Below are 72089 nucleotides of genomic sequence, written 5' to 3' on the forward strand. Positions count from 1 at the left end.
GTTGTAATATTGTTACTAAAGCGATGGCCAGGGGACCACCATGGTGCAGGAATACTACCATACACAAGATGAGGTGCAAACAACAAAGGGTAGATTTATTTGAAGGCAAGGAATGAAGTGGATGAAGAAGATGCAAACAGGGGTATGCAATGGCAAAACATAATTTACAAGAGTTATATTCTTTAGCTTGTCCATAAAAAAGCATGGCGCTCCAACTATTACAGAATCAACATACGTCAAACAAGTAAATGCAAACAATAAACAAATAATGATGCTACTCTACATATAACATCCCTGGCCTTTACTAAGCAGGTCACTTTGCTCCCTGTTATGACCTGGTGGTCAGGACAATAATGGACCTGGTGGTTAAGAGCACACGGAATGACCTGATAGTTACTGATAATAAGGACGAGCTCTGGGACGTGGGAACTCTGCTGACCGCAATCCCTAAACCTATCAAACACACTAGAAATAGCCGTGGATTGCGCCTAACGCTCCCTATGCAACTCGGCACAGCCTAAGAAACTAGCTAGCCTTGAAGATAGAAAAATAAAGCCTACCTTGCCTCAGAGAAATTCCCCAAAGGAAAAGGCAGCCCCCCACATATAATGACTGTGAGTAAAGATGAAAATACAAACACAGAGATGAAATAGATTTAGCAAAGTGAGGCCCGCCTTACTGAACAGACCGAGGATAGGAAAGGTTACTTTGCGGTCAGCACAAAAACCTACAAAAAGACCACGCAGAGGGCGCAAAAAGACCCTCCGCACCGACTCACGGTGCGGAGGCGCTCCCTCTGCGTCCCAGAGCTTCCAGCAAGCAAGACAAATTAAATAGCAAGCTGGACAGAAAAATAGCAAACCAAAGAAATACAAGCTGGAACTTAGCTTCTGATGGGAAGACAGGTCACAAGAACGATCCAGGAGTGAACAGACCAATACTGGAATATTGACAGGTGGCATGGAGCAAAGATCTAAGTGGAGTTAAATAGAGCAGCAGCTAACGAATTAACCTCGTCACCTGTGAAACTCAGAAACACCCACCAGAGGAAGTCCATGGACAGAACCAGCCGAAGTACCATTCATGACCACAGGAGGGAGCCCGACAACAGAATTCACAACAGTACCCCCCCCCCTTGAGGAGGGGTCACCGAACCCTCACCAGCAGAGCCCCCAGGCCGACCAGGATGAGCCAAATGAAAGGCACGAACCAGATCGGCAGCATGAACATCAGAGGCAAAAACCCAGGAATTATCTTCCTGACCATAACCCTTCCACTTGACCAGGTACTGGAGTTTCCGTCTCGAAACACGAGAATCCAAAATCTTCTCCACCACATACTCCAACTCCCCCTCAACTAACACCGGGGCAGGAGGATCAACGGATGGAACCACAGGCGCCACGTATCTCCGCAATAACGACCTATGGAACACATTATGGATGGCAAAAGAAGCAGGAAGGGCCAAACGAAATGACACAGGATTGATAACCTCAGAAATCTTATACGGACCAATGAAACGAGGCTTAAACTTAGGAGAGGAAACCTTCATAGGAACATAACGAGACGACAACCAAACCAAATCCCCAACACGAAGTCGGGGACCCACACAGCGCCGGCGGTTAGCGAAACGTTGAGCCTTCTCCTGGGACAATGTCAAATTGTCCACCACATGAGTCCAAATCTGCTGCAACCTATCCACCACAGTATCTACACCAGGACAGTCCGAAGACTCAACCTGCCCTGAAGAGAAACGAGGATGGAAACCAGAATTGCAGAAAAACGGCGAAACCAAAGTAGCCGAGCTGGCCCGATTATTAAGGGCGAACTCAGCCAACGGCAAAAAGGACACCCAATCATCCTGATCAGCAGAAACAAAGCATCTCAGATATGTTTCCAAAGTTTGATTAGTTCGTTCGGTTTGGCCATTTGTCTGAGGATGGAAAGCCGAGGAAAAAGACAAATCAATGCCCATCCTAGCACAAAAGGATCGCTAAAACCTTGAAACAAACTGGGAACCTCTGTCAGAAACGATGTTCTCCGGGATACCATGTAAACGAACCACATGCTGGAAAAATAATGGCACCAAATCAGAGGAGGAAGGCAATTTAGACAAAGGTACCAAATGGACCATCTTAGAAAAGCGATCACAAACCACCCAAATGACCGACATCTTTTGAGAGACGGGAAGATCTGAAATAAAATCCATAGAGATATGTGTCCAAGGCCTCTTCGGGACCGGCAAGGGCAAAAGCAACCCACTTGCACGAGAACAGCAGGGCTTAGCCCGAGCACAAGTCCCACAGGACTGCACAAAAGAACGCACATCCTGCGACAAAGATGGCCACCAGAAGGATCTAGCCACCAAATCTCTGGTACCAAAGATTCCAGGATGCCCAGCCAACACTGAACAATGAATCTCAGAGATAACTCTACTAGTCCATCTATCAGGGACAAACAGTTTCTCCGCTGGGCAACGGTCAGGTCTATCAGCCTGAAATTTTTGCAGCACCCGCCGCAAATCAGGGGAGATGGCAGACAAAATTACCCCCTCTTTGAGAATACCCGCCGGCTCAGGAACACCCGGAGAGTCAGGCACAAAACTCCTTGACAGGGCATCAGCCTTCACATTCTTAGAGCCCGGAAGGTACGAAACCACAAAGTCAAAACGGGAGAAAAATAATGACCATCGAGCCTGTCTCGGATTCAACCGTTTGGCAGACTCAAGGTAAGTCAAATTCTTGTGATCTGTCAAGACCACCACGCGATGCTTGGCTCCTTCCAGCCAATGACGCCACTCCTCGAATGCCCACTTCATGGCCAACAATTCACGATTACCAACATCATAGTTACGCTCAGCAGGCGAAAACTTTCTAGAAAAGAAAGCACATGGCTTCATCACCGAGCCCTCAGAACTTCTTTGTGACAAAACAGCCCCTGCTCCAATCTCAGAAGCATCAACCTCAACCTGAAACGGAAGCGAAACATCTGGCTGGCACAACACAGGGGCAGAAGAAAAACGACGCTTTAACTCCTGAAAAGCCTCTACAGCCGCAGAAGACCAATTGACCACATCAGCACCCTTCTTGGTCAAATCAGTCAACGGTTTAGCAACAGTAGAAAAATTAGCGATGAAGCGCCGATAAAAATTAGCAAAGCCCAGGAACTTTTGCAGGCTCTTCACAGATGTCGGCTGAGTCCAATCGTAAATGGCCTGGACTTTAACAGGGTCCATCTCGATAGTAGAAGGGGAAAAAATGAACCCCAAAAATGAAACCTTCTGAACTCCAAAGAGACACTTTGACTCCTTCACAAACAAGGAATTCGCACGAAGGACCTGGAACACCATTCTGACCTGCTTCACATGAGACTCCCAATCATCCGAAAAGACCAAAATATCATCCAAATACACAATCAGGAATTTATCCAGGTACTCTCGGAAGATGTCATGCATAAAGGACTGAAATACTGATGGAGCATTGGAAAGCCCGAATGGCATAACCAGGTACTCAAAATGGCCCTCGGGCGTATTAAATGCTGTTTTCCATTCATCGCCTTGTTTAATACGCACAAGATTATACGCCCCTCGAAGATCTATCTTGGTGAACCAACTAGCCCCTTTAATACGAGCAAACAAATCAGACAGCAACGGCAAAGGATACTGAAATTTGACTAATTTTATTAAGAAGGCGGTAATCAATACAAGGTCTCAAAGAACCATCCTTCTTGGCCACAAAAAAGAACCCTGCTCCTAACGGTGATGACGACGGGCGAATATGGCCTTTCTCCAAGGATTCCTTTATATAACTCCGCATAGCGGCGTGTTCTGGCACAGATAAATTGAACAATCGGCCCTTAGGAAACTTACTACCAGGAATCAAATTAATTGCACAATCGCAATCCCTATGAGGAGGTAGGGCACTGGCTTTGGGCTCATCAAATACATCCCGATAATCCGACAAAAACTCTGGAACTTCAGAAGGAGTGGAAGACGAAATAGACAAAAATGGAACATCACCATGTACCCCCTGGCAACCCCAGCTGGACACAGACATAGATTTCCAGTCCAATACTGGATTATGAACCTGTAGCCATGGCAACCCCAAAACAACCACATCATGCAGATTATGCAACACCAGAAAGCGGATATCCTCCTGATGTGCAGGAGCCATGCACATGGTCAATTGGGTCCAATACTGAGGCTTATTCTTGGCCAAAGGCGTAGCATCAATTCCTCTCAATGGAATAGGACACTGCAAGGGCTCCAAGAAAAAACCACAGCGCCTAGCATACTCCAAGTCCATCAAATTCAGGGCAGCGCCTGAATCCACAAATGCCATAACAGAATAGGATGACAAAGAGCAAATCAGAGTAACAGACAATAGAAATTTAGACTGTACCGTACCAATGGTGGCAGACCTAGCGAACCGCTTAGTGCGCTTAGGACCATCAGAGATAGCATGAGTGGAATCACCACAGTAAAAACATAGCCCATTCCGACATCTGTGTTCTTGCCGTTCAGCTCTGGTCAAAGTCCTATCACATTGCATAGGCTCAGGCCCATGTTCAGATAGTACCGCCAAATGGTGCACAGCTTTACGCTCACGCAAGCGTCGATCGATCTGAATGGCCAAGGACATAGACTCATTCAGACCAGCAGGCATGGGAAACCCCACCATGACATCCTTAAGGGCTTCATAGAGACCCTTTCTGAAGATTGCTGCCAGGGCACATTCATTCCACTGAGTGAGCACAGACCACTTTCTAAACTTCTGACAATATATCTCCGCTTCATCCTGACCCTGACACAGAGCCAGCAAGATTTTCTCTGCCTGATCCACTGAATTAGGTTCGTCATAAAGCAATCCAAGCGCCAGGAAAAACGCATCAACATCATGCAATGCCGGATCTCCTGGCGCAAGGGAAAATGCGCAGTCTTGAGGGTCACCACGTAACAAAGAAATAATGATCTTTACTTGTTGAACAGGGTCACCTGAGGAGCGAGGTTTCAAGGCAAGAAACAATTTACAATTATTTTTGAAATTCAAGAACTTAGATCTATCACCAAAAAACAAATCAGGAATTGGAATCCTAGGCTCTGACATCGGATTCTGAACCACAAAATCTTGAATGTTTTGTATCCTTGTAGTGAGATTATCCATCCAAGAGGACAGACCTTGAATGTCCATGTTTACACCAGTGTCCTGAACCACCCAGAGGTAAAGGGGAAAATAGAGACAAAACACACTGCAAAGAAAAAAAAATGGTCTCAGAACTTCTCTTATCCCTCTATTGCATTAGTACTTTGGGCCACCTGTACTGTTATGACCTGGTGGTCAGGACAATAATGGACCTGGTGGTTAAGAGCACACGGAATGACCTGATAGTTACTGATAATAAGGACGAGCTCTGGGACGTGGGAACTCTGCTGAGCGCAATCCCTAAACCTATCAAACACACTAGAAATAGCCGTGGATTGCGCCTAACGCTCCCTATGCAACTCGGCACAGCCTAAGAAACTAGCTAGCCCTGAAGATAGAAAAATAAAGCCTACCTTGCCTCAGAGAAATTCCCCAAAGGAAAAGGCAGCCCCCCACATATAATGACTGTGAGTAAAGATGAAAATACAAACACAGAGATTAAATAGATTTAGCAAAGTGAGGCCCGACTTACTGAACAGACCGAGGATAGGAAAGGTTACTTTGCGGTCAGCACAAAAACCTACAAAAAGACCACGCAGAGGGCGCAAAAAGACCCTCCGCACCGACTCACGGTGCGGAGGCGCTCCCTCTGCGTCCCAGAGCTTCCAGCAAGCAAGACAACAAATTAAATAGCAAGCTGGACAGAAAAATAGCAAACCAAAGAAATACAAGCTGGAACTTAGCTTCTGATGGGAAGACAGGTCATAAGAATGATCCAGGAGTGAACAGACCAATACTGGAACATTGACAGGTGGCATGGAGCAAAGATCTAAGTGGAGTTAAATAGAGCAGCAGCTAACGAATTAACCTCGTCACTTGTGAAACTCAGAAACACCCACCAGAGGAAGTCCATGGACAGAACCAGCCGAAGTACCATTCATGACCACAGGAGGGAGCCCGACAACAGAATTCACAACAGCTCCCGTGTTATGACTATTGAAGCCTACACTAGGCCCAACCATATGCACAAAACAGGAACAAACTCACGGTGATGTTGGGGACTCAGATCCAGTCCTGGGGGCCCCCAGCAGTCTAGTATGGTGGTGCGCATGGCTTTCTGCCAGCTCCATGAAACGTGGTCTTCTCCTTGCTTCGGGGTCCTGGAGGTGCTCCTGGAAACTGTATATCCTGTTCTCGGTATCTTCGTGGTTTCTCAAACTCACACAAGACAGCGACTCTCGCCGCACCCGGAAAAGTCTGTCAAACTTAACAAGTCCACTTTGCTACAGGTTGTGGGTCATCTCTTGCAGAAAACAGCACAAAGTTCACTCTGCAGCAGCTTCAGCTCACACACACACAGTTTTGGCTTCACCCCCACCCTCTGCACAGTTCAGTTAATTCACAGTCTATTGCAGGGAAGAAGCAGAATATTCCATCACATCAAACAAGGGAATGCAGTCTCTTAAAGTCACAGCGTGTTCCTTACTGTCCATAACAGCCCCACCCTCTTACATGCCTCTCTTCTTAATGATTGTCGTCCTCGGCCATCACAGCATCAAGGTCAAAGTGTAATGAAGGAACGTGCAATGCGAAAACAGCACCTACAGAGGAGGCAACAAAGTTGGAAAAACAGACAAAACACACTGTTCTACATATCGGACTGGTGGAACCCCTGCATTAGACTTCTGGGATCTCTGGAGGTCTTGGCTGTCAGGCAAGGCTTGACTATCTTCCAGAGGAATACATGCTGCAGGAGTCATCGTGGGCTCTTGTCTGGTCTCATCCTCGCATGGCGGTACTGGTACATCCATGGGATTACTGTCTCTGTGCGGCTGAGGACCCCCTACTGTGTCAGGGACAGTTTACCACTCATCATCGATTTCATCATCAGGCATGACAGATTCAGGAAGTGGAGTAGCGCCTTCAGATGACAATGGCATAGAACAGATCTCAGACCGGCAGTGCCGCAGCATATTTCTGTGAAGTACTCTTGGGGCGGATGCCCCACTATCAATCTGCACATTGTAGACAGGGCCGTTGGCATACACTCGCTCGATTACTCTGTAAGGCTGTAATTCTCATCTCTCACTTAGTTTTACCTTGGGGCGTTTCTCTCTGACTAATACTCGGTCTCCGGGTTGGAGCGGTAACTGTTGAGTCGGTTTATGATCAGTATGCTTTTTTTATTGCAGCTGCTAACCTGCCATCCGCCGTATCATTTGTAATCGTTGCTGTGCTCTTTCACCCATGAGGTGACAGTTCACTCCATCAGCTCCTCTGGCTGTTCCAAATTCAGCTCAATGATCTCTCGTCTAGCTCTTCCAAACAGCAGTACATAGGGGGTATAACCCGTGGTGGAATGGACTCGATTATTGTAGGTCCAGACTAACTCGGCAGGTAGTCTGGCCAACACACCTTCTTATCCTCCTCCAACGTTCTCAGCATTTGAAGTAAAGTTCGGCTGAAGCGTTCACATGCTCCTTTGCCTTGAGGATGGTATGGGGTGGTCCGGGACCGCTCAATGTCAAACATACAATACAGTTCTTCCATCACCTTGCCTTGGAAACATGCGCCTTGGTCGGAGTGGATGCGCTTTGGGCACCCATACACCCGGATGAAGTCTTGACAGATGGCTCACGCCGCCGATTCCGCAGTCTTATCTCTAGTCGAGGTTACTTCTGCGAACTTAGAGAAATGATCGGTCATCACTAGTGTTGAGCGATACCTTCCGATATCGGAAAGTATCGGTATCGGATAGGATCGGCCGATATTCAAAAAATATCGGATTTCGCCGATACCGATACCCGATCCCAATGCAAGTCAATGGGACCAAAATATCGGAATTAAAATAAACCCTTTCTTGCCTTGTAGGTTCATTCTACATGAAGGAAAACAACTAAGAATAATGTAGGATGTATTGTGGGAGGTGGCGGAGACATTAAAGGCAATGAGGTTTAGCCCAATCAAATAGAATAGCATGTTTTTTTTTTTTTTAAGACGTTCGGAGTGAAAAAGATATTGAGTACGTAAATTTTTTTTTATTTTGTCAGATATTGATGTTTCATTATTCCACGCCCTTCCCCTTCTTTTTTTTTCTTTTTTTTTTTTACTTTTCCCACACTTTCATCTTCATCATCATCAGCATCTTTGACATCAACTTTTGACATCAAAAGTTACATTTGTCCGCGTTCAGTTTGGCCTGCAGCATCAGGCTTTATCCAGGGGCACCACGAGGAGGAACGGACTCACCCCCATACACTGCTTAGTCTTCTTCTGCATATAATTTAGATAATATCTTTTGCTCTGATATTAAGTCTTATGCTTAATGTTCTTCTGCTCTTTGTTCTGCAGCCTCTTGTTCTTCTGCTTCTCGGTCTTCCATGTCGTCGTCTCCAGGGTCGTCGTCTCCAGTGTCGTCATCTCAGCCGTCGTCGTCTCCGCCGTCGTCGTCGTCGTCGTCATCGGGGTGGTCTTCCGGGTCGTCGACTTTAGGGTCTTCAACTTGGAAATGTAGCAGAAGGTACAAGAAGGCTGAGAAAATGCCAAGAACCAGCTGATGGAACTGGAACTCGGATGGCTACCCGAAGGTTCAAGAGCCTATGGAACTACCGAGGACCAGCTGACGTTACTGGAACCCGGTTACTAAGCAGGAGGTACCCGTGCTAAAAAGCACTACCAAGGACCGCCTGACATTGGCGGAACTCGGATACCCAGAAGGAGGCACCTAAGCCAAAGGCTCTGCCCGGAACCAGCTGACGGTGCTGGAACCAGGTGGTGGACCCCAAGGCCCACAGGAGAGGAGAGAACAGCTAGGCCGCGAGGCAGCCGCAGTTACCGAACCCCAACAGTCCTACAGGGGGAGCTGGGCCTACTGGCACTACAGAACCAGCCTTGACTACCAGTTCACGCAGCCCACATAGGAAGCTCCTAAACTGGAGGCACCCTGGAGTTGGCTAACCCGACCGCACCACGAAGGGGCAAGCATAGGCGTCTCAGTGAGCTTGACACAACCCGGAAACAGCTGGCGGTGCTGAAACCAGGCTTGGCACGAGGGAGTACCTGTGTCAAGAACACTGCCGAGAACCAGCTGGCGGTGCTGGAACCCAGATGCGTTGCCCCAGTGTGCAAGAGCCAATGGCACGACCGAGGACCAGCTGACGGTGCTGGAACACGGTTACTAAGCTGTAGGTGCCCGCGCTTAAAAGCACTACCAAGGACCGCCTGACGTTGGCGGAACTCGGATACCCAGGAGGAGGCACCTAAGCCAAAGGCTCGGCCCGGAACCAGCTGACGGTGCTGGAACCAGGTGGTGGACCCCAAGGCCCACAGGAGAGGAGAGAACAGCTAGGCCGCGAGGCAGCCGCAGTTACCGAACCCCAACAGTCCTACAGGGGGAGCTGGGCCTACTGGCACTACAGAACCAGCCTTGACTACCAGTTCACGCAGCCCACATAGGAAGCTCCTAAACTGGAGGCACCCTGGAGTTGGCTAACCCGACTGCAACACGACGGGGCAAACATAGGCGTCTCAGCGAGTTTGACACACCCCGGAAACAGCTGACAGTGCTGAAACCAGGTTTGGCACGAGGGAGTACCTGTGACAAAAACACTGCCGAGAACCAGCTGGTGGTGCTGGAACCCAGATGCGTTGCCCCAGTGTGCAAGAGCCAATGGCACGACCGAGGACCAGCTGGCGGTGCTGGAACACGGTTACTAAGCTGTAGGTGCCCGCGCTTAAAAGCACTACCAAGGACCGCCTGACATTGGCGGAACTCGGATACCCAGGAGGAGGCACCTAAGCCAAAGGCTCGGCCCGGAACCAGCTGACGGTGCTGGAACCAGGTGGTGGACCCCAAGGCCCACAGGAGAGGAGAGAACAGCTAGGCCGCGAGGCAGCCGCAGTTACCGAACCCCAACAGTCCTACAGGGGGAGCTGGGCCTACTGGCACTACAGAACCAGCCTTGACTACCAGTTCACGCAGCCCACATAGGAAGCTCCTAAACTGGAGGCACCCTGGAGTTGGCTAACCCGACCGCACCACGACGGGGCAAGCATAGGCGTCTCAGTGAGCTTGACACAACCCGGAAACAGCTGACGGTGCTGAAACCAGGCTTGGCACGAGGGAGTACCTGTGACAAGAACACTGCCGAGAACCAGCTGGCGGTGCTGGAACCCAGAAGCGTTGCCTATTAAAGATTGTCTTCCTAGAGCCCCAACTAGCGGTGTTGGAGCTAAGGGTAAGCAGGGGGAGCAGAGTGTAGGCCGAAGCCTGCACTGGAGGCAGCTTTGTGTCTGCGTTGCGTTTGCAGGACACTTTGCCGGCTACACAGTGGGGGAACAGCTGGCGTTGCTGAACCCCACTAACACAATGGCGTGTGTTTTTCTCTGTGCAGCTAGCACTTGCGGTCAAAAACTAGCGATGTTAGAGCCCGTGTTGAAGCAGGAGGAGGAGGAGAGGAGCAGAGTGTAGGCCGAAGCCTATTTGAACCAATTTCAAAGGAAACCTTTAACCCCCCTTCAGGTGTTACAAAGTACAAGAGACACACCTTGTGCAGTATTAATGCTGCACAAGTGAAAGGTTTCTCTATTAATTTGTCTACTTGCACACGCTGAATGAAAGACGTACACAATTTAGCCCATTCTACAGTCAAACTGTAGTGGATGCGTGACTTGGCTTTTTAAGGAGACGCAGCACAGGTGTCCCAAATAACGCCTTGGTGCTTGGCGCAGCTTCCTGAGTGTTGTTATTTGCTGTACAGGAGTCTGCGCTCTTGTGTTATCCCTTGGCAATGCCCTGTTAGAGCTGCTCGTCTTATGACCTCATTTCATGTTGGCCGGTGCGGTTATCGATGGCCATAAATCCCAGACCCACAGTGCCTTTTCATAAAGTCACACTGCGGTGCTGTGATTCGTGGCCTTGAGCAGTAAATATTTTGGCCGCTCACACACGTCCTTACACCTGCTTCAGACTGGGCGGCCTCTGCTGATCCCTTCTCGCATGCCGCGGCCATGAGGCTGCACAGCCTGAAGAAGGCGGAAGGAGATGAGTTAAGACAGGTGAAGATATGCACTGCTCGTGCCCATCATTCACACCCTCGCAGTCAAAATAAGACAACGAGGAGCATTGTTTCAGGCAGGGCGGACGCACAGGCGCAACAAGCCAACCAATGATGTCAGAAGACGGGAAGCGCTACCAAGGGGGGTGCTGCGTATCATTAGAAAGGAAAGTCACACCTCAGGGACAGTGGAATGGTCTCAATGAGACACATTTTGTACGTTTTGAGTTCCACGTGGGCAAGGACAAAAAGTCAGCCACCTTGTACAAATGCAGCAGTACTGCTGTACAAGGTGGCTGTTATACATAGAAACACCTGGGGGTGGGGGGCAGGCTCCCTTCAATTTCAGTTCATGTGCCTGCGTGGCGTTTGCAGGACACGTTGCCAGCTACACAGCAGGGGAACAGCTGGCGGTGCTGAACCCCACTAACACATTGGCTGGTGTTTTTCTCTGTGCAGCTAGCATGTCCGGGCAGAAACTGGCGTTGTTTGAGCCCAGGGTCAGCAGGAGGAGGAGAGGAGCAAAGTGTAGGCCGAAGCCTGCACTGGTGGCAGCTTTTGTTCTGTTGTGCCAGCGTGGCTTGTGCTGGACACGTTGCCGACTACACAGCAGGGGAACAGCTGGCGTTGCTGAACCCCACTAACACATTGACTGGTGTTTTTCTCTGTGCAGCTAGCAGTGACGGGCAGAAACTAGCGGTGTTTGAGCCCAGGGTCAGCAGGAGGAGTAGAGGAGCAGAGTGTAGGCCGAAGCCTAGTTGAACCAATTTCAAAGGTTACCTTTAACCCCCCCCCTCAGGTGTTGCAAGGTACAAGAGCCACACCTTGAACAGCATTAATGATGCACAAGTCAAAGGTTGCTCTATTTAATTTTGCTCCTTGCACACGCTGAATTAAACACATACACTATTTAGCCCATTATACTGTCAAACAGTAGTGGAGGCGTGACTACTAGTCTTTTTAAGGAGACGCAGCACAGGTGTACAAATTTACACCTAGGTGCTGTGCGCAGATTCCTTACCGTTGTTATTTGCAGTACAGGAAACTGCGCTCTTGTGTTATCCCTTGGCAATACCCTGTTAGTGCAGGCCGTCTCATGACCTCATTTCATGTTGGCCGTTGCGGTTAACGATGGCCATAAATCCCAGACCCACAGTGGCTTTTCCTAAAGTCACACTGCGGTGCTGGGATTCGTGGCCTTGTGCAGTAAATATGTTCGCCGCTCACACATGTCCTTACACCTGCTTCAGACTGGGCGGCCTCAGCTGATCCCTTATCGCATGCCGCGGCCATGAGGCCGCACAGTCAGAAGAAGGCGGAAGGAGGGGAGTGAAGACAGGGGAACATATGCACTGCTCGTGCCCATCAATCACACCCTCGCAGTCAAAATATATGAGACAACGGGGGGCGTTGTGTCGGGCAGGGGGGACGCACAGGCACAGCCAGCCAACCAATGATGTCAGGAGACGGGCAGCGCTAACAATGGGGGTGCTGCGTGTCATTAAAAAGGAAAGTCACACCTCAGGGACATTGTAATGGTTTGTAATGAGACACATTTTGTACTTGTTGAGTTCCACGTGTGCAAGGAGAAAAAGTCAGCCACCTTGTACAAATGCAGCAGTACTGCTGTACAAGGTGGCTGTTATACATAGAAACACCTGGGGGTGGGGGGCAGGCTCCCTTCAATTTCAGTTCATGTGCCTGCGTGGCGTTTGCAGGTCACGTTGCAAGCTACACAGCAGGGGAACAGCTGGCGGTGCTGAACCCCACTGACACATTGACTGGTGTTTTTCTCTGTGCAGCTCGCATGTCCGGGCAAAAACTGGCGGTGTTAGAGCCCAGGGTCAGCAGGAGGAGGAGAGGAGCAATGTGTAGGCCGAAACCTGCACTGGTGGCAGCTTTTGGTCAGTTGTGCCAGCGTGGCTTGTGCTGGACACGATGCCGGCTACACAGCGGGGGAACAGCTGGCGGTGCTGAACCCCACTAACACATTGGCTGGTGTTTTTCTCTGTGCAGCTAGCACTTCCGGGCAGAAACTGGCAGTGTTTGAGCCCAGGGTCAGCAGGAGGAGGAGAGGAGCAGAGTGTAGGCCGAAGCCTGCACTGGTGGCAGCTTTTGGTCAGTTGTGCCAGCGTGGCTTGTGCTGGACACGATGCCGACTACACAGCAGGGGAACAGCTGGCGGTGCTGAACCTCACTAACACATTGACTGGTGTTTTTCTCTGTGCAGCTAGTAGTTCCGGGCAAAAACTAGCGGTGTTTGAGCCCAGGGTCAGCAGGAGAGGAGCAGAGTGTAGGCCGAAGCCTAGTTGAACCAATTTCAAAGGTTACCTTTAACCCCCCTCAGGTGTTGCAAGGTACAAGAGCCACACCTTGTGCAGCATTAATGCTGCACAAGTAAAAGGTTGCTCTATTTGTTTTGCTCCTTGCACACGCTGACTAAAACACGTACACTATTTAGCCCATTATACTGTCAAAATTTGTGGAGGCGTGACTTGTCTTTTTAAGGAGACGCAGCACAGGTGTCAAAATTTGCACCTAGGTACTGGGCGCAGATTCCTGAGCGTTGTTATTTGCTGTACAGGAGTCTGCGCTATTGTGATCCCTTGGCCATGCGCTGTGAGCGCTTCCTGTCTTCTGACCTCATTTCATTTCGGCCGTTGCGGTTAGCGATGGACATGAATCCCAGACCCACAGTGTGTTTTCAAAAAATCACACTGCGTGGCTGGAATTCGTGGCCTTGTGCAGTAAATAGGTTTGCCGCTTACACATGTCCTTACACCTGCTCCAGACTGGGCGGCCTCAGCTGATCCCTTATCGCCTACCACGGCCAGGAGGCCGCACAGTCTGAAGAAGGCGGAAGGAGATGAGTTAAGACAGGCGAACATATGCACTGCTCGTGCCCATAAACCACACCCTCGCTGACAAAATAAATATGACAACGAGGGGCGTTGTTTCTAGCAGGGCGGATGCACAGGCGCAGCCAGCTAACCATGATGACAAAAGACGGGAAACGCTACCAAGGGGGGTGCTGCGTATCATTAGAAAGGAAAGTCACACCTCAGGGACAGTGGAATGGTCTCAATGAGACACATTTTGTACGTGTTGAGTTCCACGTGGGCAAGGAGAAAAAGTCAGCCACCTTGTACAAATGCAGCAGTACTGCTGTACTAGGTGGCTGTTATACATAGAAACACCTGGGGGGGTGGGGCCAGGTTCCCTTTAATTTCAGTTCATGTGCCTGCGTGGCGTTTGCAGGTCACGTTGCCGGCTACACAGCAGGGGAACAGCTGGCGTTGCTGAACCCTACTAACACATTGGCTGGTGTTTTTCTCTGTGCAGCTAGCACTTCCGGGCAAAAACTAGCGGTGTTTGAGCCCAGGGTCAGCAGGAGGAGGAGAGGAGCAGAGTGCAGGCCGAAGCCTGCACTGGTGGCAGCTTTTGTTCTGTTGTGCCAGCGTGGCTTGTGCTGGACACGTTGCCGACTACACAGCAGGGGAACAGCTGGCGGTGCTGAACCCCACTGACACATCACCTAGTGTTTTTTCTGTGTAGACAACACTTCCAGGTGGCAACTGACAGTGTTGAAACCCAGGGAATCAAAGTGGAGCAGAGTGTAGGCCGAAGCCTGCAGTGGAGCAAGTTGAAAGGGAACCTTTAACCCCCCCCCCCCCCCCCAGGCATTTGTTGCTGAAAGAGCCATCTTGTACAGCAGTAATACTGCACATGGAAAATGGTGGCTCCGAAAATTATGCTCCTTGCAAACGCTGAAGTACACACTCATATAATGTGTCCCCTCACACCGTCAAATCATCCCGGAAGTGGGACTTTCCTTTGTAATGTGACACAGCACAGCCGTCATTCCAACCCCCTTGGTGCCGGGCGCCACCTCCTCAACGTTGTTTGGTTCTGTCACGGAGCCCGCGCTGTAATGTTATCCCTTGGCCATGCACAGTTAGCGGTGCCCGTCTTCTGACATCATGTAGGTGTCAGGCTGGCAGTGCCTGTGCGTCCAAGCTGCCCGAGATCCAACCTTGCAGTGTCATCTAATGTAGTCCCACTGCGGGCCAGGGATCCATGGGCATGCGCAGTGCATATCATCGCCTCTCACTCACCTCCTTCCTGCTTCTTCAGACTGTGCGGCGTCACGGCCGTGGCATGCTATTAGGGATCAGCTGACGCCGCCTAGTCTGAAGAAGCGTGAAGAAGGGGAGTGAGAGGCTAGTATATGCACTGCGCATGGCCATGGATACCAGGCCCACTGGGATCACATTAGACGACACTGCGAGGTGTGATTTCGGGCAGCGTGGACGCACAGGCGCAGCCAGGACGACAACAAATGATGTCAGAGGACGGGCAGCGCAAACTGTGCATGGCCAAGGGATAACATAACAGTGCAGGGTCCATGACGGAATCAAACAACGCTAAGGAGGCAGCGCACGGTGCCAAGGGGGTAGCAATGATGGCTGTGCTGCGTCACATTACAAAGGAAAGTCCCACCTCCGGGACGGTTGGACGGTGTGAGGGGACACATTACATGAGTGTGTAGTTCAGCGTTTGCAAGGAGCATAATTTCAAGAGCGACCTTTCCCTTGTGCAGTATTAGTGCTGCACATGGTGGCTCTTTCAGTAACAAACGCCTAGGGGGGGGGGGGACAGGTCCCCTTACATTTTAGTTGTGCCAGCGTGGCGGTCGCATGACACGTTTGCCGGATACACAGCTGGGGATCAGCTGACGTTACTGAACCCCAATAACAGAGTAGCGACTGTTGACTGTGCACACAGCACTTCCAGGCACCAACTGGCGGTGTTAGAGCCCAGGGACAGCAGGAGGAGCAGATTGGAGGTATTGCCGCACACACAGCTGGGGATCAGCTGACGTTGCTGAACCCCAATAACAGAGGAGCGACTGTTGACTGTGCACACAGCACTTCCAGGCACCAACTGGCGGTGTTAGAGCCCAGGGACAGCAGGAGGAGCAGATTGGAGGTATTGCCGCACACACAGCTGGGGATCAGCTGACATTACTGAACCCCAATAACAGAGGAGCGACTGTTGACTGTGCACACAGCACTTCCAGCCACCAACTGGCGGTGTTAGAGCCCAGGGACAGCAGGAGGAGCAGATTGGAGGTGTTGCCGCACACACAGCTGGGGATCAGCTGACGTTACTGAACCCCAATAACAGAGGAGCGACTGTTGACTGTGCACACAGCACTTCCAGGCACCAACTGGCGGTGTTAGAGCCCAGGGACAGCAGGAGGAGCAGAGGAACAGAGTGTAGGCCGAAGCCTGATTGGAGCAAGTTGAAAGGAAACCTTTAACCCCCCCCCCAAGACGTTTGTAGCTGAAAGAGCCATCTTGTGCAGCACTAAGGATGCAAAAGGAAAAGGTTGCTCTTTTAATTATGCTCCTTGCAAACACCGAATTAAACACTAAAAATGTGTCCCTTTATACCGTTAAACCGTTCCGGAGGTGCGAATTTCCTTCGTAATGGGACACAGCACAGCTGTCATTCCTATCCCCTTGATGCCGTGCGCTGCCTCCTCAGCGTTGTTTTAAGCTGTCACGGAGCCTGCGCTGTTCTGTTAGCCCTTGGCCATGCCCAATTAGCGCTGCCTGTCTTCTGACATAATTTGGTGTCAGGCTGTCAGTGCCTGTGCGTCCACGCTGCTCCAGATCCCACCTCGCAGTCTTGTCTAACGTAATCCCACTGCGGGCCTTGGAACCATGGGCATGCACAGTGCATAACCTCGACTCTCACTCCCCTCCTTCCCTCTTCTTCAGACTGTGCGGTGTCACGGCCGTGGCATGCTAGGGATCAGCTGACGGCGCACAGTCTAAAGAAGGCGGAGGGAAATGAGCGAGAGCCCGAGGGGAAGATATGCACTGCGCATGCCCATGGATCCCAGGCCCGCAGTGTGACTCAATCAGAAGACACTGCGAGGCGGGATCTCGGGCAGCGCGGCCGCACAGGCGCAGCCAGCCTGACACCAAATTATGTCAGAAGACAGGCAGCGCAAATAGGGCATGCCCAAGGGATAACAGAACAGCGCAGGCTCCGTGACAGCTTAAAACAATGCTGAGGAGGCAGCGCATGGCACCAAGGGGGTAGGAATGACGGCTGTGCTGCGTCACATTACGAAGGAAAGTCCCAGCTCCGGGACGGTATAACGGTATCAGTGAACACATTTTATAAGTGATAAGTTCTGCGTGTGCAAAGAGCTAAAAAAAAAGAGCTACCTTTTCCTTGTGCAGCATTACTGCTGCACAAGATGGCTCTTTCAGTAACAAACGACGGGGGGGGGGGGGAGGGGACAGGTTCCCTTACATTTAGGTTGTTGTGCCAGCGTGGCGGTCGCAGGACACATTGCCGGCTACACAGCTGGGGATCAGCTGACGTTACTGAAACCCAATAACACTGGGTTGTATGTTTTTACTGTGCAGCCTGCACTTCTGAGCCGCAACTGGCGGTGTTGGAGCCCAGGAATAGCAGTTCAGGTGGTAGAAAGATGAACACAGCAGGAGACCTGGATGACACCCAATTACTTAATCAGGCAGAGGAGTGGCAAATTCCTGCGAGATCCAGGCCTGGTTCATTTTCAGGAAAGTAAGCCGGTCAACGTTATCGGAGGATAGTCGCATGCGACGGTCTGTTAGTACACCACCTGCGGCACTAAAGACACGTTCCGATAAGACACTAGCCACAGGGCAAGCCAGCACCTCCAATGCATACTGGCTTAGCTCTGGCCTTGTATCCAGCTTAGAGACCCAAAACTTGAATGGGGAAGAGCCGTCTGGGAGTACAGTAAGAGGGCAAGCCATGTAGTCTGTCACCATCTGACGGAACCGTTGCCTCCTGCTGACTGGAGCCGCCGGTGATGGTGTAGACATTTGGGGCGGGCACACAAAAGTGTGCCAGAGTTGTGCCATACTGGGCTTGCCTTGGGCAGAGGCACTGCTTCTGCTCCCTCTTTGGGCAGAGCCTCCCCCACTGCCTCGACGCACTGAGCTGCTTTGTAAAGCACTAGCAGCACTCCTCTCAGTTGGACAGGAGAAGATGATGGAATTCACCAGTGTGTCGTGGTACTCCCGCAATTTACGCTCCCGGGTCAACGCAGGGATGAGGTTTTGGACGTTGTCCCGGTAGCGAGGATCGAGGAGGGTGAACACCCAATAATCAGGCATGTTGAGAATGTGGTCGATGCGGCGGTCGTTTCTCAGGCACTGCAGCATGAAATCCACCATGTGCTGCAGAGTGCCAACTGGCCCAGAAACGCTGTCCCCTGCTTGAGACATGATCTCTGCCCGCTCGTCATCACCCCACCCTCGCTGTACACACTGACCACTGGACAATTGTGTCGCTCCCTCCTCTGGACGGAGCTCTTCCTCCTCCATTGACTCCTCCTCATCCTCCTCACAAATTGGCCCCTGCGTACCCCTTTGTGAGGAACCACGTGGCGCTGACTCTCCAGAAGCTGATGGAAAAGGTGACTCCTCATCCTCCACCTCTTCCACCACATCATCCCTTAACCCTTGCAAAGTTTGCTGAAGCAGGCAGATAAGGGGGACAGTCATGCTGACTAGTGCATCATCTGCACTTGCCATCCGCGTGGAATAATCAAAAGGACGCAAAACCTGGCAGACGTCCTTCAGAGTGGCCCACTCTGTGGTTGTGAAGTCTGATCGGCGCTGACTGCGACTTCTTTGCGCCTGATGCAGCTGGTGCTCCATAACTGCTTGCTGCTGCTCACACAACCGCTCCAACATATGTAACGTGGAATTCCACCGGGTAGGTAGGTGACATATGATGCGGTGTTCCGGAAGGCGGAATCGGCGCTGCAGAGCAGCAATGCGGGATCTGGCCAAGCTGGAACGCCGCAAGTGAGCACACTCTAGGCGGACCTTGTGCAGCAGGGCATCAAGATCCGGATAGTCCCTCAGAAAACTCTGCACAACCAAATTGAGCACATGTGCCAGACATGGGATGTGAGTGAGGTTGCCAAGGGCCAAAGCTGCCACCAGATTTCGGCCATTGTCACACACTACCATGCCTGGCTGGAGATTCGCTGGCAGTAACCACACATCGCTCTCCTGCTTGATGGCATTCCAGAGCTCCTGCGCTGTGTGGCTTCGATGCCCCAATGAAACTAGTTTCAAGACGGCCTGCTGACGTTTGGCCACGGCTGTGCTCATGTCGGTCATAGGTAAACGTTCACGGGTCCATGTGGAGGTGGACTGTGACGGATCCTGCAGAGAGGAATCAGAGGAACTGGTGTAAGAGGAGGAGTCGATGCGTACAGACTGGATTCCTGCAATCCTTGGAGTGGGCAGGACACGTCCTGCGCCACTCGCACGATCTGTACCTGGCTCAACAACATTAACCCAATGGGCAGTGAGGGAAACATATCGCCCCTGTCCATGCTGACTGGTCCACGCATCGGTGGTGAGGTGGACCTTGCTACTGACGGCGTTCAGTAGCGCATGTTTTATGTTTGCCTCAACATGCCTGTGCAGGGCAGGGACAGCCTGCCTGCTGAATTAAAAGCGGCTGGGCACCTTGTACTGTGGGACTGCCAATGCCATCAAGTCACGGAAGCTGTCAGTCTCCACCAGCCTGAACGAGAGCATTTCCAGGGACAACAGTTTGGCAATGCCTGCATTCAGAGCCTGTGCTCGGTGGTGGTTGGCCGAGAATGCCCGCCTTTTCTCCCATGCCTGGACTACCGATGGCTGTAGAGTAGACTGGGAGTGTGAGGATGACTGGGAAGGTGGTGCTGTGGGTGGAATTACACTAGGTCTCTGGACAACAGTGGAGGAAGAGGCAACACGAGATGAAGAGGTGGTAGCTGCCGCTGTTGGTTGGCCTACGTCTTCACTGTGTTTCTGTAACTCCACCGCGTGCCTGTTCCGCACATGTTTCCACATATTTGTGGTATTGAGGTTGCTGACACTTTTACCTCTTTTTACTTTCTGATGACACAGCTTGCATTTGACAAAACAAATGTCATCTACAACTGTGTCAAAAAAGGACCAGGCACTGCAAGTCTTGGGAGCGCCCTTTTTGGCTTTGGAAAGAGACAGGCTCCTAACGGGTGCCAAAGTGGAGGCTACAGGCTCCGCAGTCTTCCCCCTCCCTCTCCCTCTTTGGCCCGTAAGGGGAAGCTCTTCCTCAGAGCTGCTCCCACCACCTTCCTGTTCCTCACGCCACGATGGGTCAAGGACCTCATCATCTCCACTACCCTCTGCCACCAACTGCTCCTCCTGGGTAGTCTCGGCAGCACAGTACGCATCAGAAAGCGGCACCTGAGTTTCATCATCAGATGCGTACTGCGCTGTGGTCACCGGAGGCACTGGCCCACCTGCCTCTTCAGAGTCAGAGAGATAAAGCTTTTGGGCATCACTGCACACTGCCTCTTCTTCCATTTCTCCAATGCTGCTTGGCTGGCCCCCTGTTTCCAAGCCAAGAGATTCAGAGAACAGAAGTAGAGACGGCTCCTGTCCTGGGCTCTCTGACTGCCTGGCCAATTTGGCAGGTGGTGAAGAGACAGATGGCTGCTCTCCAGTGCTCTGTGCCTGAGAGGATGTGGCACTAACTGAAGTCGATGCCGAGGCGTTAGCTGCCATCCACCCGACAACGGCTTCAATTTGGTCTTCACGTAGCAGCGGTGCACGGCGCTCTCCGACAAAGCTGCGCATGAAGGACTGTTCCCTGCTGAAACTGAGTGACGACGAGTCACCGGCGCCCGCAGCAGGCACAGAATCACCACGTCCTCTCCCTGCTCCTCTCCCTGCTCCGCGCCCACGCCCACGTGCCTTACTCCCTGCCCTCTTCATCTTGGTTGACAGATAAAGATAAGCAGAAAAGTACTAAGGCCTTAGTGTGCTTATTCCTGAAATGCTCCTCCTAACAGGTGTAAGAAACACTAATGTTGTAAATTGTGGACTAAACTTTATTATTTTTCAAATGTGGCCTACACAAGTGTTAAGTTGTGTTTGGTGAACTTTACTTTTTTTTTGGTGCAGATCGGGCTACAGAGCTAGTTTAAATCACACGGAGACCGTGTAGACAGCCGTAAACGGCGCTGCAAGGCCACAAAACCCTCCTCTCGGTTATCCTATATAGTGTTTTTCCACTATTTAGCTGGATACGAGTGGAAAGACACTAATAGGAATTTTTTTTTTCAAATTTTAAACTGGCTGCACTATTTGAAAAAAAGGAAATTGTTTTTCAAGGTATGAGGCAGTAACGCACCCTGAGCTGAATCCAACCGGCTATGGCTGCACACAGACTACAGGGCGAGCTGCGCTCACACAGAGACCGTGCAGACAGCCGTAAACGGCGCTGCAAGGCCAACAAACCCTCCTCTAGGTTATCCTATATAGTGTTTTTCCACTATTTAGCTGGATATGAGTGGAAAGACACTAATAGGAATTTTTTTTTTCAAATTTTAAACAGGCTGCACTATTTGAAAAAAAGTAAAATTTTTCTCAAGGTATGAGGCAGTAACGAACCCTGAGCTGAATCCAACCGGCTATGGCTGCACACAGACTACAGGGCGAGCTGGGCTCACACGGAGACCGTGCAGACAGCCGTAAACGGCGCTGCAAGGCCAAAAAAACCTCCTCTAGGTTATCCTATATAGTGTTTTTCCACTATTTAGCTGGATACGAGTGGAAAGACACTAATAGGAATTTTTTTTTTCAAATTTTAAACTGGCTGCACTATTTGAAAAAAAGGAAATTGTTTTTCAAGGTATGAGGCAGTAACGCACCCTGAGCTGAATCCAACCGGCTATGGCTGCACACAGACTACAGGGCGAGCTGCGCTCACACAGAGATTGTGCAGACAGCCGTAAACGGCGCTGCAAGGCCACAAAACCCTCCTCTAGGTTATCCTATATAGTGTTTTTCCACTATTTAGCTGGATACGAGTGGAAAGACACTAATAGGAATTTTTGTTTTTCAAATTTTAAACAGGCTGCACTATTTGAAAAAAAGTAAAATTTTTCTCTAGGTATGAGCCAGTAACGAACCCTGAGCTGAATCCAACCGGCTATGGCTGCACACAGACTACAGGGCGAGCTGGGCTCACACGGAGACCGTGCAGACAGCCGTAAACGGCGCTGCAAGGCCAAAAAACCCTCCTCTAGGTTATCCTATATAGTGTTTTTCCACTATTTAGCTGGATACGAGTGGAAAGACACTAATAGGAATTTTTTTTTTTCAAATTTTAAACAGGCTGCACTATTTGAAAAAAAGTAAAATTTTTCTCAAGGTATGAGCCAGTAACGAACCCTGAGCTGAATCCAACCGGCTATGGCTGCACACAGACTACAGGGCGAGCTGGGCTCACACGGAGACCGTGCAGACAGCCGTAAACGGTGCTGCAAGGCCCAAAAACCCCCCTCTAGGTTATCCAATGTAGTGTTTTTACACAATAGAGCTGGAGACTGGTGGAAAAACACTAATAGGAAATTTGAGAAAAAATGTGCAGCAGGCTGCACTAAGAGCAGAAAAGGACAACTGTGTGAGGCAGTGTGAACCCCCCCTGAGCTGAATACAACCGGGTATATGGCTGCACACAGACTACAGAGTGAGCTGCACACACACACACACACAGAGACCTTGCAGAACGCTGTTAAAACAGTGCTGCAAGGCAAGAGCAAGGTGAACAGTGAAGAACACACAGCGTTTTGCTAAATTAGCCTTTGGAAAGGAAAATAAAGCAATTAGCTAGCTCGACTGGCCCTCAGTTAGAACACAGCGTCCTGTCCCTAACTGAAATCACAGCAGAGTGAGCGCAAAATGGCGGCAGCGTTTTTTATAGTGCAGAGTGACATCATTTCAGCAGCCAATCCAAGCCTTGCCAGTACTTACATGCCCACCATGCTAAACAGGATGTGCCCACACTTCCAATCATTCCTCATTGGCTGCTGCGTTCAGTTTGAATTCTGGGAACTTCCGATTCCGGTATCCGATACGCGGGAAGTATCGGAATTCGGTATCGGAATTCCGATACCGCAAATATCGGCCGATACCCGATACTTGCGGTATCGGAATGCTCAACACTAGTCATCACCAAACAGTACTGTAGCCCCAGGGCCGAATGTCCCATGAGGAGATAGTCGATCACCAAGACTTCTAGCGGCTCCTAAGTTTGTATGGTCTGGATGGGTGCCCTCTGTTCGGTACTCTTAATGAGGTCACATACTCGACATTGCCAGCAAACCTCTTCCACCCGAGACTCCAATCGGGGGCAATACACATACCGCTGTAACCATTGGTAGGTCTTTGCGGGCCTGAAGTGAGCAACAAATTTGTGAGCTTCTTTTGCTACTTCTTGAGCCATTCTTCGTGGGATGACCACCTGCCACCTTACTGTACTTCCATATCTTTTGGCTGTTGTCTCTTACGATATAACACTGACTCTCGCACTTCCAGTCTATCCCACTGGTGTAACACACTATTCATTTCAGAGTCCAGATCATCTCTCTTTTGTTTGCCAGGCTTCCGCTTCTGAGTTACCCACCCTTTCATCTGTCTCAGCCCTTCATCTTCATCCTGAACATGTCCCCATTCCTCATTGGTTCTCTCCAGAGACGGGGGTAATGCGCAGGCCTCCCTTCCTGACTGGGCTGCAACCACTTAAACTTACAAAAGTCTGGGGTTTCCTCCTCTTCGAGTTGCTCATCGAGATCCCCCATTGGAGTCTCCACAGTCACACTTGAAAGGCCATCAGCATTTACTTTTTCAGCGCCAGAGTGATAACGGATGGTAAAGTCAAACTTGGCTAGGCGAGCGATCCATCGTTGTTCTAAGGCTCCCAATTTAGCATTCTCAAGGTGGCCCAGGGGATTATTGTCTGTTCGAACTTGAATCTTGGTCCCTGTCAGGAAGCCCGCAAACTTCTCTGTCATGGCACACACCAGGGCTAGGAGCTCTAACTGGAAGGAGCTGTAATTGTGAGGATTTCTTTCGCTGTATCGCAGGGACCTGCTGGCATACTCGATGACTCTCTCATGTCCATCCTGTATCTGAGAAAGTACTGCACCGAGTCCATGAAGGCTACCATCTGTGTACAACAGGAACGGTTAATCGAAGTCTGCATAGGCCAAAATCGGGGCTGAGTGTTGTGAATTCTGTGGCCAAGCTCCCTCCTGTGGTTGTGAGTGGTACTTCGGCTGGTTCTGTCTGTGAGCTTCCTTTGGTGGATGAGAGTGGTACTGCGGCTTCTGAGTTTCCTTCCTCAGGTGATGAGGTTAAGTCGTTAGGGGCTGCTCTATTTAACTCCACCTAGTGCTTTGATCCTGGCCTCCAGTCAATGTTCTAGTATTGGTCTTGCTTTCTCCTGGATCGTTCCTGTGGCCTGTCTCTCCTGCATAAGCTAAGTTTTGCTTGTGTTATTTTTGTTTGCTATTTTTTATGTCCAGCTTGCTATATTGGTTTTTCTTGCTTGCTGGAAGCTCTGGGACGCAGAGGGAGCACCTCCGTACCGTTAGTCAGTGCGGAGGTTCTTTTTACCCCCTCTGCGTGGTTGTTTGTAGGGTTTTGTGTTGACCGCAAAGCAATCTTTCCTATCTTCGGTCTGTTCAGTAAGTTGGGCCTCACTTTGCTAAATCTATTTCATCTATGCGTTTGTATTTTCATCTCAACTCACAGTCATCATATGTGGGGGGCTGCCTTTTCCTTTGAGGGAATTTCTCTGAGGCAAGCTAGGCTTATTTTTCTTTCTTAGGGCTAGCTAGTTTCTCAGGCTGTGCTCGAGGCGCATAGGACTGGTCAGGAGCGCTCCACGGCTACCTCTAGTGTGGTTGGATAGGATTAGGGATTGCGGTCAGCAGAGTTCCCACGTCTCAGAGCTCGTCCTATGTTTTTGGTAATTGTCAGGCCACTTTGTGTGCTCTGAACTTCAAGGTCCATTGTGGTTCTGAATTACCTGTTCATAACAGTACTGGAGGCCCAAAGTACTAATGCTTCTCAATAGAGGGAAAAGAGAAGTTCTGAGACCATTTTTTTTTTCTTTGCACTGTGTTCTGTCTTTCTTTTCCCCTTTACATCAGGGTGGTTCAGAACACAGGTGTGGACATGGTCATTCAGGGTCTGTTCTCTTTGATGGATAATCTCGCTGTAAATGTACAGAATATTCAAGATTTAGTGGTTCAGAATCCTATGTTAGAACCTAAAATTCCTATTCCTGAGTTATTTTCTGGAGATAGAGCTAAGTTTTTGAATTTTAAAAATAATTGTAAACTATTTCTGGCTTTGAAACCCCGCTCCTCTGGTGACCCAGTTCAACAAGTTAAGATCATTATTTCTTTATTACGTGGCGACCCTCAAGACTGGGCATTTTCCCTTGCGCCAGGAGATCCTGCATTATGTAATATTGATGCGTTTTTTCTGGCGCTCGGATTGCTGTACGATGAACCTAATTCAGTGGATCAGGCAGAGAAAAATTTGCTGGCTGTGTCAGGGTCAGGATGAGATAGAGATTTATTGTCAGAAGTTTAGAAAGTGGTCCATGCTCACTCAATGGAATGAATGTGCGCTGGCAGCTATTTTCAGAAAGGGTCTCTCTGAAGCCCTTAAGGATGTCATGTTGGGATTTCCTATGCCTGCTGGTCTGAATGAGTCTATGTCTTTGGCCATTCAGATCGGTCGACGCTTGCATGGTCGTAAATCTGTGCACCATTTGGCGGTATTATCTGAGCATAAACCTGAGCCTATGCAGTGCGATAGGACTTTGACCAGAGCTGAAAGGCAAGAACACAGACGTCAGAATGGGCTGTGTTTCTACTGTGGTGATTCCACTCATGCTATCTCCGATTGTCCTAAGCGCACTAAGCGGTTCGCTAGGTCTGCCACCATTGGTACGGTACAGTCGAAATTTCTTTTGTCCGTTACTTTGATCTGCTCTTTGTCTTCCTATTCTGTCATGGCATTTGTGGATTCAGGCGCTGCCCTGAATTTGATGGACTTGGAGTTTGCTAGGCGCTGTGGGTTTGTCTTGGAGCCCTTGCAGTGTCCTATTCCATTGAGAGGAATTGATGCTACGCCTTTGGCTAAGAATAAGCCTCAGTATTGGACCCAGCTGACCATGTGCATGGCTCCTGCGCCCCAGGAGGATATTCGCTTTCTGGTGTTGCATAATCTGCATGATGTGGTCGTGTTGGGGTTGCCATGGCTACAAGTCCATAACCCAGTATTAGATTGGAAATCAATGTCTGTGTCCAGCTGGGGTTGTCAGGGGGTACATGGTGATGTTCCATTTCTGTCTATCTCATCATCCACCCCTTCTGAGGTCCCAGAGTTCTTGTCTGATTACCGGGATGTATTCGATGAGCCCAAGTCCAATGCCCTACCTCCACATAGGGATTGTGATTGTGCTATCGATTTGATTCCTGGTAGTAAGTTTCCTAAGGGTCGACTGTTTAATTTATCTGTACCTGAACACTCCGCTATGCGGAGTTACGTGAAGGAGTCTTTGGAGAAGGGTCATATTCGCCCGTCATCGTCGCCATTGGGAGCAGGGTTCTTTTTTGTGGCCAAGAAGGATGGTTCGCTGAGACCTTGTATTGATTACCGCCTTCTAAATAAAATTACGGTCAAATTTCAGTACCCCTTGCCGCTGCTGTCTGATTTGTTTGCTCGGATTAAGGGGGCTAGTTGGTTCACCAAGATAGATCTTCGTGGTGCATATAATCTTGTGCGTATTAAACGGGGCGATGAATGGAAAACAGCATTTAATACGCCCGAAGGCCATTTTGAGTACCTGGTTATGCCATTCGGGCTTTCTAATGCTCCATCAGTGTTTCAGTCCTTTATGCATGACATCTTCCGAGAGTACCTGGATAAATTCCTGATTGTATTCTTGGATGATATTTTGGTCTTCTCGGATGATTGGGAGTCTCATGTGAAGCAGGTCAGAATGGTGTTCCAGGTCCTGCGTGCTAATTCTTTGTTTGTGAAGGGGTCAAAGTGTCTCTTTGGTGTTCAGAAGGTTTCATTTTTGGGGTTCATTTTTTCTCCTACTATCGAGATGGACCCTGTTAAAGTTCAGGCCATTTATGATTGGACTCAGCCAACATCTCTGAAGAGTCTGCAGAAGTTCCTGGGCTTTGCTAATTTTTATCGTCGCTTCATCAATAATTTTTCTAGTATTGCTAAACCGTTGACTGATTTAACCAAGAAGGATGCTGATGTGGTCAATTGGTCTTCTGCTGCTGTGGAAGCTTTTCAGGAGTTGAAGCGTCGTTTTTCTTCTGCCCCTGTGTTGTGCCAACCAGATGTTTTGCTTCCATTCCAGGTCAAGGTTGATGCTTCTGAAATTGGAGCAGGGGCTGTTTTGTCGCAGAGAAGTTCTGATTGCTCAGTGATGAAACCATGCGCCTTCTTTTCCAGGAAATTTTCGCCTGCTGAGCGAAATTATGATGTTGGCAATCGAGAGTTGCTAGCCATGAAGTGGGCATTCGAGGAGTGGCGTCATTGGCTTGAAGGAGCTAAGCATCGCGTGGTGGTCTTGACTGATCACAAGAACTTGACTTATCTCGAGTCTGCCAAATGGTTGAATCCTAGACAGGCTCGTTGGTCGCTGTTTTTCTCCCGTTTTGACTTTGTGGTTTCGTACCTTCCGGGCTCTAAAAATGTGAAGGCGGATGCCCTGTCTAGGAGTTTTGTGCCCAATTCTCCGGGTTTGCCTGAGCCGGCGGGTGTTCTCAAAGAGGGGGTAATTTTGTCTGCCATCTCCCCTGATTTGCGGCGGGTGCTGCAAAAATTTCAGGCTAATAGACCTGACCGTTGCCCAGCGGAGAAACTGTTTGTCCCTGATAGGTGGACGAATAAAGTTATCTCTGAGGTTCATTGTTCGGTGTTGGCTGGTCATCCTGGAATCTTTGGTACCAGAGATTTGGTGGCTAGATCCTTTTGGTGGCCGTCTCTGTCGCGGGATGTGCGTTCTTTCGTGCAGTCCTGTGGGATTTGTGCTCGGGCTAAGCCCTGCTGTTCTCGTGCCAGTGGGTTGCTTTTGCCCTTGCCGGTCCCGAAGAGGCCTTGGACACATATCTCTATGGATTTTATTTCGGATCTCCCCGTCTCTCAAAGAATGTCGGTCATTTGGGTGGTTTGTGATCGCTTCTCTAAGATGGTCCATTTGGTGCCCTTGTCTAAATTGCCTTCCTCCTCTGATTTGGTGCCATTGTTTTTCCAGCATGTGGTTGGTTTACATGGCATTCCAGAGAACATCGTTTCTGACAGAGGTTCCCAGTTTGTTTCGAGGTTTTGGCGAGCCTTTTGTGCTAGGATGGGCATTGATTTGTCTTTCCATCCTCAGACAAATGGCCAGACTGAACGAACCAATCAGACCTTGGAAACATATCTGAGATGTTTTGTTTCTGCTGATCAGGATGATTGGGTGTCCTTTTTGCCTTTGGCTGAGTTTGCCCTTAATATCGGGCCAGCTCGGCTACTTTGGTTTCGCCGTTTTTCTGCAATTCTGGGTTCCACCCTCGTTTCTCTTCAGGGCAGGTTGAGTCTTCGGACTGTCCTGGTGTGGATACTGTGGTGGATAGGTTGCAGCAGATTTGGACTCATGTAGTGGACAATTTGACTTTGTCCCAGGAGAAGGCTCAACGTTTCGCTAACCGCAGGCGCTGTGTGGGTCCCCGACTTCGTGTTGAGGATTTGGTTTGGTTGTCATCTCGTTATATTCCTATGAAGGTTTCATCTCCTAAGTTTAAGCCTCGTTTCATTGGTCCATATAGGATTTCTGAGGTTCTTAATCCTGTGTCTTTTCATTTGACTCTTCCAGCTTCTTTTTCCATCCATAACGTGTTCCATAGGTCATTGTTGCGGAGATACGTGGCACCTGTGGTTCCATCTATTGATCCTCCTGCTCCGGTTTTGGTTGAAGGGGAGTTGGAGTATATAGTGGAGAAGATTTTGGATTCTCGTGTTTCGAGACGGAAACTCCAGTATCTGGTTAAGTGGAAAGGTTATGGTCAGGAAGATAATTCCTGGGTCTTTGCCTCTGATGTCCATGCTGCCGATCTGGTTCGTGCCTTTCATGTGGCTCATCCTGGTCGGCCTGGGGGCTCTGGTGAGGGTTCGTTGACCCCTCCTCAAGGGGGGGGTACTGTTGTGAATTCTGTGGCCAAGCTCCCTCCTGTGGTCGTGAGTGGTACTTCGGCTGGTTCTGTCTATGAGCTTCCTTTGGTGGATGAGAGTGGTACTGCGGCTTCTGAGTTTCCTTCCTCAGGTGATGAGGTTAAGTCATTAGGTGCTGCTCTATTTAACTCCACCTAGTGCTTTGATCCTGGCCTCCAGTCAATGTTCTAGTATTGGTCTTGCTTTCTCCTGGATCGTTCCTGTGGCCTGTCTCTCCTGCATAAGCTAAGTTTTGCTTGTGTTATTTTTGTTTGCTATTTTTTCTGTCCAGCTTGCTATATTGGTTTTTCTTGCTTGCTGGAAGCTCTGGGACGCAGAGGGAGCACCTCCGTACCGTTAGTCGGTGCGGAGGGTCTTTTTGCCCCCTCTGCGTGGTTGTTTGTAGGGTTTTGTGTTGACCGCAAAGCAACCTTTCCTATCTTCGGTCTGTTCAGTAAGTTGGGCCTCACTTTGCTAAATCTATTTCATCTCTGCGTTTTTATTTTCATCTCAACTCACAGTCATTATATGTGGGGGGCTGCCTTTTCCTTTGGGGTATTTCTCTGAGGCAAGCTAGGCTTATTTTTCTTTCTTAGGGCTAGCTAGTTTCTCAGGCTGTGCTCGAGGCGCATAGGACTGGTCAGGAGCGCTCCACGGCTACCTCTAGTGTGGTTGGATAGGATTAAGGATTGCGGTCAGCAGAGTTCCCACGTCTCAGAGCTCGTCCTATGTTTTTGGTAATTGTCAGGTCACTTTGTGTGCTCTGAACTTCAAGGTCCATTGTGGTTTTGAATTACCTGTTCATAGCAGCTGAGGTAAGGGCATTCTTTATAGCCTGGAAGGCCTCATCTTGTCTCTGGGCCCAAGGGATGTACTGGGTCTTTGATTCTCCAGCGGTACCCCACAGCAGCTCATTGAGAGGACCAGCCACCTTTGCAATGTCTTTAACAAACCGGCAATAGTACCCTGTGAACCCCAGAAAGGCCTGGAGTTCTCTCACTGTTCGAGGGACTAACCACTTCTGAATAGCAGCCACTTTTTCTGGTGAGGGTAGAACTCCATCTTGTGACACTATGTGGCCCAGGTACTCGATCTTTCTCTTAAAAATGGTGGCACTTCTTTGGCTTCACCTTCAGGTTATGAACCCGCCGTCTTCCGAGTACCTGTCCAAGCCGGGCAAGGTGCTCTTCGATTGAGGCAAAAACACAATGATGTCATCCAGATAGATCAGGGTAGCCTCAAAATTCAAGGCTCCCAAACACTTTTCCATCAGCCATTGAAACGTGCCCGGAGCATTGGAGAGCCCGAAGGGCATCCGGTTAAACTCGAACAGCCCCATAGGGAGGATGAAGGCAGTTTTTTTGTTTGTTTTTCTCTGCCATGGCTACTTGCCAGTGTCTGCTTGCTAGGTCCAGAGTGGAGAAGTATTTGGCTTTCCCCAACGCTGTCAAGGATTCCTCGATGCGGGGCAATGGATATGAGTCTCGAACAGTGCAGGCATTGAGTTTCCTGTAATCTACACATAACCGGATGGTCCCATCCTTTTTCCTGACAAGCACCACTGGGGCTGCCCAAGGTCTCTGACTACTCTGCACTAGAGTTGAGTGACTTTTAGTTTTTTAGGGTCGAGTCGGGTTTCGCGAAACCCGACTATCTCAACAGTCGAGTCGAGTGGAATCGGCCGATTATCGCGAAAAGTTGGGGATCGACCGAAACACGAAACCCAATGCAAGTCAATGGGGAGCATAGTCGGCAGTGAGTGGAGGCCAGGAAAACATGTACAGTGCCCATTTTAATGGCAAAAACATCCATTCTTGTCACTGAAGCTTGTCAATCTTAATTTACCTTATAATAATAGTAAGGCATTGGAAATTGGGGATCATTTGGCTAAAGTTGTGGGGGGTAGGGCTGGTTGAAGTATTTAGTGGGCCCAGGAAATCTGGACCACGTCACGGCAGTGGAGCAGGGAGAGGTAAGTATTTCAACTTTGCAAGTGCTGTGATCCTGAGCAAGCAGGGGGGGGGCACTCGTTGGCATTGGCACTGGCACAGGGCCCCCCAAAGTACGGCGGTGTGTTTGCACGGCGGGGGCGCCTCCCACCGGCAGCGACACTTTTGCGTACTATGAGGGGCCCTGTGCCAGTGACATCGCCAACGAGTATTCCTCCCCCCACCTGATGAAGGAACCTGCACTTTCATCTGCACCTTCCTCTTTGTCCCTGTGTAAGGTGGTATGGTATGCGGGAAGAGGAACCTGACTTTCAGCAGGGTCACAATCTTGCTGTGTAGCGTGCATGGGGAATGTTGCGTTATGGGTCAATGTACCAGCAGACTCATCTATCACTGACTGGGCAATGGGCAGGATGAGGAGGAAACACAGATATAGGCCCAAAGAATAAAGTGGGCTAAATGCAGTTCAAAATTGGTAACAGGACTAACCAGGGGGCATTGCAGTGGAGGACAACTGTAATGAGAGGCTGACACAGAGAGTAGGCCCAAATCAGTAAGTAGTCTAAATGCAGTTCAAAATTGGCAACAGTAGTAAACAGCCGGCACAGCTTTGTTCAGTGGAGGAGAACAGCAAGGAGCGGCAGACACCGATAGTAGGCCCCAACCCAACTAGTAGGCCAAATGCAGTTGTTCCATTTAACAACTATTTAACAAGAGCCTGAAGATAGAAGCTCAGGAAAAGCAACCTGGAGAACACCTTGGAGCGGAAGACACCGTCTCTCCAACCCAGACCCAACTTGTAGGCCTAATGCAGTGTTGTTTCAACAACTACTTAACAAGAGCTAGAAGATCGAAACTATGGAGTTGCAACCTGGAGAACACCTTGGAGCGGCAGACACCGTCTCTACAACCCAGACCCAACTTGTAGGCCTAATGCAGTGTTGTTTCAACAACTACTTAACGAGAGCTAGAAGATCGAAGCTATGGAGAGGCAACCTGGAGAACACCTTGGAGCGGAAGACACCGTCTCTACAACCCAGACCCAACTTGTAGGCCTAATGCAGTGTTGTTTCAACAACTACTTAACGAGAGCTAGAAGATAGAAGCTATGGAGAGGCAACCTGGAGAACACCTTGGAGCGGCAGACACCGGTAGTAGCCCCAATGCAGTTTTCAAATTCCTATAGGCTGAAAACCAGACTATTGACGCTCAGCTTTTTTCAGAGGAGGACAGCTGTTTTGAGTGGCGCAGACAAACACAGGTAGTAGCCCTTAAACAAAAAATTTGGCTCAATGCAGTTTAAAAAAGGTTACAGGGGTACACAGGCAGCATTGCTCTGGTCAGTGGAGGACAATTTCAATTTTGGACCGCAGACAGACTTAGTACGCCTACAATTAAAAAAGGATGCTCTATGCAATTTAAAATAGGTTCCAGGGGTACACGGACAGCATTGGTTTGGTCAGTGGAGGACTATTGGAAGGGGGGACCGCAGACAGGCTTAGTAGGCCTAACATAACAAAAGTAGGCTGTAGGCACTTTAAAATAGCTTCCAGGGGTACACGGGCAGCAGTGGTGTGGTCAGTGGAGGACTATTGGAAGGAGGGACCGCAGACAGGCTTAGTAGGCCTAACATAACAAAAGTAGGCTGTAGGCACTTTAAAATAGCTTCCAGGGTACACGGGCAGCAGTGGTGTGGTCAGTGGAGGACTATTGGAAGGAGGTACCGCAGACAGGCTTAGTAGGCCTAACATAACAAAAGGAGGCTGTAGGCACTTTAAAATAGCTTCCAGGGGTACACGGGCAGCAGTGGTGTGGTCAGTGGAGGACTATTGGAAGGAGGGACCGCAGACAGGCTTAGTAGGCCTAACATAGCAAAAGTTGGCTGTAGGCACTTTAAAATAGCTTCCAGGGGTACACGGGCAGCAGTGGTGTGGTCAGTGGAGGACTATTGGAAGTAGGGACTGCAGACAGGCTTAGTAGGCCTAACATAACAAAAGTAGGCTGTAGGCACTTTAAAATAGCTTCCAGGGGTACACGGGCAGCAGTGGTGTGGTCAGTGGAGGATTATTGGAAGGAGGGACCGCAGACAGGCTTAGTAGGCCTAACATAACAAAAGTAGGCTGTAGGCACTTTAAAATAGCTTCCAGGGGTACACGGGCAGCAGCGGTGTGGTCAGTGGAGGACTATTGGAAGGAGGGACCGCAGACAGGCTTAGTAGGCCTAACATAACAAAAGTTGGCTGTAGGCACTTTAAAATAGCTTCCAGGGGTACACGGCCAGCAGTGGTGTGGTCAGTGGAAGACTATTGGAAGGAGGGACCGCAGACAGGCTTAGTAGGCCTAACATAACAAAAGTAGGCTGTAGGCACTTTAAAATAGCTTCCAGGGGTACACGGGCAGCAGTGGTGTGGTCAGTGGAGGACTATTGGAAGGAGGGACCGCAGACAGGCTTAGTAGGTCTAACATAACAAAAGTAGGCTGTAGGCACTTTAAAATAGCTTCCATGGGTACACGGGCAGCAGTGGTGTGGTCAGTGGAGGACTATTGGAAGGAGGGACTGCAGACAGGCTTAGTAGGCCTAACATAACAAAAGTAGGCTGTAGGCACTTTAAAATAGGTTCCAGGGGTACACGGGCAGTAGTGGTCTGGTCAGTGGAGGACTATTGGAAGGAGGGACCGCAGACAGGCTTAGTAGGCCTAACATAACAAAAGTAGGCTGTAGGCACTTTAAAATAGGTTCCAGGGGTACACGGGCAGCATTGGTCTGGTCAGTGGAGGACTATTGGATGGAGGGACCGCAGACAGGCTTAGTAGGCCTAACATAACAAAAGTAGGCTCTATGCACTTGGAATTATCTTGCAGGGGTACACAGGCAGCATTGGTGTGGTCAGCGGAGGCCGATTGTAATGAGTGTCTGACAGTTAGTACTCCCAAAAAATAAATAGATGGTAATGTCTTGAAATACAACAAAACCAAAAAACAAAAGGGTGGCATACTTAGGTACAGGGGTGGGCTCCTCTGCTGTGTTTCTGACCTAGAAATTTGGCGCAAAGTATTTACTGGTGTATATATAGGACACTGCCCCAGACTATTTTAAGTAGCATCATACATGTCAACACATTGGTATTGTCAGTGCCAGGCATTGAAGGATGTCAGCGCATAGACTAAACATTGGTGGAGCTGTGAGAGATAATTTTGCAAATCGTAGAGCACTGTTTGAGCTGGGGGGGGAAAACTGTCTTGTGGCCGGCGGTACAGGCCCAGGACCCCTCATGTTACAACGGTGTGTCTGACGTTGGTTGCGCGCCACCACCGCCAGAGACACTTTATTGTACTATGAGGGACCCAGTGGCAGTGCCGTCGACCAAAAGCGTGCACACCCACCTCTTCAGACAAACTGCACTCTCACAGGTGCTTGCGCCAAGTGGCGAGACCACGGCCCCGTGGGGGGAAATTTGGCCATTTAGGGAGGTGTAAACATGTCGTATGCTGGACAAACAGCTGCTGCAAATTACGAGATTGGAAAACTCAGTCAGAGCAGTCCAGAAGCAAGACCTTTTCATTGGAAAGCTAGGTGTCAGCCGGGAAAGGTGGGGCAAAATAATTCGAAATCCAGTAGTGGTTCATTTTAATGAAGGTTAGATCATCAACATTTTGGGTAGCCAGACGAGTCCTTGTTTCGGTTAATATTGAATCAGCAGCACTGAATACTCTTTCTGATAGCACACTAGCTGCTGGGCAAGCAAGCTCCTGCAATGCATATTCTGCCAATTCTGGCCAGGTGTCTAATTCGGATGCCCAGTAATCAAATGGGAATTACGGTTGAGGGAGAACATCGATAAGGGATGAAAAATAGTTAGTAACCATACTGGACAAATGTTGTCTCCTGTCACTTTGAATTGATGCTGCAGTACCTGTCCTGTCTGCGGTCATAGCAAAATCACTCCACAACCTGGTCAGAAAACCCCTCTGTCCAATGCCACTTCTGATTTGTGCACCTCTAACACCTCTGGTCTGCTGCCCCCTGCAGCTCGTGTGAGAACGATCACCGGCGCTGTGTGCTGGGAATGCCTGAATCAAACGGTCAACAAGAGTTGATTGTTTGGTTGCTAATATTTGTTCCAAGTTCTCATGTGGCATAATATTTTGCAATTTGCCTTTATAGCGAGGATCAAGGAGGCAGGCCAACCAGTAATCGTCATCGGTCATCATTTTAATAATGCGTGTGTCCCTTTTGAGGATGCATAAGGCATAATCCGCCATGTGGGCCAAAGTTCCAGTTGTCAAATCTGTGGTTGTGCTGGGTTGAGGGGCAGTTTCAGGCAAATCTACGTCACTTGTGTCCCTCAAAATACCAGAACCCGGCCTTGCCACGCCACCAATTTCCAGTGGCCCCGGAGAAGCTTCCTCATTAAAAAAATACTCATCCCCATCATCCTCTTCGTCCTCCTCCTCCTGTTCGCCCGCTACCTCGTCCTGTACACTGCCCTGACCAGACAATGGCTGACTGTCATCAAGGCTTTCCTCTTCCTCTGCTGCAGATGTCTGCTCCTTTATGTGCGTCAAACTTTGCATCAGCAGACGCTTTAGGGGGATGCTCATGCTTATTATGGCGTTGTCTGCACTTACCAGCCGTGTGCATTCTTCAAAACACTGAAGGACTTGACACATGTCTTGTACCTTCGACCACTGCACACCTGACAACTCCATGTCTGCCATCCTACTGCCTGCCCGTGTATGTGTATGCTCCCACAAATACATACCAGCCCGCCTCTGTTCACACAGTCTCTGAAGCATGTGCAGTGTTGAGTTCCACCTTGTTGCAATGTCGATGATTAGGCGATGCTGGGGAAGGTTCAAAGACCGCTGATAGGTCTGCATATGGCTGGAGTGTACGGGCGAACGGCGGATATGCGAGCAACGTCCGCGCACTTTGAGGAGCAGGTCGGATAACCCCGGATAACTTTTCAGGAAGCACTGCACCACCAGGTTTAAGGTGTGAGCCAGGCAAGAAATGTGATTCAGTTGGGAAAGGGCGATGGCAGCCATGAAATTCCTTCCGCTATCACTCACTACCTTGCCTGCCTCAAGATCTACAGTGCCCAGCCACGACTGCGTTTCTTTCTGCAAGAACTCAGACAGAACTTCCGCGGTGTGTCTGTTGTCGCCCAAACACTTCATAGCCAATACAGCCTGCTGACGCTTGCCAGTAGCTGCCCCATAATGGGACACCTGGTGTGCAACAGTGGCAGCTGCGGATGGAGTGGTTGTGCGACTGCGGTCTGTGGACAAGCTCTCGCTTCTGCAGGAGGACGAGGAGGAGGAGGAGGGGGGGCGAACGGCTACAGCCAACTGTTTCCTAGACCGTGAGCTAGGCAGAACTGTCCCAATATTGCTGTCCCCTGTGGACCCTGCATCCACCACATTCACCCAGTGTGCCGTGATGGACACGTAACGTCCCTGGCCATGCCTACTGGTCCATGCATCTGTTGTCAGGTGCACCTTTGTACTCACAGATTGCCTGAGTGCATGGACGATGCGCTCTTTAACATGCTGGTGGAGGGCTGGGATGGCTTTTCTCGAAAAGAAGTGTCGACTGGGTAGCTCGTAACGTGGTTCAGCATAGTCCATCAGGGCTTTGAAAGCTTCGCTTTCAACTAACCGGTAGGGCATCATCTCTAACGAGATTAGTCTAGCTATGTTGGCGTTCAAACTCTGTGTACGCGGAAGCTGGACTGGAGAGCTGGAGATCGTGGAACTAGCGGGGGTGCCGGTGGACATGGCAGACTGAGAGACGGTTGGAGACGGTATTCTTGCCGGTGCCCTAGATGCAGTGTTTCCTACTATGAAACTGGTGATTCGCTGACCCTGACTGCTTTTGCCTGGCGACGAAACCTGCACAGATACTGCAGGTGGTGCGGAAAATGGTGGCCTTACAGTGACGGAAGGGATGTAGCGTTGCTGACTAGCTTCATTGGCCGAGGGTGCTACAACCTTAAGGGACGTTTGGTAGTTAGTCCAGGCTTGCAAATGCATGGTGGTTAAATGTCTATGCATGCAACTTGTATTTAGACTTTTCAGATTCTGACCTCTGCTTAAGGTAGTTGAACATTTTTGACAGATGACTTTGCGCTGATCAATTGGATGTTGTTTAAAAAAATGCCAGACTGCACTCTTTCTAGCATCGGATACCTTTTCAGGCATTGCAGACTGAGCTTCTTTAACCAGATGGCCACGCTGTCCTCCAACTGGTTTTGGCTTTGCCACGCGTTTTGGGCCAGATACGGGCCCGGCAGATGGAACCTGTTGCGATGTTGATGCCTGCTGTGGCCCCTCCTCCTCCGCTTCAGAACTACTGCCGCCTGCACCCTGTTCCCCCAATGGCTGCCAATCGGGGTCAACAACTGGGTCATCTATGACCTCCTCTTCTATCTCATGTGCAACTTCGTCTGTGTTACCATGTAAGCCGGTGGTATAGCGTTTGTGACGGGGCACCATAGTCTCATCAGGGTCTGATTGTGGATCAGTACACTGCGAGGGCAATGTGGTGGTCTGAGTCAAAGGAACAGCATAGTAATCTGGCTGTGGCTGTGCATCTGTGCACTCCATGTCCGATTCAACTTGTAATGGGCATGGCCTGTTAACTGTTTCACTTTCTAACCCAGGAACGGTATGTGTAAAGAGCTCCATGGAGTAACCCGTTGTGTCGCCTGACGCATCCTTCTCTGTTGTTGTTTTTGCTGAACAGGACAATGGAGCGACTTGTCCCTGAGCGTGAACATCCACTAACGATGCGCTGCTTTTACATTTACTATTTTCAGAAGAGGAGGCAAAAGAGCTAGAGGCTGAGTCAGCAAGGAAAGCCAAAACTTTCTCTTGCTGCTCCGGCTTTAAAAGCGGTTTTCCTACTCCCAGAAAAGGGAGCGTTCGAGGCCTTGTGTAGCCAGACGACGAACCTGGCTCCACAGCTCGAGACTTAGGTGCTATATTGTTTTTCCCACGACCACCTGATGCTCCACCACCACTACCATCATTACCAGCTGGCAATGAACGCCCACGGCCACGACCTCTTCCAACAGACTTCTTCATTGTTTTAAAAACGTAAATAAAGTAACGGTATTTGTTACTGTAAAACACCTTACAAGGTGAACTCAAACTTCTGTAGGATTTAGATATCCCTTTATAGGTGGGTGAGACTGCAAGGAATATCAGGCACAATGTTACACACTCGGTTTTCTGTGGCACAAAATGAGACAGATGCCACACACGCAGGACTGGCACTGAAGCACAAATGCCAATATTAATCTCCCACAATTTTTTTTTCAGGGAGAATTTAAAAACCAAAAAACCAGTGTTAGGGGTCGAGTTCCCGCTTCTGCACAGGGGGAATCTCGAGCCACCTCTGCTGCGGTCTCCCATTCTTGTCCAGCCGCAGTGGAGTCTGCTCAGCAAGGACGTCGGTCCCAGCGTCTTGCTCATTCTCACTCTGTTCTGAGAGTTACTGCTGCTTCTCCAGTCTCTGCTATTAAAGTCTGTGCTGGTCAGCAGCGAGCGGACTTCTCTGGGACTAAGTCCTTGTCTGCACGTACTGAGCATGCCCAGCGTAAGGTCTCCCGTTGGAGATCGAGGGTCATGTGCTCAGGCTCTGCAGCACATTCCATTGGTCCTCTTGGCAGGTCCTAGAAGGGCAAAAGTGCTGTGGCCACTTCCTGTGCTGCTGCTATATAAACTGCGCATGACCGCACGGCCATGCGCTAGTATTGTCAAACAATTGCTAATGTGTGTATGTTGTGAGTGCAAGTCGTCCTTGGATACCCCTACCCTATAGTATGACTGTTCGCGGAAGGTGTATGGCTGCTACCTAGCGCCCGACTTATCCTACAGCACTAGTCTAGGCAACTAGCGCAACACTAGTCTATCACTAGGGCAACAAAATTAATAAAGGGGATGGGAGAACTACAATACCCAGATAGATTAGCGAAATTAGGATTATTTAGTCTAGAAAAAAGACGACTGAGGGGCGATCTAATAACCATGTATAAGTATATAAGGGGACAATACAAATATCTCGCTGAGGATCTGTTTATACCAAGGAAGGTGACGGGCACAAGGGGGCATTCTTTGCGTCTGGAGGAGAGAAGGTTTTTCCACCAACATAGAAGAGGATTCTTTACTGTTAGGGCAGTGAGAATCTGGAATTGCTTGCCTGAGGAGGTGGTGATGGCGAACTCAGTCGAGGGGTTCAAGAGAGGCCTGGATGTCTTCCTGGAGCAGAACAATATTGTATCATACAATTATTAGGTTCTGTAGAAGGACGTAGATCTGGGTATTTATTATGATGGAATATAGGCTGAACTGGATGGACAAATGTCTTTTTTCGGCCTTACTAACTATGTTACTATGTTACTATGTAGTCACACATTATAGCGTCCAGTTGCTGTGACCGCCAGTACGGCGCCGTGCACTTCCTCTGTGCTTTCCTTACCCAAGCCTGGGTGGTTAGTGGCGTTCATCAGTGCGGCACTGCATGCTCTTCTGTTTCATTTCACACCCAGTTGCGGTGTTGCGCCAGCAAGGGTCTAATCGGACTTCAATCCCAGTTGGGGTTGAGTTCGCTGACTACTTGCTCGCACTTTAGGTGCGGTACCGCGGTCCTGTGCCTTAACAGGATTGCTTCTTTCACGCTGGGTGAGGTTAACCCACGTGTGTATACTCTAGTGTACCGCCATATAGTCTGCTAATTGCTAGCAGCAGGTTTTCACCTGCACGGTGGACCCCGGACTGCGAACGCATCAATACCATCTGTCTTGGTGCGTTCCGCCAGTCCTAACAGAATACTAGCGCCAGGGTCTGGCTAGTAAAATGGCGGACGACCAGCGTTTACAGCGGTACATCCAGCAGCTGGAGGGAAGGTTGGCGGCTCTTGAGCGTTCAACCTCAGCTGTGGATGTTACTGCTGTCGCTGTTCAGGCTGCAAGTGTGGCTGCAGCTACCTTGTCCACTGCCGCTCCTGTACCGACGCTATCTCGCCTGCCACTACCAGAGAAATTTTCTGGTGACAGCAAGTCCTGTAGGGGTTTCGTGAGTCAGTGCTCAATACATCTCGAGCTTCTGGCCTCTCGTTTCCCTACAGAGCGGGCTAAGGTGGGCTTTATAATTTCCTTATTGTCGGACAGGGCGTTGCAGTGGGCTACGCCGCTGTGGGAGCGTGGCGATCATGTGGTGCAGAGTGCTCCGTTATTCCTGAGCACTCTGATACAGGTCTTTCTAGGACCTCGTGTCACCCATGACACGGCGCTCCAACTGTTGGCACTGACTCAGGGCTCGTCCTTGGTCAGCCTTTTTGCCGTCCATTTCCGCACTCTGGCATCTGAGCTGGAGCGGTTGGATAAAGCCCTTATCCCTATATTTTGGAGGGGGCTGGCTGACCACGTTAAGGATGCTCTGGCCACTAGGGAGATTCTCGCCACACTGGAGGAGTTAATAGCAGTATCTACTCGCATTGACCTCCGTTTTCACGAGCGGAGGTTAGAGCGAGCCCAGTGTAGGCAGAGGTTTCGGCTGGCTCCCACCTTCGCCAAACCTTTGGAATCTCCAGTCCAGGCTCCTGAGTTCCAGGAACCTAAGGTGGTGTCACGAGCGGGATCTAAGTCCCAGACCGCTCGTGCACTCCAGGGTTGCCATGTTTGCCAACAGTCAGGACATCTTGCCACCAGATGTCATCAGCGGTCGAGGAAACGTCAGCGTCTAGTGGTAGTAGGTGGAGGTGCACTAGACACTGCGACGTTTGCCTCCAAATTGTCCTTTAAGGGGACAATTACCTTTGGCTCATCCTCCCACTCGGTAGAGCTCTGCGTGGATTCTGGGGCGGAGGGCAATTTTATGTCTTCTGCCTTCGCCAAACGTCACGCAATACCCCTGGTTATGCTATCTCAACCAGTAACGGTACGAGTGGTGAATGGGTCGACACTCCCCGCACAGATAACACATCAGACCATCCCTGTTACTCTGTCCCTGTCGCCATCCCATCAGGAGATTATTTCTCTGCTCGTCATTCCTGAGGGTATTGATGAGGTCCTGTTGGGGATACCTTGGCTACGGTACCACTCTCCTCACATCGAGTGGTCCTCAGGCAGAATTCTGGGATGGGGTGAATCATGTGGGGGTAGGTGTCACCGAGAGTGCGTTCAGGTTGCTACTACTGAGGTACCCGCAGATCTATCCTCTCTCCCCAAGCAATATTGGTCTTACGCAGACGTGTTCTCCAAGAAGGCGGCGGAGACCCTTCCGCACCATCGCCCCTATGACTGTCCTATCGATCTCTTGCCTGGTGCGGAGCCTCCCCGGGGTCGAGTTTATCCATTATCTCTCCCGGAGACGGAGGCCATGTCTCAGTACATTCAAGAGAATCTGGCAAGAGGGTTTATCAGGAAGTCAGTGTCACCTGCTGGGGCAGGGTTCTTCTTCGTGCAGAAGAAGAATGGGGAGCTACGTCCATGCATAGACTACAGGGGTCTTAACGCTATCACCGTTAAGAACAAGTATCCTTTGCCCTTGATATCTGAGCTCTTCGATAGGCTTCGGGTAGCAAGGGTATTTACTAAATTAGATCTGCGGGGTGCTTACAACCTGATTCGCATCCGTGAGGGGGACGAATGGAAAACGGCGTTTAACACCAGAGATGGGCACTATGAGTATCTGGTGATGCCCTTCGGGCTCTGTAATGCCCCAGCCGTTTTTCAAGACTTTGTCAACGACATCTTCCGGGATATGCTTTCCACCTCAGTTGTAGTCTATCTGGATGATATTCTCATCTTTTCTCCAGATATTGACTCCCACCGGAGAGATGTTGGCAGAGTCTTCGACCTCCTACGGGCAAACTCTCTTTACGCTAAGTTGGAGAAGTGTATGTTTGAGCAGGAGTCTTTGCCGTTCCTGGGCTATATCATCTCCGCCCAGGGATTGGCTATGGATCCTGCCAAACTACAGGCTGTGATGGACTGGCAAGAGCCCCATTCTCTTAAAGCGGTGCAGCGCTTTATGGGGTTCATTAACTATTACCGCCAGTTCATTCCCCACTTCTCAACTCTGGTAGCTCCCTTGGTAGCCCTCACCAAGAAGGGAGCGAATCCTAAATTGTGGTCGGAAGAGGTCTCCAAGGCCTTCACTTCTATTAAGTCCCACTTTGCTACCGCTCCCATCTTACATCGTCCCGATGTGGATAAGCCATTCCTAATGGAAGTGGATGCCTCGTCCGTTGGTGCTGGAGCAGTCCTCCACCAGAAGGATGCTCAAGGTAGGAAGCATCCATGCTTCTTCTTCTCTAAGACTTTCTCGCCAGCAGAGAGAAACTACTCCATCGGGGATAGGGAGCTGCTAGCAATGAAGTTGGCCTTTTCAGAGTGGAGACATCTTCTGGAAGGTGCGCGGTTTCCCTTCCAGGTTTACACTGACCACAAAAATTTGGTCTACTTACAGACAGCCCAGCGGCTAAATTCTCGCCAAGCCAGATGGTCCTTGTTCTTTTCCCGGTTCCACTTTTCTCTTCATTTTCTCGCCGGGGAGAAGAATATTCGTGCTGATGCTCTCTCTCGCTCCCTTATGTCAACTGAAGAGGAGGAAGAGGAGCCTCGGCTTATTGTTCCCTCTGAGAGCCTGAGAACCGTAGCACCGGTTTCGCTTGAGTCTGTGCCTCCGGGCAAGACTTTTGTGCCCATTAATTTGCTACCGGAGGTTCTCTCTTGGGCTCATTCGTCCAGAGTGGGTGGACACTTTGGGACAAAGAGGACATCTGAGCTACTGGCGAGGACGTACTGGTGGCCGCATATGGTCCGGGATGTCAGGGATTATATTCTGGCGTGTGTCTCCTGCGCCAAAAATAAATCTCCGTGTCAAAGGCCAGCTGGGTTGCTCTATCCCTTGCCGGTGGCAGATAGGCCCTGGGAGATGGTCGGGATGGACTTTGTTGTGGGTTTGCCCAAGTCTCGCGGCTGTACCATCATTTGGGTCATCACCGATCATTTCTCGAAAATGGTGCATTTGGTGCCGCTACCACGGTTACCTTCTGCATGGGCCTTGGCTGCGTTGTTCATTAAGCACATCTTCCGCCTACATGGTATGCCTGACAAAATTGTCAGTGACCGGGGTCCCCAGTTTGCGTCTCGGTTCTGGAGAGAGCTGTGTCGTCTTCTCAGTATTGAGTTGAATCTCTCTTCCGCTTATCATCCCGAGACGAATGGGTTGGTAGAGAGGGCCAACCAGACCTTGGTCACATACCTGCGACATTTTGTTTCAGCCAGGCAGGATGACTGGGCATCCTTGCTATCATGGGCAGAGTTTGTGCTGAACAACGCCGTAGCCGACTCCACTGGACAAACCCCATTCCTCCTCAACTATGGTCAGCATCCACGGGTACCTGTGCCTATGCCCGTGTCTTCCGCAGACTCCAGGGTGGCAGACTGGGCTGTGGAGGCACGGGATATTTGGGACCGCACTCAGGATGCCATTCGGGCCTCTAAGGAGAGAATGAGGTTCTCCGCCGATGCTCATCGGCGCCCCGCCCCGTCCTTTGCTCCTGGCGACTTGGTGTGGCTCTCCGCCCGTAACATCAGGCTGCGAGTTGAGTCCACTAAATTTGCTCCTCGCTACTTGGGTCCCTTCAAGGTCCTCGAACAGGTTAATCCTGTGGTCTACCGTCTGGCCCTTCCTCCACGCCTTGGTATCACCGACACCTTTCATGTGTCCCTCCTTAAGCCCGTATACATGTCTCGGTTTTCTGAGTCATCTGCCGGGACATCGGGTTCGTCTAAGGATGATTTCGAGGTGAACGCTATCTTGAGGTGCAAGGTGGTACGTGGCAAAAATTTTTTTTTGGTGGACTGGAAGGGTTACGGCCCTGAGGACAGGTCCTGGGAGCCTGCTGAGCACATTCGGGCTCCGCAGCTCATTGCTGCCTTCGAACGTAGCGAGGCCCAAAGAGGGGGGGCCCTAGGAGGGGGGGTAATGTTAGTGGTCGAGTTCCCACTTCTGCACAGGGGGAATCTCGAGCCACCTCCGCTGCGGTCTCCCATTCTTGTCCAGCCGCAGTGGAGTCTGCTCAGCAAGGACGTCGGTCCCAGCATCTTGCTCATTCTCACTCTGTTCTGAGAGTTACTGCTGCTTCTCCAGTCTCTGCTATTAAAGTCTGTGCTGGTCAGCAGCGAGCGGACTTCTCTGGGACTAAGTCCTTGTCTGCACGTACTGAGCATGCCCAGCGTAAGGTCTCCCGTTGGAGATCGAGGGTCATGTGCTCAGGCTCTGCAGCACATTCCATTGGTCCTCTTGGCAGGTCCTAGAAGGGCAAAAGTGCTGTGGCCACTTCCTGTGCTGCTGCTATATAAACTGCGCATGACCGCACGGCCATGCGCTAGTATTGTCAAACAATTGCTAATGTGTGTATGTTGTGAGTGCAAGTCGTCCTTGGATACCCCTACCCTATAGTATGACTGTTCGCGGAAGGTGTATGGCTGCTACCTAGCGCCCGACTTATCCTACAGCACTAGTCACACATTATAGCGTCCAGTTGCTGTGACCGCCAGTACGGCGCCGTGCACTTCCTCTGTGCTTTCCTTACCCAAGCCTGGGTGGTTAGTGGCGTTCGTCAGTGCGGCACTGCATGCTCTTCTGTTTCATTTCACACCCAGTTGCGGTGTTGCGCCAGCAAGGGTCTAATCGGACTTCAATCCCAGTTGGGGTTGAGTTCGCTGACTACTTGCTCGCGCTTTAGGTGCGGTACCGCGGTCCTGTGCCTTAACAGGATTGCTTCTTTCATGCTGGGTGAGGTTAACCCACGCGTGTATACTCTAGTGTACCGCCATATAGTCTGCTAATTGCTAGCAGCAGGTTTTCACCTGCACGGTGGACCCCGGACTGCGAACGCATCTATACCATCTGTCTTGGTGCGTTCCGCCAGTCCTAACAACCAGACACTGGGCTTCTGTGGCCCACAATTTGAGAAAGATGGCACACACGACTGGCACTCAAGCACAAAAGGCTAATATTTATCTCCCACTATTTATTTTTTTTCAGGGAGAATTTAAATCCCCCCCCAAAAAAAACAGACACTAGGCTTTCTGTGGCCAACAATTTGAGAGAGAAAGCACACACGACTGGCAGTGAAGCACAAATGCCAATATTAATCTCCCACAATTTTTTTTGTTTTCAGGGAGAATTTAAAAACCAAAATAAAAAAAAACAGACACTAGGCTTTCTGTGGCCCAAAATTTGAGAGAGATGGCACACACGACTGGCACTGAAGCACAAATGCCAATATTAATCTCCCACTATTTTTTTTGTTTTCAGAGAGAATTTAAAAAACTAAAAAAAAAAAAAAAAACCAGACACTAGGCTTTCTGTGGCCAACAATTTGAGAGAGATGGAACACACGACTGGCACAGAAGCACAAATGCCAATATTAATCTCCCACTATTTATTTTTTTTCAGGGAGAATTTAACCCCCCCCCAAAAAAAAACAGACACTAGGCTTTCTGTGGCCCACAATTTGAGAGAGATGGCACACACGACTGGCACAGAAGCACAAATGCCAATATTAATCTCCCACAATTTTTTTTGTTTTCAGGGAGAATTTAAAAACCAAAATAAAAAGAAACAGACACTAGGCTTTCTGTGGCCCACAATTTGAGAGAGATGGCACACACGACTGGCACTGAAGCACAAATGCCAATATTAATCTCCCACTATTTATTTTTTTTCAGGGAGAATTTAAAAACCAAAATAAAAAAAACAGACACTAGGCTTTCTGTGGCCAACAATTTGAGAGAGATGGCACACACGACTGGCACTGAAGCACAAATGCCAATATTAATCTCCCACTATTTTTTTTGTGTTCAGAGAGAATTTAAAAAACTAAAAAAAAAAACAAAAAACCAGACACTAGGCTTTCTGTGGCCAACAATTTGAGAGAGATGGAACACACGACTGGCACAGAAGCACAAATGCCAATATTAATCTCCCACTATTTATTTTTTTTCAGGGAGAATTGAAAAACCAAAATAAAAAAAACAGACACTAGGCTTTCTGTGGCCAACAATTTGAGAGAGATGGCACACACGACTGGCACTGAAGCACAAATGCCAATATTAATCTCCCACTATTTTTTTGTTTTCAGGGAGAATTTGAAAACCAAAATAAACAAAAAAACAGACACTAGGCTTTCTGTGGCCAACAATTTGAGAGAGATGGCACACACGACTGGCACAGAAGCACAAATGCCAATATTAATCTCCCACTATTTATTTTTTTTCAGGGAGAATTTAACCCCCCCCCAAAAAAAAAACAGACACTAGGCTTTCTGTGGCCCACAATTTGAGAGAGATGGCACACACGACTGGCACAGAAGCACAAATGCCAATATTAATCTCCCACTATTTATTTTTTTTCAGGGAGAATTTAAAAACCAAAAAAAAAAAAAACAGACACTAGGCTTTCTGTGGCCCACAATTTGAGAGAGATGGCACACACGACTGGCACTGAAGCACAAATGCCAATATTAATCTCCCACTATTTATTTTTTTTCAGAGAGAATTTAAAAACCAAAATAAAAAAAAACAGACACTAGGCTTTTTGTGGCCAACAATTTGAGAGAGATGGCACACACGACTGGCACTGAAGCACAAATGCCAATATTAATCTCCCACTATTTATTTTTTTTCAGGGAGAATTTAAAACCCCCCCAAAAAACCAGACACTAGGTTTTCTGTGGCCCACAATTTGAGAGAGATGGCACACACGACTGGCACTGAAGCACAAATGCCAATATTAATCTCCCACTATTTATTTTTTTTCAGGGAGAATTTAAAAACCAAAATAAAAAAAACAGACACTAGGCTTTCTGTGGCCAACAATTTGAGAGAGATGGCACACACGACTGGCACTGAAGCACAAATGCCAATATTAATCTCCCACTATTTTTTTTGTTTTCAGAGAGAATTTAAAAAACTAAAAAGAAAAACAAAAAACCAGACACTAGGCTTTCTGTGGCCAACAATTTGAGAGAGATGGAACACACGACTGGCACAGAAGCACAAATGCCAATATTAATCTCCCACTATTTATTTTTTTTCAGGGAGAATTGAAAAACCAAAATAAAAAAAAAACAACAGACACTAGGCTTTCTGTGGCCAACAATTTGAGAGAGATGGCACACACGACTGGCACTGAAGCACAAATGCCAATATTAATCTCCCACTATTTTTTTGTCTTCAGGGAGAATTTGAAAACCAAAATAAACAAAAAACCAGACACTAGGCTTTCTGTGGCCAACAATTTGAGAGAGATGGCACACACGACTGGCACAGAAGCACAAATGCCAATATTAATCTCCCACTATTTATTTTTTTTCAGGGAGAATTTAACCCCCCCCCCAAAAAAAAAAACAGACACTAGGCTTTCTGTGGCCCACAATTTGAGAGAGATGGCACACACAACTGGCACTGAAGCACAAATGCCAATATTAATCTCCCACTATTTTTTTGTTTTCAGGGAGAATTTAAAAACCAAAAAAAAAACAAAAACAGACACTAGGCTTTCTGTGGCCCACAATTTGAGAGAGATGGCACACACGACTGGCACTGAAGCACAAATGCCAATATTAATCTCCCACTATTTTTTTTATTTTCAGAGAGAATTTAAAAAACTAAAAAAATAAAAAACCAGACATTAGGCTTTCTGTGGCCAACAATTTGAGAGAGATGGAACACACGACTGGCACAGAAGCACAAATGCCAATATTAATCTCCCACTATTTATTTTTTTTCAGGGAGAATTTAAAACCCCCCCAAAAAAACAGACACTAGGTTTTCTGTGGCCCACAATTTGAGAGAGAGGGCACACACGACTGGCACTGAAGCACAAATGCCAATATTAATCTCCCACTATTTATTTTTTTTCAGGGAGAATTTAAAAACCAAAATAAAAAAAAACAGACACTAGGCTTTTTGTGGCCAACAATTTGAGAGAAATGGCACACACGACTGGCACTGAAGCACAAATGCCAATATTAATCTCCCACTATTTTTTTTTGTTTTCAGAGAGAATTTAAAAAACTAAAAAAAAAAACAAAAAACCAGACACTAGGCTTTCTGTGGCCAACAATTTGAGAGAGATGGAACACACGACTGGCACAGAAGCACAAATGCCAATATTAATCTCCCACTATTTATTTTTTTTCAGGGAGAATTTAACCCCCCCCCAAAAAAAAACAGACACTAGGCTTTCTGTGGCCCACAATTTGAGAGAGATGGCACACACGACTGGCACTGAAGCACAAATGCCAATATTAATCTCCCACTATTTATTTTTTTTCAGGGAGAATTTAAAAACCAAAATAAAAAAAACAGACACTAGGCTTTCTGTGGCCAACAATTTGAGAGAGATGGCACACACGACTGGCACTGAAGCACAAATGCCAATATTAATCTCCCACTATTTTTTTTGTTTTCAGAGAGAATTTAAAAAACTAAAAAAAAAAAAAAAAAACCAGACACTAGGCTTTCTGTGGCCAACAATTTGAGAGAGTTGGAACACACGACTGGCACAGAAGCACAAATGCCAATATTAATCTCCCACTATTTATTTTTTTTCAGGGAGAATTGAAAAACCAAAATAAAAAAAACAGACACTAGGCTTTCTGTGGCCAACAATTTGAGAGAGATGGCACACACGACTGGCACTGAAGCACAAATGCCAATATTAATCTCCCACTATTTTTTTGTTTTCAGGGAGAATTTGAAAACCAAAATAAACAAAAAACCAGACACTAGGCTTTCTGTGGCCAACAATTTGAGAGAGATGGCACACACGACTGGCACAGAAGCACAAATGCCAATATTAATCTCCCACTATTTATTTTTTTTCAGGGAGAATTTAACCCCCCCCAAAAAAAAAAAACAGACACTAGGCTTTCTGTGGCCCACAATTTGAGAGAGATGGCACACACAACTGGCACTGAAGCACAAATGCCAATATTAATCTCCCACTATTTTTTTGTTTTCAGGGAGAATTTAAAAACCAAAAAAAAAACAAAAACAGACACTAGGCTTTCTGTGGCCCACAATTTGAGAGAGATGGCACACACGACTGGCACTGAAGCACAAATGCCAATATTAATCTCCCACTATTTTTTTTTATTTTCAGAGAGAATTTAAAAAACTAAAAAAAAAAAAAACCAGACACTAGGCTTTCTGTGGCCAACAATTTGAGAGAGATGGAACACACGACTGGCACAGAAGCACAAATGCCAATATTAATCTCCCACTATTTATTTTTTTTCAGGGAGAATTTAAACCCCCCCCAAAAAACCAGACACTAGGCTTTCTGTGGCCCACAATTTTAGAGAGATGGCACACACGACTGGCACTGAAGCACAAATGCCAATATTAATCTCCCACTATTTATTTTTTTTCAGGGAGAATTTAAAAACCAAAATAAAAAAACAGACACTAGGCTTTTTGTGGCCAACAATTTGAGAGAGATGGCACACACGACTGGCACTGAAGCACAAATGCCAATATTAATCTCCCACTATTTTTTTTGTTTTCAGAGAGAATTTAAAAAACTAAAAAAAAAAAAAAAAAACCAGACACTAGGCTTTCTGTGGCCAACAATTTAAGAGAGATGGAACACACGACTGGCACAGAAGCACAAATGCCAATATTAATCTCCCACTATTTATTTTTTTTCAGGGAGAATTTAAAACCCCCCCAAAAAAACAGACACTAGGCTTTCTGTGGCCCACAATTTGAGAGAGATGGCACACACGACTGGCACTGAAGCACAAATGCCAATATTAATCTCCCACTATTTTTTTTGTTTTCAGGGAGAATTTAAAAACCAAAATAAAAAAAAAACAGACACTAGGCTTTCTGTGGCCAACAATTTGAGAGAGATGGCACACACGACTGGCACAGAAGCACAAATGCCAATATTAATCTCCCACTATTTATTTTTTTTCAGGGAGAATTTAAAAACCAAAAAAAAAACAAACAGACACTAGGCTTTCTGTGGCCCACAATTTGAGAGAGATGGCACACACGACTGGCACTGAAGCACAAATGCCAATATTAATCTCCCACTATTTATTTTTTTTCAGAGAGAATTTAAAAACCAAAATAAAAAAAAAACAGACACTAGGCTTTTTGTGGCCAACAATTTGAGAGAGATGGCACACACGACTGGCACTGAAGCACAAATGCCAATATTAATCTCCCACTATTTTTTTTTGATTTCAGAGAGAATTTAAAAAACTAAAAAAAAAAAAAAAAACCAGACACTAGGCTTTCTGTGGCCAACAATTTGAGAGAGATGGAACACACGACTGGCACAGAAGCACAAATGCCAATATTAATCTCCCACTATTTATTTTTTTTCAGGGAGAATTTAACCCCCCCCCAAAAAAAAACAGACACTAGGCTTTCTGTGGCCCACAATTTGAGAGAGATGGCACACACGACTGGCACAGAAGCACAAATGCCAATATTAATCTCCCACAATTTTTTTTGTTTTCAGGGAGAATTTAAAAACCAAAGTAAAAAGAAACAGACACTAGGCTTTCTGTGGCCCACAATTTGAGAGAGATGGCACACACGACTGGCACTGAAGCACAAATGCCAATATTAATCTCCCACTATTTATTTTTTTTCAGGGAGAATTTAAAAACCAAAATAAAAAAAACAGACACTAGGCTTTCTGTGGCCAACAATTTGAGAGAGATGGCACACACGACTGGCACTGAAGCACAAATGCCAATATTAATCTCCCACTATTTTTTTTGTTTTCAGAGAGAATTTAAAAAACTAAAAAAAAAAACAAAAAACCAGACACTAGGCTTTCTGTGGCCAACAATTTGAGAGAGATGGAACACACGACTGGCACAGAAGCACAAATGCCAATATTAATCTCCCACTATTTATTTTTTTTCAGGGAGAATTGAAAAACCAAAATAAAAAAAACAGACACTAGGCTTTCTGTGGCCAACAATTTGAGAGAGATGGCACACACGACTGGCACTGAAGCACAAATGCCAATATTAATCTCCCACTATTTTTTTGTTTTCAGGGAGAATTTGAAAACCAAAATAAACAAAAAACCAGACACTAGGCTTTCTGTGGCCAACAATTTGAGAGAGATGGCACACACGACTGGCACAGAAGCACAAATGCCAATATTAATCTCCCACTATTTATTTTTTTTCAGGGAGAATTTAAAAACCAAAAAAAAAACAAAAAACCAGACACTAGGCTTTCTGTGGCCAACAATTTGAGAGAGATGGAACACACAACTGGCACAGAAGCACAAATGCCAATATTAATCTCCCACTATTTTTTTTTTCAGGGAGAATTTAAAACCCCCCCAAAAAAACAGACACTAGGCTTTCTGTGGCCCACAATTTGAGAGAGATGGCACACACGACTGGCACTGAAGCACAAATGCCAATATTAATTTCCCACTATTTTTTTTGTTTTCAGAGAGAATTTAAAAAACAAAAAAAACAAAAAAAAACCAGACACTAGGCTTTCTGTGGCCAACAATTTGAGAGAGATGGAACACACGACTGGCACAGAAGCACAAATGCCAATATTAATCTCCCACTATTTTTTTTTTCAGGGAGAATTTAAAACCCCCCCAAAAAAACAGACACTAGGCTTTCTGTGGCCCACAATTTGAGAGAGATGGCACACACGACTGGCACTGAAGCACAAATGCCAATATTAATCTCCCACTATGTTTTTGTTTTCAGGGAGAATTTGAAAACCAAAATAAACAAAAAACCAGACACTAGGCTTTCTGTGGCCAACAATTTGAGAGAGATGGCACACACGACTGGCACAGAAGCACAAATGCCAATATTAATCTCCCACTATTTATTTTTTTTTCAGGGAGAATTTAAACCCCCCCAAAAAAAACCAGACACTAGGCTTTCTGTGGCCCACAATTTGAGAGAGATGGCACACACGACTGGCACTGAAGCACAAATGCCAATATTAATCTCCCACTATTTTTTTGTTTTTAGGGAGAATTTAAAAACCAAAAAAAAAAAAAAAAAACAGACACTAGGCTTTCTGTGGCCCACAATTTGAGAGAGATGGCACACACGACTGGCACTGAAGCACAAATGCCAATATTAATCTCCCACTATTTATTTTTTTTCAGGGAGAATTTAAAAACCAAAAAAAAAAAAAAAACAGACACTAGGCTTTCTGTGGCCCACAATTTGAGAGAGATGGCACAAACGACTGGCACAGAAGCACAAATGCCAATATTAATCTCCCACTATTTATTTTTTTTCAGGGAGAATTTAAACCCCCCCAAAAAAAAACAGACACTAGGCTTTCTGTGGCCCACAATTTGAGAGAGATGGCACACACGACTGGCACTGAAGCACAAATGCCAATATTAATCTCCCACTATTTATTTTTTTTCAGGGAGAATTTAAAAACCAAAATAAAAAAAACAGACACTAGGCTTTCTGTGGCCAACAATTTGAGAGAGATGGCACACACGACTGGCACTGAAGCACAAATGCCAATAATAATCTCCCACTATTTTTTTTTTTTCAGGGAGAATTTGAAAACCAAGATAAACAAAAAACCAGACACTAGGCTTTCTGTGGCCAACAATTTGAGAGAGATGGCACACATGACTGGCACAGAAGCACAAATGCCAATATTAATCTCCCACTATTTATTTTTTTTCAGGGAGAATTTAAACCCCCCCAAAATAAAAACAGACACTAGGCTTTCTGTGGCCCACAATTTGAGAGAGATGGCACACACGACTGGCACTGAAGCACAAATGCCAATATTAATCTCCCACTATTTTTTTGTTTTCAGGGAGAATTTAAAATCCAAAAAAAAAAAAAAAAACAGACACTAGGCTTTCTGTGGCCCACAATTTGAGAGAGATGGTGTTAGGGGTCGAGTTCCCGCTTCTGCACAGGGGGAATCTCGAGCCACTTCCGCTGCGGTCTCCCATTCTTGTCCAGCCGCAGTGGAGCCTGCTCAGCAAGGACGTCGGTCCCAGCGTCTTGCTCATTCTCACTCTGTTCTGAGAGTTAGTGCTGCTTCTCCAGTCTCTGCCTTTAAAGTCAGTGCTGGTCAGCAGCGAGCGGACTTCTCTGGGACTAAGTCCTTGTCTGCACGTACTGAGCATGCCCAGCGTAAGGTCTCCCGTTGGAGATCGAGGGTCATGTGCTCAGTCTCTGCAGCACATTCCATTGGTCCTCTTGGCAGGTCCTAGAAGGGCAAAAGTGCTGTGGCCACTTCCTGTGCTGCTGCTATATAAACTGCGCATGACCGCACGGCCATGCGCTAGTATTGTCTTACAATTGCTTATGTGTGTATGTTGTGAGTGCAAGTCGTCCTTGGAAACCCCTACCCTATTGAATGTCTGTTCGCGGAAGGTGTATGGCTGCTACCTAGCGCCCGACTTAGCCTACAGCACTAACACACATCACAGCGTCCTGTAGCTGTGCCTGCCAGTACGGCGCCGTGCGCCTGCCTTGCGCTTTCCATACCCGAGTCTGGGTGGTTAGTGGCGTCCGTTAGTGCGGCATCGCTCGCACTCTTGTGCACATAGATTGCTTAAGGTTCTCTACACACCCAGTTGCGGTGTTACGCCAGCAAGGGTCTAATCGGGCTTCAATCCCTTCTGGGGTTAAGTCCGCTGACCACTTGCTCGCGCACTAGTGCGGTACTGCGGTCCTGTGAATTAACAGGATCGCTTTCTTCACGCTGGGTGAGGTTTAACCCACGCGTGTATACCGCCATATTGTCTGCTAATTGCTAGCAGCAGGTTCTCACCTGCACGGTGGACCCCGGACTGCGAACGCACCTTTATCATCTGTCTTGGTGCGTTCCGCCAGTCCTAACAGATGGCACACACGACTGGCACAGAAGCACAAATGCCAATATTAATCTCCCACTATTTATTTTTTTTTTCAGGGAGAATTTAAAACCCCCCAAAAAAAACAGACACTAGGCTTTCTGTGGCCCACAATTTGAGAGAGATGGCACACACGACTGGCACTGAAGCACAAATGCCAATATTAATCTCCCACTATTTATATTTTTTCAGGGAGAATTTAAAAACCAAAATAAAAAAAAACAGACACTAGGCTTTCTGTGGCCAACAATTTGAGAGAGATGGAACACACGACTGGCACTGAAGCACAAATGCCAATATTAATCTCCCACTATTTTTTTGTTTTCAGGGAGAATTTGAAAACCAAAATAAACAAAAAACCAGACACTAGGCTTTCTGTGGCCAACAATTTGAGAGAGATGGCACACACGACTGGCACAGAAGCACAAATGCCAATATTAATCTCCCACTATTTATTTTTTTTCAGGGAGAATTTAAAAACCAAAAAAAAAAGCAGACACTAGGCTTTCTGTGGCCCACAATTTGAGAGAGATGGCACACACGACTGGCACTGAAGCACAAATGCCAATATTAATCTCCCACTATTTTTTTTGTTTTCAGGGAGAATTTAAAAACCAAAAAAAAAAAAAAAACAGACACTAGGCTTTCTGTGGCCCACAATTTGAGAGAGATGGCACAAACGACTGGCACAGAAGCACAAATGCCAATATTAATCTCCCACTATTTATTTATTTTCAGGGAGAATTTAAAAACCAAAAAAAAAAACCAGACACTAGGCTTTCTGTGGCCCACAATTTGAGAGAGATGGCACACACGACTGGCACTGAAGCACAAATGCCAATATTAATCTCCCACTATTTTTTTGTTTTCAGGGAGAATTTAAAAACCAAAAAAAAAAAAAAAACAGACACTAGGCTTTCTGTAGCCCACAATTTGAGAGAGATGGCACACACGACTGGCACTGAAGCACAAATGCCAATATTAATCTCCCACTATTTATTTTTTTTCAGGGAGAATTTAAACCCCCCCCAAAAAAAACAGACACTAGGCTTTCTGTGGCCCACAATTTGAGAGAGATGGCACACACGACTGGCACTGAAGCACAAATGCCAAGATTAATCTCCCACTATTTATTTTTTTTCAGGGAGAATTGAAAACCAAAATAAACAAAAAACCAGACACTAGGCTTTCTGTGGCCAACAATTTGAGAGAGATGGCACACATGACTGGCACTGAAGCACAAATGCCAATATTAATCTCCCACTATTTATTTTTTTTCAGGGAGAATTTAAAAACCAAAATAAAAAAAAACAGACACTAGGCTATTTGTGGCCAACAATTTGAGAGAGATGGCACACACGACTGGCACTGAAGCACAAATGCCAATATTAATCTCCCACTATTTTTTTTGTTTTCAGAGAGAATTTAAAAAACTAAAAAAAAACAAAAAACCAGACACTAGGTTTTCTGTGGCCAACAATTTGAGAGAGATGGAACACACGACTGGCACAGAAGCACAAATGCCAATATTAATCTCCCACTATTTATTTATTTTTTCAGGGAGAATTTAAAACCCCCCCAAAAAAACAGACACTAGGCTTTCTGTGGCCCACAATTTGAGAGAGATGGCACACACGACTGGCACTGAAGCACAAATGCCAATATTAATCTCCCACTATTTTTTTGTTTTCAGGGAGAATTTGAAAACCAAAATAAACAAAAAACCAGACACTAGGCTTTCTGTGGCCCACAATTTGAGAGAGATGGCACACACGACTGGCACTGAAGCACAATTGCCAATATTAATCTCCCACTATTTATTTTTTTTCAGGGAGAATTTAAAAATCAAAATAAAAAAAACAGACACTAGGCTTTTTGTGGCCAACAATTTGAGAGAGATGGCACACACGACTGGCACTGAAGCACAAATGCCAATATTAATCTCCCACTATTTTTTTTGTTTTCAGAGAGAATTTAAAAAACTAAAAAAAAAAAAAAAAAAAACAGACACTAGGCTTTCTGTGGCCAACAATTTGAGAGAGATGGAACACACGACTGGCACTGAAGCACAAATGCAGATATTAATCTCCCACTATTTATTTTTTTTCAGGGAGAATTTAACCCCCCCCCCAAAAAAAAAAAAACACTAGGCTTTCTGTGGCCCACAATTTGAGAGAGATGGCACACACGACTGGCACTGAAGCACAAATGCCAATATTAATCTCCCACTATTTTTTCTGTTTTCAGGGAGAATTTAAAAACCAAAATAAAAAAAAAAACAGACACTAGGCTTTCTGTGGCCTACAATTTGATAGAGATGGCACACATGACTGGCACTCAAGCACAAATGCCAATATTAACCTCCCACTATTTATTTTTTTTCAGGGAGAATTTAAAAAAAAAAAAAAAAAAAACAGACACTAGGCTTTCTGCGGCCCACAATTTGAGAGACATGGCACACACGACTGGCAAAGAAGCACAAAGGCCAATATTAATCTCCCACTATTTATTTTTTTCAGGGAGAATTTAACCCCCCCCCCAAAAAAAAAAACAGACACTAGGCTTTCTGCGGCCCACAATTTGAGAGACATGGCACACACGACTGGCAAAGAAGCACAAAGGCCAATATTAATCTCCCACTATTCAATTTTTTTTCAGGGAGAATTTAAAAACCAAAATAAAAAAAAAACAGACACTAGGCTTTCTGTGGCCAACAATTTGAGAGAGATGGCACACACGACTGGCACTGAAGCACAAATGCAAATATTAATCTCCCACTATTTTTTTTTTTCAGGGAGAATTTAAAAACCAAAATAAAAAAAAAACAGACACTAGGCTTTCTGTGGCCTACAATTTGAGAGAGATGGCACACACGACTGGCACTCAAGCACAAATGCCAATATTAATCTCCCACTATTTATTTTTTTTCAGGGAGAATTTAAAACCCCCCCAAAAAAACAGACACTAGGCTTTCTGTGGCCCACAATTTGAGAGAGATGGCACACACGACTGGCACTCAAGCACAAATGCCAATATTAATCTCCCATTTTTTTTTAAAGGGAGAATTAAAAACCAATTAAAAAAACAGTATTGCAGACACTAGTCTTTCTGTGGCCCACAATTTGAGAGAGATGCCACACACGCAGGACTGTCACTCAAGCACAAATGCCAATCTTAATCTCCCATTTATTTTTTGTTTCTGGGAGAATTGTCAAGAAATCAGGCCCAGTATTACACACTAGGCTTTCTGTGCCCCAAAATTGGAGAGAGATGGCACACACAGGACTGGCACTCTAGCAGAAATGCCAATCTTAATCGCCCACTCCTTTTTTTTGTTAGGGAGAATTACCAAGAAATCAGGGCCAGTATTACACACTAGGCTTTCTGTGCCCCAAAATTGGAGAGAGATGGCACACACAGGACTGGCACTCTAGCAGAAATGCCAATCTTAATCGCCCACTCCTTTTTTTTGTTAGGGAGAATTACCAAGAAATCAGGACCAGTATTACACACTAGGCTTTCTGTGCCCCAAAATTGGAGAGAGATGGCACACACAGGACTGGCACTCTAGCAGAAATGCCAATCTTAATCTCCCACTACTTTTTTTTGTTAGGGAGAATTGCCAAGAAATCAGGGCCAGTATTACACACTAGGCTTTCTGTGCCCCAAAATTGGAGAGAGATGGCACACACAGGACTTGCACTCTAGCAGAAATGCCAATCTTAATCTCCCACTACTTTTTTTTGTTAGGGAGAATTGCCAAGAAATCAGGGCGAGTATTACACACTAGGCTTTCTGTGCCCCAAAATTGGAGAGAGATGGCACACACAGGACTGGCACTCTAGCAGAAATGTCAATCTTAATCGCCCACTCCTTTTTTTTGTTAGGGAGAATTACCAAGAAATCAGGGCCAGTATTACACACTAGGCTTTCTGTGCCCCAAAATTGGAGAGAGATGGCACACACAGGACTGGCACTCTAGCAGAAATGCCAATCTTAATCTCCCACTACTTTTTTTTGTTAGGGAGAATTGCCAAGAAATCAGGGCCAGTATTACACACTAGGCTTTCTGTGCCCCAAAATTGGAGAGAGATGGCACACACAGGACTGGCACTCTAGCAGAAATGCCAATCTTAATCTCCCACTACTTTTTTTTGTTAGGGAGAATTGCCAAGAAATCAAGGCCAGTATTACACACTAGGCTTTCTGTGCCCCAAAATTGGAGAGAGATGGCACACACAGGACTGGCACTCTAGCAGAAATGCCAGTCTTAATCTCCCACTACTTTTTTTTGTTAGGGAGAGTTGCCAAGAAATCAGGGCCAGTATTACACACTAGGCTTTCTGTGCCCCAAAATTGGAGAGAGATGGCACACACAGGACTGGCACTCTAGCAGAAATGCCAATCTTAATCTCCCACTATATTTTTTTAAAGAAAAAAAACACAAGGCGCCCCCAATGTGTCTCACTATATTTGAAAGAATACAATCCTTTGTGGGAAATGTGCTCACCTATTTCAGTTGTGAACCAAAGGTCACAACTCCCATGAAGGCATAACCGTAGCAGCAGGTCTCCACAAAAATCCAAAAGGATATTGAGGGTAGTAGTCTTGGGCGAACTGAAGACCGCGCTCACGAGGTAGATTTTAGGTTTTTTATTGAAGCCTACGCGTTTCAAGAGCTTTCTTACTCTCTTCTTCAGGGCATATAATACATAGCACAGTACAGGGTGTATTTATACATAAGACAAAAGGAAGGGGAGGGGCACCAAGGCACTTATACTATAATACAAAAGGCAAGATTTAAAACATATATATGGTACATAAAATCTTGGCAAATAACTTTTTATAAATTAATAACATTAATTCTTAATTGACATTTAATATTTAAATAAAAAAAAAAAAAAAAAAAAGAAAAAAAAAACAAACAAGTCAAAGAATATCTGACATTACATTTAGCCCTTCAGGCTCAAGGGAATTCAAAGTGTATATCCAAAAAAGCTCTTTCTTATTAAGTGATTGTATGCGATTAAAAACATGTGCAGGAACCTGATCAATGGGGTGAACTCGAAATAGTGAAGGATTGCAATTATGTGAAATACTGAAGTGTTTGGAAAGACCATGTTTAAGGTAACCTATTTTGATATTATGTCGATGAGAATTCATGCGGAGGTGAAGTGGTTTGTTATGCTGTGCTATCAGGCAACACAGTGTGCAGTAATCAGCGCACATACAGTGATATGGCAATAACCCAAAAACAATAGAACAAGCTCTGAGACGTGGAATCTCTGCAGACTGCAATACCTGAACCTATCCTCACACAACTAAAAGCAGCAGTGGATTGCGCCTAACACTACCTATGCAACTCGGCACTGCCTGAGGAGCTGACTAGCCTGAAGATAGAAATACAAGCCTGACTTGCCTCAGAGAAATACCCCAAAGGAATAGGCAGCCCCCCACATATAATGACTGTTAGCAAGATGAAAAGACAAAACGTAGGAATGAAATAGATTCAGCAAAGTGAGGCCCGATATTCTAGACAGAGCGAGGATAGCAAAGAGAACTATGCAGTCTACAAAAAACCCTAAAGCAGAACCACGCAAAGGGGGGCAAAAAGACCCACCGTGCCGAACTAACGGCACGGCGGTGCACCCTTTGCGTCTCAGAGCTTCCAGCAAAAGAGAATAGCACAGCTGGACAGAAAAAACGGAAACAAAAACAAAGTAACACTTATCTAGCAGAGCAGCAGGCCACAGGAAAGATGCAGTAGCTCAGATCCAACACTGGAACATTGACAAGGAGCAAGGAAGACAGACTCAGGTGGAGTTAAATAGCAAGGCAGCCAACGAGCTCACCAAAACACCTGAGGGAGGAAGCCCAGAGGCTGCAATACCACTTGTGACCACAGGAGTGAATTCAGCCACAGAATTCACAACAGTACCCCCCCCTTGAGGAGGGGTCACTGAACCCTCACCAGAACCCCCAGGCCGACCAGGATGAGCCACATGAAAGGCACGAACAAGATCTGGGGCATGGACATCAGAGGCAAAAACCCAGGAATTATCCTCCTGAGCATAACCCTTCCATTTGACCAGATACTGGAGTTTCCGTCTAGAGACACGAGAATCCAAAATTTTCTCCACAATATACTCCAATTCCCCCTCCACCAAAACAGGGGCAGGAGGCTCCACAGATGGAACCATAGGTGCCACGTATCTTCTCAACAACGACCTATGGAATACATTATGTATGGAAAAGGAGTCTGGGAGGGTCAGACGAAAAGACACCGGATTGAGAATCTCAGAAATCCTATACGGACCAATAAAACGAGGTTTAAATTTAGGAGAGGAAACCTTCATAGGAATATGACGAGAAGATAACCAAACCAGATCCCCAACACGAAGTCGGGGACCCACACGGCGTCTACGATTAGCGAAAAGCTGAGCCTTCTCCTGGGACAAGGTCAAATTGTCCACTACCTGAGTCCAGATCTGCTGCAACCTGTCCACCACAGAATCCACACCAGGACAGTCCGAAGACTCAACCTGTCCTGAAGAGAAACGAGGATGGAACCCAGAATTGCAGAAAAATGGAGAGACCAAGGTAGCCGAGCTGGCCCGATTATTAAGGGCGAACTCAGCCAACGGCAAAAATGACACCCAATCATCCTGGTCAGCAGAAACAAAACATCTCAGATATGTTTCCAAGGTCTGATTGGTTCGTTCAGTCTGGCCATTAGTCTGAGGATGGAAGGCCGAGGAAAAAGATAGGTCAATGCCCATCCTACCACAAAAGGCTCGCCAGAACCTCGAGACAAACTGGGAACCTCTGTCAGAAACAATATTCTCAGGAATGCCATGCAAACGAACCACATGCTGGAAGAACAAAGGCACCAAATCAGAGGAGGAAGGCAATTTAACCAAGGGCACCAGATGGACCATTTTAGAAAAGCGATCACAGACCACCCAAATGACCGACATCTTTTGAGAAACGGGAAGGTCAGAAATGAAATCCATCGAAATATGTGTCCAAGGCCTCTTCGGGACCGGCAAGGGCAAAAGCAACCCACTGGCACGTGAACAGCAGGGCTTAGCCCTAGCACAAATCCCACAGGACTGCACAAAAGCACGCACATCCCGTGACAGAGATGGCCACCAGAAGGATCTAGCCACTAACTCTCTGGTACCAAAGATTCCTGGATGACCAGCCAGCACCGAACAATGAAGTTCAGAGATAACTTTACTAGTCCACCTATCAGGGACGAACAGTTTCTCGGCCGGACAACGATCAGGTTTATTAGCCTGAAATTTCTGCAACACTCTCCGCAAATCAGGAGAGATGGCAGACACAATGACTCCTTCCTTGAGGATACTCGCCGGCTCAGATAACCCCGGAGAGTCGGGCACAAAACTCCTAGACAGAGCATCCGCCTTCACATTTTTAGAGCCCGGAAGGTACGAAATCACAAAATCAAAACGAGCAAAAAATAACGACCAACGGGCCTGTCTAGGATTCAAGCGCTTGGCAGACTCGAGATAAGTAAGATTCTTATGATCAGTCAATACCACCACGCGATGCTTAGCTCCCTCAAGCCAATGACGCCACTCCTCGAATGCCCACTTCATGGCCAGCAACTCTCGGTTGCCCACATCATAATTACGCTCAGCAGCAGAAAATTTCCTGGAAAAGAAAGCACATGGTTTCAACACTGAGCAACCAGAACCTCTCTGTGACAAAACCGCCCCTGCTCCAATCTCAGAAGCATCAACCTCGACCTGGAACGGAAGAGAAACATCTGGTTGACACAACACAGGGGCACAGCAAAAACGACGCTTCAACTCCTGAAAAGCTTCCACGGCAGCAGAAGACCAATTAACCAAATCAGCACCCTTCTTGGTCAAATCGGTCAATGGTCTGGCAATGCTAGAAAAATTACAGATGAAGCGACGATAAAAATTAGCAAAGCCCAGGAATTTCTGCAGACTTTTCAGAGATGTCAGCTGAGTCCAATCCTGGATGGCCTGGACCTTAACCGGATCCATCTCGATAGTAGAAGGGGAAAAGATGAACCCCAAAAATGAAACTTTCTGCACACCGAAGAGACACTTTGATCCCTTCACGAACAAGGAATTAGCACGCAGTACCTGGAAAACCATTCTGACTTGCTTCACATGAGACTCCCAATCATCAGAGAAGATCAAAATGTCATCCAAGTAAACAATCAGGAATTTATCCAGATACTCACGGAAAATGTCATGCATAAAAGACTGAAAAACAGATGGAGCATTGGCAAGTCCGAACGGCATCACCAGATACTCAAAATGACCCTCGGGCGTATTAAATGCCGTTTTCCATTCATCTCCCTGCCTGATTCTCACCAGATTATACGCACCACGAAGATCAATCTTAGTAAACCAACTAGCCCCCTTAATCCGAGCAAACAAGTCAGATATCAATGGCAAGGGATACTGAAACTTAACAGTGATCTTATTAAGAAGGCGGTAATCAATACACGGTCTTAGCGAACCATCCTTTTTGGCTACAAAAAAGAACCCTGCTCCCAATGGTGATGACGATGGGCGAATATGTCCCTTCTCCAGGGATTCTTTCACATAACTGCGCATAGCGGTGTGTTCAGGCACGGACAAATTAAATAAACGACCCTTAGGGAATTTACTACCAGGAATCAAATTGATAGCACAATCACAATTCCTATGCGGAGGTAGGGCATCAGACTTGGGCTCTTCAAATACATCCTGAAAGTCAGACAAGAACTCTGGGATGTCAGAAGGAATGGATGACGAAATAGACAAAAATGGAACATTACCATGTACTCCCTGACAACCCCAGCTGGTTACAGACATAGAGTTCCAATCTAATACTGGATTATGGGTTTGTAGCCATGGCAACCCCAACACGACCACATCATGCAGATTATGCAGTACCAGAAAGCGAATAACTTCCTGATGTGCAGGAGCCATGCACATGGTCAGCTGGGCCCAGTACTGAGGCATATTCTTGGCCAAAGGTGTAGCATCAATTCCTCTCAACGGAATAGGACACCGCAAAGGCTCCAAGAAAAATCCACAACGTTTAGCATAATCCAAATCCATCAGATTCAGGGCAGCGCCTGAATCCACAAACGCCATGACAGAATACGATGACAAAGAGCATATCAAGGTAATGGACAGAAGGAATTTGGACTGTACAGTACCAATGACGGCAGAGCTATCGAACCGCCTAGTGCGCTTAGGACAATTTCTGCTGGTGCAGTGGGCCTCGTTACGGGGCGGAGGCATTGCTGTGTCCAACAGTTGTTGGATATGTGAAACTGAAATAGCTGTTGCGGAAGGAGCAATTTTTGTAAAACATTGGGCTTAAGAATAATGGGGGTGACCAAACTTTTTCATATAACTGTTACTAGTGCTCCATCCTGCAATAGTCTCACCGTGTAGCTAAGGAGTACTGTACAGCCACATATGGGGTATTGCCATGTTCAGCAGAAATTGTGCAGCCAATTTTGGTGTCATTTTTACTCCAATCCCTGTGTGCCTGAGTAAAAATGTTAAATTTGGGGCTCAAACTAAGTTTTTGTGGTAAGAATGTAATTAGTAATAATAATAATAATTGCATTTCTATAGTGCCAACATATTCCGCAGCACTTTACATTTTAGAGGGGACTTGTACAGATAATAAAAGACATTACAGCATAACAATAATCTCATAAATCAACAGATACCAAGAGGAGTGAGGGCCCTGCTCGCAAGCTTTCAATCTATGAGGAAATAGGGGAAACACGAAAGGTGGATGGTAACAATTGCTTTTGTTGTTCTGACCAGCCATAGTGTAAGAAATCGGGGTGTTTATATAATACTGCATGAACCTGTTATCAGCCAGAATATGCTAAAGTACAGATACCCTTAATCTGGTAGACTGGGACAATATCCTCAGAAATAAGAATACAGATAATAAATGGAAAATGTTTAAGAACATCCTAAATAGGCACTGTAAGCAGTTTATACCTTGTGGGAATAAAAGGACTAGAAATAGGAAAAACCCAATGTGGCTAAACAAAGAAGTAAGACAGGCAATTAACAGTAAAAAGAAAGCATTTGCACTACTAAAGCAGGATGGCACCATTGAAGCTCTAAAAAACTATAGGGAGAAAAATACTTTATCTAAAAAACTAATTAAAGCTGCCAAAAAGGAAACAGAGAAGCACATTGCTAAGGAGAGTAAAACTAATCCCAAACTGTTCTTCAACTATATCAATAGTAAAAGGATAAAAACTGAAAATGTAGGCCCCTTAAAAAATAGTGAGGAAAGAATGGTTGTAGATGACGAGGAAAAAGCTAACATATTAAACACCTTCTTCTCCACGGTATTCACGGTGGAAAATGAAATGCTAGGTGAAATCCCAAGAAACAATGAAAACCCTATATTAAGGGTCACCAATCTAACCCAAGAAGAGGTGCGAAACCGGCTAAATAAGATTAAAATAGATAAATCTCCGGGTCCGGATGGCATACACCCACGAGTATTAAGAGAACTAAGTAATGTAATAGATAAACCATTATTTCTTATTTTTAGGGACTCTATAGCGACGGGGTCTGTTCCGCAGGACTGGCGCATAGCAAATGTGGTGCCAATATTCAAAAAGGGCTCTAAAAGTGAACCTGCAAATTATAGGCCAGTAAGTCTAACCTCTATTGTTGGTAAAATATTTGAAGGGTTTCTGAGGGATGTTATTCTGGATTATCTCAATGAGAATAACTGTTTAACTCCATATCAGTATGGGTTTATGAGAAATCGCTCCTGTCAAACCAATCTAATCAGTTTTTATGAAGAGGTAAGCTATAGGCTAGACCACGGTGAGTCATTGGACGTGGTATATCTCGATTTTTCCAAAGCGTTTGATACCGTGCCGCACAAGAGGTTGGTACACAAAATGAGAATGCTTGGTCTGGGGAAAAATGTGTGTAAATGGGTTAGTAACTGGCTTAGTGATAGAAAGCAGAGGGTGGTTATAAATGGTATAGTCTCTAACTGGGTCGCTGTGACCAGTGGGGTACCGCAGGGGTCAGTATTAGGACCTGTTCTCTTCAACATATTCATTAATGATCTGGTAGAAGGTTTACACAGTAAAATATCGATATTTGCAGATGATACAAAACTATGTAAAGCAGTTAATACAAGAGAAGATAGTATTCTGCTACAGATGGATCTGGATAAGTTGGAAACTTGGGCTGAAAGGTGGCAGATGAGGTTTAACAATGATAAATGTAAGGTTATACACATGGGAAGAAGGAATCAATATCACCATTACACACTGAACGGGAAACCACTGGGTAAATCTCACAGGGAGAAGGACTTGGGGATCCTAGTTAATGATAAACTTACCTGGAGCAGCCAGTGCCAGGCAGCAGCTGCCAAGGCAAACAGGATCATGGGGTGCATTAAAAAAGGTCTGGATACACATGGTGAGAGCATTATACTGCCTCTGTACAAATCCCTAGTTAGACCGCACATGGAGTACTGTGTCCAGTTTTGGGAACCGGTGCTCAGGAAGGATATAATGGAACTAGAGAGAGTACAAAGGAGGGCAACAAAATTAATAGAGGGGATGGGAGAACTACAATACCCAGATAGATTAGCGAAATTAGGATTATTTAGTCTAGAAAAAAGACGACTGAGGGGCGATCTAAAAACCATGTATAAGTATATAAGGGGACAATACAAATATCTCGCTGAGGATCTGTTTATACCAAGGAAGGTGACGGGCACAAGGGGGCATTTTTTGCGTCTGGAGGAGAGAAGGTTTTTCCACCAACATAGAAAAGGATTCTTTACTGTTAGGGCAGTGAGAATCTGGAATTGCTTGCCTGAGGAGGTGGTGATGGCAAACTCAGTCGAGGGGTTCAAGAGAGACCTGGATGTCTTCCTGGAGCAGAACAATATTGTATCATACAATTATTAGGTTCTGTAGAAGGACGTAGATCTGGGGATTTATTATGATGGAATATAGGCTTAACTGGATGGACAAATGTCTTTTTTCGGCCTTACTAACTATGTTACTATGTTACTATGTAATTAGAAATAGCATGAGTGGAATCACCACAGTAGAAACACAGCCTGTTCAGACGTCTGTGTTCTTGCCGTTCAACTTTAGTCATAGTCCTGTCGCACTGCATAGGCTCAGGTTTACTCTCAGACAATACCGCCAGATGGTGCACAGATTTACGCTCGCGCAAGCGACGACCGATCTGAATGGCCAAGGACATAGACTCATTCAAACCAGCAGGCATAGGAAATCCCACCATGACATCCTTAAGAGCTTCAGAGAGACCCTTTCTGAACCAAGCCGCCAGTGCAGATTAATTCCACAGAGTGAGTACTGACCACTTCCTAAATTTCTGACAATATACTTCTACATCATCCTGACCCTGGCATAAAGCCAGCAAATTTTTCTCAGCCTGATCCACTGAATTAGGCTCATCGTAAAGCAATCCAAGCGCCTGGAAAAACGCATCAACATTACTCAATGCAGGGTCTCCTGGCGCAAGAGAAAACGCCCAGTCCTGTGGGTCGCCGCGCAAAAAAGAAATAATAATCAAAACCTGTTGAATAGGATTACCAGAAGAATGAGGTTTCAAGGCCAGAAATAGCTTACAATTATTTTTGAAGCTCAGGAACTTAGTTCTGTCACCAAAAAACAAATCAGGAATAGGAATTCTTGGTTCTAGCATAGATTTCTGATCAATTGTATCTTGAATCTTTTGTACATTTATAACGAGATTATCCATTGAGGAGCACAGAGCCTGAATATCCATGTCCACAGCTGTGTCCTGAAGCACTCTAATGTCTAGGGGAAAAAAAAAAAACAAAAACCGAAGACAGAGCTGAGGAAAAAAAAATGATGTCAGGACTTCTTTTTTCCCTCTATTGAGAATCATTGGTTTTGGCTCCTTGTACTGTTATGCTGTGCTATCAGGCAACACAATGTGCAGTAATCAGCGCACATACAGTGATATGGCAATAACCCAAAAACAATAGAACAAGCTCTGAGACGTGGAATCTCTGCAGACTGCAATACCTGAACCTATCCTCACACAACTAAAAGCAGCAGTGGATTGCGCCTAACACTACCTATGCAACTCGGCACTGCCTGAGGAGCTGACTAGCCTGAAGATAGAAATACAAGCCTGACTTGCCTCCGAGAAATACCCCAAAGGAATAGGCAGCCCCCCACATATAATGACTTTTAGCAAGATGAAAAGACAAAACGTAGGAATGAAATAGATTCAGCAAAGTGAGGCCCGATATTCTAGACAGAGTGAGGATAGCAAAGAGAACTATGCAGTCTACAAAAAACCCTAAAGCAGAACCACGCAAAGGGGGGCAAAAAGACCCACCGTGCCGAACTAACGGCACGGCGGTGCACCCTTTGCGTCTCAGAGCTTCCAGCAAAAGAGAATAGCACAGTTGGACAGAAAAAACGGAAACAAAAACAAAGTAACACTTATCTAGCAGAGCAGCAGGCCACAGGAAAGATGCAGTAGCTCAGATCCAACACTGGAACATTGACAAGGAGCAAGGAAGACAGACTCAGGTGGAGTTAAATAGCAAGGCAGCCAACGAGCTCACCAAAACACCTGAGGGAGGAAGCCCAGAGGCTGCAATACCACTTGTGACCACAGGAGTGAATTCAGCCACAGAATTCACAACAGTGGTTGTATTGTCCTACCAACATATATCTTGTTGCACGGACAAGTGATAATATAAATAACATAAGAAGTGGTGCAAGTGAAATGGTAGCTGATTGGAAAAGGGTGAGGAAAGGAAGAATGTTTAAATGCTGTACTAGTATGTGCTATATTGCCACAGCACAAACATTTTTTGTGAAAACATTTGAAAATCCCTGGTTTTTGTGAAGCAGATAATTTTTTGCATTCATCAAAAAGTCTGCTGGGTGCTAGTTTATTTTTCAAACTGGGTGCTCTCCTAAATATAATTTTGGGATGTTGCGGCACCAACTTTCCCAGTATATTATCCTCTCTCACTATGTACCACAACTCATTAATAGATTTTTTAATGAATTTGTGGTCTGTGCTGAATGTGGTTAAAAAACTACAGGTAAATTCTTCTGAACTAGCTGCAATATCAGCTTTTTCTTTTTTTAGTAACATTTCTTGATTAAAATTCTTAAAAACATGCTCCAATGCTCTATTCACCAAATCCTTGGGGTATTTTTGTGCTGTAAACTTATTTTTTAAAAACTCGGATTGAACCTTAAAATCACTATCGGAAGAACAATTTTTCCTAATACGCATAAACTGACTTTTTGGAATGTTACAAAGCCATTTATCAAGATGGTTGCTGTTATAATGCACATAGCTGTTACTGTCTACTTTTTAAAAAAAAATTTTTGTATGAATTTCTCCATCAACAATAAAAAATGTCACATCTAGATAGTTAATAGCGGTTTTGTTAAAAACAAAAGTAAAATCAAGACCCCAGGGGTTATTTTTAAGCTCTGACATTAAAAATTCTGGAGGTTTAAAAGTTGTGTCCCAAATAAAAACCAGATCATCAATATAACGACCATAAAACACCATGCAATCAGTAAAAGCACTTTTATAGATAAAAGAATTCTCAAAGTGACCCATAAATAAATTAGCATATGTAGGTGCTACCCGTGATCCCATTGCCGCACCGCGTGTCTGGCGGTACAGTTCACCCAAAAAAGTAAAATAATTATTTTTTAAAATAAACTCCATTCCAGACATTAAAAACTGTTTCTGTTTGTCCAATAGTCTCGGATCTGTATCCATAAATAACTTCATACTTTCAAGTCCAATTTCATGTTTGATATTTGTATATAGGGAGCATACATCAACTGTAACAAATACGTAACTATCTTTCCACTTAATATTTCTGATAAGTTTTATCACATGTGCAGAATCCTTAATGTAGCTCCTCAATTGGGTGACATGTAACTATAAAAAATCCAAGCGTACCTTTTATGTATCATATTCCCAAAATTCACAAGAGTCTTACAAATCCCCCTGGTCGCCCCATTATTTCGGGTATTGGTTCCCTAACTTCAAATCTATCCAGCTACATAGATAGCATTATGCAGTTACATGTCACCCAATTGAGGAGCTACATTAAGGATTCTGCACATGTGATAAAACTTATAGTTTAACTGTAGTTTTTAAACCACATTCAGCACAGACCACAAATTCATTAAAAAATCTATTAATGAGTTGTGGTACATAGTGAGAGAGGATAATATACTGGGAAAGTTGGTGCCGCAACATCCCAAAATTATATTTAGGAGAGCACCCAGTTTGAAAAATAAACTAGCACCCAGCAGACTTTTTGATGAATGCAAAAAATTATCTGCTTCACAAAAACCAGGGATTTTCAAATGTTTTCACAAAAAATGTTTGTGCTGTGGCAATATAGCACATACTAGTACAGCATTTAAAGGGACTCTGTCACCTGAATTTGGCGGGACTGGTTTTGGGTCATATGGGCAGAGTTTTCGGGTGTTTGATTCACCCTTTCCTTACCCGCTGGCTGCATGCTGGCTGCAATATTGGATTGAAGTTCATTCTCTGTCCTCCATAGTACACGCCTGCGCAAGGAAAGATTGCCTTGTGCAGGCATGTACTATGGAGGACAGAGAATGAACTTCAATCCAATATTGCAGCCAGCATGCAGCCAGCAGGTAAGGAAAGGGTGAATCAAACACCCGAAAACTCCACCCATATGACCCAAAACCAGTCCCGCCAAATTCAGGTGACAGGTTCCCTTTAAACATTCTTCCTTTCCTCACCCTTTTCCAATCAGCTACCATTTCACTTGCACCACTTCTTACGTTATTTATATTATCACTTGTCCATGCAACAAGATATATGTTGGTAGGACAATACAACCACTTCACCTCCGCATGAATTCTCATCGACATAATATCAAAATAGGTTACCTTAAACATGGTCTTTCCAAACACTTCAGTATTTCACATAATTGCAATCCTTCACTATTTCGAGTTCACCCCATTGATCACGTTCCTGCACATGTTTTTAATCGCATACAATCACTTAATAAGAAAGAGCTTTTTTGGATATACACTTTGAATTCCCTTGAGCCTGAAGGGCTAAATGTAATGTCAGATATTCTTTGACTTGTTTTTTTTTTTTATTTTTTTTATTTATTTATTTATTTATTTATTTTTTTTTTTTATTTAAATATTAAATGTCAATTAAGAATTAATGTTATTAATTTATAAAAAGTTATTTGCCAAGATTTTATGTACCATATATATGTTTTAAATCTTGCCTTTTGTATTATAGTATAAGTGCCTTGGTGCCCCTCCCCTTCCTTTTGTCTTATGTATAAATACACTCTGTACTGTGCTATGTATTATATGCCCTGAAGAAGAGAGTAAGAAAGCTCTTGAAACGCGTAGGCTTCAATAAAAAACCTAAAATCTACCTCGTGAGCACGGTCTTCAGTTCGCCCAAGACTACTATATTTTTTTAGGGAGAATTAAAAAAAAAAAAAAAACAGGGACTGTTCTACAATTACTATCTCCCTGCAGTAATCTCAGCAAGGTATGGCAGGCAGCAATAACAAGGAGTGGACTGCTGCACAAATTAAATCAAAAGTGTGGACAAACAAACAAGATAGCTGTGCAGAAAGGAAGGAACAACAGGATTTGTGCTTTGATAAAAGCAGTTGGTTTGCACAGCGGCGTACACACAGCAATGCAGCTATCAGGGAGCCTTCTAGGGCAGCCCAATGAGCTACAGCGCTGAGGAAAAAAAATGTAGCTTCCACTGTCCCTGCAAACAAAAGGTGGTGTTGGACAGTGGAAATCGCTACAGCACAAGCGGTTTGGGGGTTAATGGACCCTGCCTAACGCTATCCCTGCTTCTGAAGAAGCGGCAGCAACCTCTCCCTATGCTCAGGTCAGCAGCAGTAACATGGTGGTCGGCGGGAACGCCCCTTTATAGCCCCTGTGACGCCGCAGACAGCAAGCCAATCACTGCAATGCGCTTCTGTAAGATGGTGGGGACCAGGACCTATGCCATCACGCTGCCCACACTCATTGGCTGAGAAATGGCGCTTTTCGCGTCATTGAAACGCGACTTTGGCGCGAAAGTCGCGTATCACATGGCCGACCCCACACAGGGATCGGGTTGTGTTTCATGAAACCCGACTGTGCCAAAAGTCGGCGACTTTTGAAAATGAATGATCCGTTTCGCTCAACCCTACTCTGCACCACTCCTGAATCCAGCATCTGCCTCAGTAATGTTTTCACCTCTTAATACATCTTGGACGGGATCTGCCGGTATCGTTCTCAAATTGGATGAGCTTCTCCAGTCGGTATCTCATGCATGATGGCTTCAGTACAGCCGAAATCCTCGGCGTGACGGGCGAATGCGGCCTGATTTTCCCACAGCATAGCTTCTATTGCTTGCACATGCTCATGGCCCAGAGCCTTCACATCCACTTCCATTTGATCAAGGATGACCCTTCCACTCCACTCCGGGGATTATTATTATTTATTATTATAGCGCCATTTATTCCATGGCGCTTTACAAGTGAGGATTTGTTTACATAATAAAAAGTACAATAATCTTGAACAATACAAGTCACAACTGGTACAAGAGGAGAGAGGACCCTGCCTGCGAGGGCTCACAATCGACAAGGGATGGGTGAGGATACAGTAGGTGAGGATAGATTCTGGTTAGTATGGTGGTGATATCTGGTCTAGAGATGTAGATCTGTGTGTCATCAGCATAGAGATGATACTGAAAACTGTGAGATTCTATGAGCTGTCCCAGGCCAAAAGTGTAAATGG

This window comes from Ranitomeya imitator, chromosome 3 (assembly GCF_032444005.1).
Source record: "Ranitomeya imitator isolate aRanImi1 chromosome 3, aRanImi1.pri, whole genome shotgun sequence".
Taxonomy (NCBI): Eukaryota; Metazoa; Chordata; class Amphibia; order Anura; family Dendrobatidae; genus Ranitomeya; species Ranitomeya imitator.